Here is a 72,089-nt window from a genome sequence, read left to right as displayed (position 1 = left end):
GATATTTTTGGATGGAAAATAATCTCTTCTTATTAAAATAAATTCCCCCAAAATAGAAGTTCAAAAAGATTTTCAGAAGGTGCATTAGAAATCAATTATAATCTGTTCAAAAGGCCTTATCCTAGTGGTCCAGATTTTTAAAAAATTTTAAATTAAGGTTTTGAGGGGCCAATCAGATTCATCCAAATGTGTGGAGAAGATAAATAGAAGAAATAAAGAAAATCCCCCCCAAAAATGAGTAAATACTCACATAAGATGAAGAGTGGACTAAGGACCAAAGGAAATACTTAAAAAATGGATTTTTGACACCTCACAATGGGAATTCCCCCCTCATGAAGGAGGCACCTATTTCACATGTGTGGTGGAGTTTTAAATTATCAAAAATTGAGATGTTTCATCTCTCCTCTCTCCTAATTCAACTCTAGTTCCAAAAAGTAAGCTAAACTGACCTAAAAATGGTCAAAAATTGACCAAACTGATTTGGAAAATTCTAGAATTAGTTTGCTTGGTTAGAAGCTCACTTTTTCCTATAAATAGAAGCCTCCCCTTTGTTGAAGCTTAATAGTGTTTTATGCACTGTTACTCTACTCCACCCCAGAGCCAAAAACTGTGAATTTTTTAATAATTCATTAGTTTTTGACCTTTCCCTCTTCTAAAGAACTTGTGGCCACTCTTGTTTTGCAAACAAGAGTAGAACCCTCAAACCATCAAGCCAAAGGAAAGCTCCCAGAATTTCATGTAAGTTAGAAATCCTACTTTTTCTTGTCTTTTAATGGTTTTCTCATTTTTTTGTTATCTTTAAAATGATAATCTGATGTTATGCCTTGTTGGAAAGGCTTTCCCCCTCTCTCATTCTTAAATTCAGCCCTTCTTTATCCTAGTTAAGTAATCAAATTGTTTGAATTAAACTTTTCATATTGTTTCTCTTTTAAAAGTAGAATTTGATTAGTTTAGAATGCTTTAAACAAATTGGGGATAATTTTTAAGTAAATTAAGAATAGGAAAAATTAAAAAATGGTCGGCCATACAAAGGAGGTTATGGTAAAATTTTCTTAAATTTTGTGAAATAGGTATTACCTTTTATTATTCAAAAAGAGTAATCCCCATCGTTTGTGTATTCTAAAAGTGTTATTTTCATTCTAAGCATTAAAAAATGAATAGTAGAAATATTTTTATTATAAAAGTGTTATTTCCATCAAAATTAAATTCTATGCATAGAAAGATGCATAAAATAATTTTTTTATTATAAAAGTGTTACTTTCATCAATATTGATTTTTATGCATAAATATATGCATAAAAGAATTTTTTATTATTATAAAAGTGTTACTTTTATCAATATTTATTTTTATGCATAAAATGATGCATAAAAGAATTTTTTTTATTATAAAAGTGTTACTTTCATCAAAATTGATTTTTATGCATAAATAGATGCATAAAAGAATTTTTTTATTATAAAAGTGTTACTTTCATCAGTATTGATTTTATGCATAAAATGATGCATAAAAGAATATTTTTTTATCATAAAAGTGTTACTTTCATCAATATTGATTTTTATGCATAAAATGATGCTAGGTGATCTTACAATAAGGGTCCTCACATTGGTTCTTCTTCAAAGATCTTTTGTAGCAAAAAATAGTCAATTTTTTACTAAAATTGGTTAATCTATATAAAAAGAAATTTGACATTAAGCTCTTCTAATAAAAAATAACACCATTAGTCGTGCACTTAAACATATGGTTTGATGAAAAATAAAAAATTCAAACACCAAATTTCTTGCATCACAAATATAATGTATATGAGAGATATAAATAGATTTGGTTTCCTCCCCTGGTTTTGCAATATCAATTTCCTTGACTTCAGTTGGGCCATCGTATGATGTGGATAACCCATCTTCTTTAACCCTTTTTTGCTGTCAATCGGATCACTTTTTTGCTGTCAATCGGATCACTTTTCGTTCGTCAATTGTGTATGTTTTGAAATGGTCTGGTAGTACTGAAAACAGGTCTTGTTTATCCTCATCCTCACTATTTGTTTTAGCCATCACCTTCTTAGCCTCTCGCTCGGCTTCTACCAAAGCTTTGTTTTGTTTTCAGTGCCCATTAGAATTGATCAATGACTGCAGTTCACACTTCATTAATGAGGTGATTGATCACTTACTTGCTGGATTCTTTGTAGTCCACTGGAAGTCATCCCCTTATTATCCATAAGCTAATGGTCAAGCGGAGAGTACAAACAAGATTTTGTGTACTATCTTGACAAAAACATTAGAAGCAAGTCAAACAAATTGGGAACATAAGCTAACGACAGCTTTATGGGCATATCGAACATCGTATATAAGGTAGCAATGAGATATACTCCCTTCCGTCTATCTTATGGTTTTGAAGCGATAATGCTTATGGAGTACCTAGTTCTGAGCCTGAGAATTGCAGTGCAAGAACAATCTGAGAATGTATTAGTTGAAAGCCTAATTGACCTAGAGAAACTTGATGAAACCCGACTAATTGCATCACATGGTCTTATGGTCAAAAAATTACGAAGAAAACGTTGGTTTAATAATAACTTGAAACAAAAGGTACTAGAAACGAGGGACCTTGTCCTCATGTATGGTGTAGGAAGCACCAGAAAAAAGAAACTTAAGTATAGAGGATTAGGACCTTTTCGAGTGCCCGAAATCACACCTCAAGGGTCGGTTAGAATTGAAACAATTGAGGGCGTACAAATGGAGGGTTATGTCGATGGAAGCAAGCTTAAAAAAAATTTTTAGACCACTAACCCAAGAGATACTTATGCAAGAGCATCTTTTAAAACAACGGAAGGAGCTCGCAAAAAAAAAAAAGCAAGCTCATGAAGAAGCTAAGGAAAGAGAGGCTGAGGCTAAGCTAAACAGATACTCCGGAATAGGGTATTGCATGTGAACATGGCTTCGCTAACCCTCCTTAATGAGGATGAACTGGACATTGAGCCAGTACGGCTTAGGGTGGAACTCTCTACGACTAAAAGTCATACGACGAGCATTACATTAATAGATACGAGATCAAGTCATAATCTAATCTCATATGAGACATGGGTAGCGCTAGACAAACCACACCTTGAGGCCACCAATGCACAAGTACAAAGTGTGCACTTGTCAACTACAAAAGCTAAGGGATTCGTAAGTGTTGATGTTTTCATAAAAAATAATCCCTTGGTTAGGAAGGTGTTTGTTATGCCTGTAGGATCTATGGAGGAAGACCTGATCCTGGGACGATCTTGGATTTTCACAATAATTGTAATATTAAATGGAAAAAGAGAACAACACAACTAAACGAGGGCAACAATGTCATTTACGTGCCCTTATGGAGTCCAATAAACAAAGGAGAACAAGTTATGATTGAGGATATGGAAACACCAAGGATGGTAACAGCAGCTCACGTACCAGAGAAGGCAACAACCCCACAATCCATATGCAAAAAAAAAAGCCAAAGCCACCAGGTACTTAGCAGTGGGTGCCTAAGGGTCAACTTGGAAACCAGCTATACAATGATGCGAAGGGAGTTAATAAGGAATCATAGAAAAAAGTTCAAAGTACAAACAAAGGACAGTGATGGCCTTCAAATGTTTACTCTCGACAGTATTCCAAATGAAACCGCACTCCACAAGGTACTCGTTAAGCAATGGATTTGAAAGGAATTGCTAGTGGCACAAGGCTGTTACCAGGTCAATACAATATGGGTGCCAAATCCCACCCAAAGCCCATCATTTTGCAAATACCTTCAAAAACAAAGAAAAGGACAGTAAGAGCAACCAATGCCAAATCCCAGCTAAAACAAATGCTAGGAATGCACAAACATTGGTGTGGAGAAAGAAGCCAATTCAACAGGATGAACTAAAGATAACAAACCTGCTACTTATACCCACCACAATAGAGGAGCTGGGCAATGTTATTGAGAAGAAGAAGGAAAAGGTGCAACAAATGGACACAGATACAAATCCCAATCAACATGATTCAGTAGAAGTACTCTTCAATTGGATGGAGGGAAAGATCAAGCACTCTCACATAGGGTCAAAACGATTGCAAAAATAACAAATGCCTAGAAGTGCCAGAGTACCACCTTGGTTCACAAGGCAATAAACAAATGGAAGTACAAAGGTATCCATTACTCAAAAATGGATACAAGGTAAAAACGGGTTAAAATAAAAAATGATCATTTACTTCATCCAACCAACTTTTGAATGCATGATTGAGGGTTTGAGCATGAAAGGAATGCAGGGTATCAACCTTGCCCTTGCACACACTCTATACAAAATAGTTCACGTCGTGAATTGGTTCCAAATGGTTCACGTCATGGAACAGTCCAAACAATTCACGCCGTGAACCGGTTTTCAATGGTTCACGCTGTGAAACAGTCACTTTTTCTTCGACCAATCATGGGAGGCCACGTGGCATACTTCATTAAGGCAGCCGCTCGGTCTGACGGTCGCGCCATAAAATCAAATTTCTTTCTCTTTTCGTGCATTCTGTGTTCGTCATTCTCCATCGTGTGTGTGATCCCCGAGCTTGCATCTCCACACTTTCGATTCTCGTCTGATCATCTACGTGTGAAATTGACATAACTGAGTTAAGGTGGGAGCTTGTACCTTGCCTTCACGTTTTTTTTCCTTTTTTTCGGTTCTTTTCTTCTTGAGCATAATCGTAATTGCATGATAGGAAATTCATACAAATACAAGAGTTTATTTAATTGTATAAGTGTGTTTGATTGCTTTTCGTATCTACAAAAACCTACATTCTCATCGTTTCACAAAACCCCACAAAATCACAAAAGTAACACCTTGCACTCTCACAGTACTACATTTTCACAAAATTTAATTGCTGCATACGAGTCTTTTGTTTCCTTGACCTACACACTTCATAAACTACACTCACCAATTAACTCTCAAACAGGGTCTCTCAAACAGGGTATATGCAAAAACAGCTTCACGGGATTGCACCCTGCAATTACATGGAAATACTGTTTCACAGGATTGCACCCTACATTTTCACGGGAATACAATTTCACGGTTTTAAACCTTGCACTTTCACGAAAAACTGTTTCACAGTTTTAGACCTTGCACTTTCACGAAAAACTATTTCACGGTTTTAGATCCTACACTTTCACAGAAAACAGCTTCACAAGTTTACACCCTGCACTTTCATGAAAAACAGTTTCATGAGTTTACATCCTGCACTTTCACGGAAATACCATTTCATGAGTTTAGATTGTCTCATGGTTTTAGGCACTTTCACAGTTTTAGCCCATCTCACGGAAAACTGTTTCATGATTTTAGACCCTGCACTTTCACGGAAAAACATCTCATGGCTTTACACCCTACACTTTCATGATTTTTACCCACCTCACGGGTTTTGTACCCTATCATCTCACGATACATAAACCTGCACTTTCACGATGTGTACCTTCTCACTTAGAAATTCATACCTCCTTATTTGCTCACACCACTAACACACTTCTCATAAAATACAACCTTACACACACTTTAAAAGATGAAGAAGAAGAAGAATAATAATAATAAGAAGAAGAAGAAGAAGAAACAACAAGGCATGTCACATGCTCTCTCCAGTCATCAAACTAACCTTCTTCTCATTCTTACAGATGTCAACCTTAGCTACCTCTAGCCCGGAAGCCGAAGAAACTCTAGCAATGACATAAGCTAGTGCAATTGGATCACCAGTTTGCAGAAAGAAAAGACCCACAAGGGGCCCTGAAATTGAGCTATTTGGGTTAGTATGCACAGGCATTCCATGGCTTCATTATAAGCAAGGAAGTCCATACTGCTTATGGAAAGATAGCTTTGCAGTACCATAGCCCTGAGTGACTGTAGATCTTGGAGGATGTAGAAGTCAAGGACAAACTAGAGAAATTTGGCCTAGGGCGGATGGCAGAATGTTTCCCTCAGAAAACACTAAAAGATGATAAAATAAGGAAAGAATAAAGCAAGAAGGTGGCCAATTTAATAAAACTAAGGACAAGGGGTCTTGAGCTAAAAGCTATAAGCTTTCAAAGCTTATGTATAAATATAAATACCTTTTGAAAGTTGTAAACTTTTATAAGCTTATAAAGTTTGGATTTAAGGTTTTATACAAAGCTTTATAAGAATGAAAAGCTTTTTTAAAAAGCTTTTAATGATATAAAGCTCCAAAGCTTAAAGGTTTAAGCTTCACAAAATAAATAGATGCTTTTAAGAGCTTCTAACGAGGTCATTAAAAAAAAAACTCTTCTGAAATCTGTCTTGCGGCCTGAGCATATAGGAGGGAAAGGCCGCCTCTTAAAGCTTATAAGCTCTTTATTAGCCTTTTCTAATATAAGCTTTAAAGCTTATACATTAAGGTTTTTTTAAAAATAAAAATAAAAAAATGGCTCTAACACACAAAGCTTTATTACAAAGCTTAAGCCTCTCAGTATCCGCGTAGCGCGCATAGGAGAAGGTTAAATAATAATAATAATAATAATAATTTGTCCCATCACCTTCTTGAGGTGTGGAGAGGAAGGAGGATAAGACATATCACGATCGCTGCTCACGGGTAGAGAAGAAGGAAAAGAAAATAAAAATTGAATTAAGAAAAGTAAAATAGAAAAGGAAAATCTGGAGAAAGGGAGTTGGAGAAATTTGAGCCAACAATCTCCTCAATTTGTTGATTCCATCCATATTGATGGATTTAGGAGAAGATTAAGATTAGGAAAGGTGGTTTTGGGAAGAAAAAAATGGTTTTTGTTTCATAGGGGTGGTTTCGTTTGAAAAGGTGACATTCAATCCTACCCCTTGATTCTAAATCCATCCATATTGATGGATTTAGGAGAAGATTAAGATTAGGAAAGGTGGTTTTGGGAAGAAAAAAATGGTTTTTGTTTCATAGGGGTGGTTTCGTTTGAAAAGGTGACATTCAATCCTACCCCTTGATTCTAATTACCATCCAAGGGCTAAGAAAATTCCCATGCTTTTGTCCATGGGTTCTTTACTCTTTCACTACTCTACCCAAAGGATTTTAGAGAGTTTCTTATATTCTTCCAATCAAAGTATTCCAAGCTCTGCGACCAGCTCTCACTACTTTAATACCCTACATTGGTAATATCCTTCCTTGGATCATACACATGACAAGCCATGGTCACCCAATTTGATGTTCGTCAGGTGTGGTTGAACTGTATCCACGCATGTCACTAGAGTCGGTCTATCGCGTTCGATTCACCAAATCCAACCCTGAAGTGGGTTGGACATCTTGAAAACAAATCACTTCTCACTTGAGGACCCTTTTTCGAGGCACCTGCTTTTGTGGAAGAAGTCATAAGTGCACCTGCTTTTTGTGGAAGAAGTCGTAAGTGCACTTGCTTCAGCTGCTTTTTCGAGGCACCTGCTTTTGTGGAAGAAGTCGTAAGTGCACCTACTTTTTGTGGAAGAAGTCGTAAGTGCACATGCTTCAGCTGCTTTTTTGAGGCACCTGCTTTTGTGGAAGAAGTCGTAAGTGCACTCTCGCTTCACCTTCAAAAGTGCAGCCAAGCCAAAGCTCTCCTTTGAAGGCCCATGCCGAGCTACAATGTGATTGACCTCCAAAATGGAAAAATCAAATTGTTCAAATTTCACGCTTTACTTATCTAGATTTTAATAAATCTTTACTGAAACATAATTACCGAACCAGATTAGCCTACCAGATAGCTGTCTTCCACCAGTGGTCCTAGATTAGCCTACCATCTCCTCTGCAATGTTGATGAACTCTTGTTCCCTAATGAAATGTAAGGAACCACCTTCTTGCACTAGCACTCGCATTACGATTTCTTTGGCCACACGCATTTGAACCTTCCTTGCCCCATCATTGCGATTTACTCCTAGCACCCTGGACACCATTTTTTGTGTCCTATCAGTTAGTGCCTTTGATGTGCGTGCCCATACATTATGTTGATGGAAACTGATGTGTATCATTAATCGACTCGTCATCTCGTCGGATGGAATCACATATAATAGATGCAGCAATTGCATGTAGCAATGCACACCAACACTGAAGTAATGGCAAAGGAGCTATCTAGATGCATTGCTACACTCCTCTCCAGTTGGTGGTTGGTGCCTTTAGCATGCTTCCAGTAAAATGTCATGTATTTGACACCCTGTGGTTCTTTAAATGCGGAAAAAGTTCATTCACACACTTCAAAATACCTAGGCAACGACTTCTCCGACATACTCCAGGGAAGGTAATGTTAGAGGTTTGCGGCTTTGACCACTAGTGGGGATCATACTTATGCTCCATGGAGTCCATTCCTAAACGTGTTCTCATGGTTAGTGGGAATTCAAATGCAATATCACGATTATATTGCCTAGGAATCTCTGCAGCCTTTATAACCTCTTTAACATTCAACAAAATCTTTGTTAATGTGTTTCCCTTATTCATGCTCCAAAGGTATTCCAAAATGCGCTTACCATCTCCTCTTGTAACAGTGGATGAGTCTGGTACTATTCCGGAGTAATTGGCTGAAAGAGAGTCCTCAAGTATATAGAACTCCTCCCCTCATCATCACGAGACGATTAGAGGTTGCCTTTAGAGGGACATGCAACTCTTGCAATCCATAAAACGAATAGGGAGCTACTTGTTCTTGTAAGAACTTTGCACTCACGAGAACTCGTCCATTGCTGAAACATAGATTCTTTGTAGAAGATGGGAATGTGATTGTACAGCTCAAAGTAAAGAGGAACAAAAAAGAAGAGAACTTTGCACTCACGAGAACTCGTCCATTGTTGCTTTCATATCAGTCCGACAATGGTAGCATTCATTTTCTCTGAGGGATTCCCTAGCCAAGAGCCCTTTCCATTTGATTGTCAAAGTGCAGTTGGTCACGACATGTTGTTATTAGTAGCTTAGTTTGACACGATACTAAAATAGATAGAAGAATGGCAACGCATGGTTAGGAAGATTTTTGTTGTTTGGGATGGCAACCATCGACTCAAAGCATGGCAAAAATGGACAAAAACCAATCAAGTTGAAAGAGAGAAGGTTCCCAAGGTGATTTGTAGAGTGGTCCAATTCCTTGAGGAGGAGGAGGCAGAGTTCTTATTAGTGTTATGCATAATAAACAAGTTAGTGGATTGTACATTGTTTTGTGTATCAAATGAACAAACATCTTATATGTCATCATTTACCTTATTTTATATGCATGCAAACTTGCTAGGGTCACTACCATTCATGTGCCAAACATTTTTCACATGATATATTTATGATATAGTGTGTGGGCCTTGCCGATCGACAATCCTTGTTGTCAAAGTTCAATGACACTGAGATTGTGCATGGGCCGAGAAAGCTATTACTCATTGGGGACCTAATAGATCGAAGTGGCTCAAGCTTCCCATGGCACTCCTCTCACAATTGGTTTTCAAGGAATGTGCACACCTCATTCTCAAACCACAGTAAAGCCATGTTTTGATTTTGAAATATGTTTCTTAAACATAAATGCATTGTAGTCGGAGTTCGATGTCGTACCAAGCCAAGATTAGTGGCTTGCTTGAGCGATGCAACTCTCTTAGGATCTAGTAAGTGAACTTAACATGTTTAAACATTCATAAGTTCATTTATTAACCAACAGTAATAACATGTATTTGATCTTGTCTAAATGAAGACTACCGTACATGTGGTGGACCCCATGCACTTAGTTTTGAGCTCCAACATCGATCACCTCCGTCCGCACTTTTAGGAAAGAGAAAACACAGGTATGATCTCTATTCCGTGCTAGTGACTCTCTCCATTCGTTGTCATTATAGTGTTTAACAGTCCAATTATATGCTTTAATGTTCCAAGAATCTTGCAGTATTGCAACGATTCATGGGATCTCTGATGAGGCGGGAAAGCATGGATGCCTTCTATAGCCTTGGAGGCCTACGCTTAGTGTGGGCCAATTTTCCAACAAATATATATATCTCTCTCTCTCTACAAGGATGAGGTTGTAGTTCCTCGATGGAATGTTTTTAGGGAGATGCTTGTGGAGTTGGCTTTTGTGCTTGCTGCAGAGGTCCTACATGTTGATGGCACTATGGTGTGCACTCTATGTGTGGAGCACCTAGGAATTGCTATACGAGAGGCAGGAACTTGGAACTTCACATTTCAAAGGACTTTGTTCTTGCACTTCCCATGATACTTTTATGTCATGTTAGAAGATAGCCAAGAAGAGGTGAGTGAAGGAGTGAGTGGTTATGTTTTCCTTAGCGTTCTTACTAGTGTGTGCACGTAGGTCACTGTTTTGGTCATCGCTATCTTTATGCACCCCAGTGAGAGTACATCCATGTTGGAATTAGGGTTGCAGGAAAGCACACAAAGCTTGGAGAAGAAGAAGCAAGAATGCACACAACACACAATGTATTAGATTGTGTCAATGTACAAAAGATAAGTTAGCCCTAGAGTGATGGGCGTATATACAAGCCGGAGGAAAAAACCTCCTAAAGTGGGAAAAAGTGCCCCGACGGTCCTAAGTGTGTTCACACACATCACTGCCTATATATATGGCAACAAATCCCCCTGGGAGTGATGGTGTGAACGAGAGCTGGCACTCACGTATAGGGGAGTGCCATGCCCGAAGTAGATCAATCCACAAAGGGGAGCAAGCCCAAAGCTTTGTGAAAAGCTTCGAACTTCTCAGGAGGAAGCACCTTTGTGAAAAGATTGGCGAGGTTGTCCTGTGTTGGCACATAGGCCAAGCTGATCTCTCCTACTAAGAGTCTCTCCCTGACATAGTGATAATGCACCTCAATGTGCTTTGTGCAAGCATGAAAAACTGGGTTCCTCGCGCAGCTGCCAATGCGCTCTGACTATTAGTGAAGATAGAGGTGGCAGACTCCTGTCCAACACCCAAGTCAGCCATAAGCCGTCTGAGCCACACACACTTAACCGTAGCTGTGAAAGCTGCCCTGCACACTCAGCTTCACAACTAGAAGTGGCCACAGTAGGTTGCTTCTTGCTCAACCAAGATATGCATGAGCTACTGAGCATGAAACAAAAAACCACTTGTGGACACTCTTGTGTCATAGCAACCAACCCAATCTGAGTCCGAAAAAGCATGCAAATCTGGCGACAACGATTCCCCCTTGGGATAAAAACAACCCAAGATGTATGGTGCCACTCAAGTAGCGAAAGATGCGTTTAACTGCCTTCCAATGCTGAGACCCTGGGCTATGCATAAACCTGCTCACCTGTGAGACTGCAAATTGAATGTCCGGCCTCGTAATGCATACATAAATGAGGCAACCAACAACTGTCTGATAGAGTGTGACATCAAAGTGATCTCCAGCATCATGAAGACTCAACTTCAAACCTGTCTCCAATGGAGTAGCAATAGGCTTGCAGTCTTCAAGGCCAAATCTCTGCAACAATGTCTCAATATACTTTGTCTGACACAAAGCAATACCTCCATCACACTGCTTAAATTGTATCCCCAAATAATGATGCAAATGCCCCAAATTTGACATCTCAAAAGAGGCATTCAAATCAGCCTTAAAATCAGCAATATGACTCTCATTTGGTCCTGTGAGCAGCATGTCATCCACATAGAGAGCAATGATTAGATGTACATCATCCACACGTTTAGCATACAAACTGCTTTCTGTTGGACTATTCTGAAAACCATGTGCAGTCAAATATGCATGTATCTTTTCATACCAAGCTCGTGGAGCTTGCTTTAAACCATATAAAGCCTTTTTCAACCTGCACACTTTGTTTTCCTGCCCTCTTTGAACAAAACTACGAGGCTGCGATACATACACCTCCTCATGCAAATCTCCATTCAAGAACGTAGTCTTTATGTCCAACTGATGTACATTCCAACCATTATGAGCTGCCAATGCACAAATGCTACGAATGGTAGTCATACGACAAGTGCGAGCAAAGGTCTCATCAAAATCAATGCCTTTTTCTTGAGCATAACCCTTTGTAACAAGTCTAGCTTTATAGCGATCAACACTGCCATCTGGCTTTCGTTTCAACTTAAAAACCCACTTACATCCAATGGCCTTTTTACCAACAGGCAAATCATACAAAGACCATGTACCATTCTTCATTATAGCATCATATTCACTTTGCATTGCAGCCAACCAATTTTTTGATTTTTGTGCCTCATCAAATGAAAGAGGTTCTTCCTCTTCACACATACCACACACAGCCAAAGCATAACAATCTGATGCATAAGAGGCATGCTAAAAACTTGAACGAGTACGACTAGATATAGGTGCATCAATTTTACTATCACGCAAGGTTTGCACCAGCCATTTAGGCATACCTCTAGCCTGCTCATTTTCAGCCCTATCCTCATGAATTACATCCTGTAAATCTGCATCAGAAATAGGCATTTGAAATCTGCATAGGCTGAGTATTTGCCTCATTAGGACTTACATTTGAATTCCCACCTGTAAATAGAGGCAACGTATCAAAACATCCCGTGAGCTCACACCTGTCTCTTTGGTACATGATAACAAAGGCTGCACAGCATCTTCCACAAAAACATCTCGACTAATCAAGATACGCTTTGACTACGGATGATACAATCTGTAACCCTTGCTCTCAGCACTGTAACCAACAAAAATGCATTTGACAGCCTTATCATCCAATTTTCTGCGTTGTTGCATAGACACTAAAGCATAGGCTAAGCAACCAAAGACACGCAAGTGACCAATAGAAGGCTTCCTGCCATGCCAAGCTTCGTATGGAGTAATAGACTGCAAGGCCTTAGTGGGACACCTGTTGAGTACATATGCAGCACACACGACAGCCTCAAGTCAAAACGCATGTGGCAAAGCTTGGCTCTTGACCATACATCGTGCCATCTCCATAAGTGACCTGTTTTTCCTCTCAGCAACACCATTTTGCTGAGGGGTATACGGCACTGTACATTGGTGTTTTATCCCACGACTAGCCAGAAATGTATCAAACTCTTTTAGACATGTACTCCCCCCTCGATCAAACTCTTTTAGACATGTACTCCCCCCCTCGATCAGAACGGAGGGTGCCCACAGTACAATTGGATACATTTTCAACCATAAGCATAAACTGTTTGAAGCACAAAAACACTTCGGACTTTGCCTTCAATGGGGATATACCCATGCATGCCTTGAGTAATCATCAATGAAAGTCACGATGTATAAGTGTTTACCAAATGACGGAGTTTTCATAGGCCCACATACATCACTATGTACAAGTTGCAATTTGCGAGTGGCCCGCATAGAACCATCCTTTGGAAACGCAGAACGCTGCATTTTGCCCAAAATACAGCCTTCACAAACATGTTTCAATGGTGCCTCAAGAGGGGGCAATGAAGCAACCATATCAAATTTCTGCAAACGCAACAAACTAGCAAAGTTCAGATGACCAAAACGAGCATGCCATAATTTTGCATCTGAAACTGTCTTTTCATCAGAAACTGCATTTCCTGAATCTTCCACACACTTGTCATAAGAATTGAGCCTATACAACCCACGAAACAAGGTGCCAGATATAATAATCGTATCACCAGAAGTCAAATCATGAACAGTACATCTATCCACAAATTTGACTACAAGTCTAAGTCTAGCAAGCGCAAAGACAGACAATAGATTCTTCTTTATCCCTAGCACATACAAAGCATCTGAAAGTGTGAAAGTGCTGCCATTTGCAGAGCAGTAAGCATAATTTTACCAATGCCCTTCACTGGGTAAGAAGCATTATTGGCACATGTGACAGTATTTCCATTAGAGACAGCCTCAAGACAAGTGAACATATCACGATGTGAGGTAATGTGCTTTGTAGCACCACTGTCAAAATACCATACATTAGAGTCAACAGAAACTGCCAAACATGCATCATGTACAGATGGGTCATACTGGCAATACACGCTAAACGCCCATTCTATATCCTGCACAACATTTGTAGAATCTGCATTTGTAGAAGCAGCCGCTATTGTGGCTGCATTTGACTCTTTCTTCTTTGCCTCTTTAGCCTTTAGCTTAGGGTAATTCTTAATGACATGATTAGTTGCCTTATAATAGTTGTACCTTATCTTTTTCTTGCCTTTATCAAGAGCCTTCTCAGACTTATTATTGCTACCTGTGGAAGGAGAAGAAGTTGCAGACCTATTAATAGGAGAAGAAACAGTGGAAGGGGCTGCCTTACCACTTCTTCTCTGCTGGGCAGCAATAAATGCCTGATCAACTGCACGCTGCCTAGCCCTGTTTTGCCTGGACTGCGCTTCTTGCAAGATCTTGTTGACTAAAGGATCATACTTGACAACATCAGGTCTGTCCTCAGTAACAAGTCTCCGCGTGGAAGCAAAAGTCTGATATGACTCAGGTAAAGCATCAAGAACAGTCTACACAAGAGAATGATCAGGAATAATCTCACCTACAGAAATCAACTGTTCCTTGAGATCTTTAATCTCAGCAAGAAAAACATTCATGTCATCATCTTCCTGCATAATCTTCGATTCTAGCTCTTTACGCAGGTAAGAGATTTTTGCCTCGTTCGACCTGCATACAAACCAGCCAGAATATCCCAAGCCTATTTTGCTATTTTAGCTGAACAAATATGTGGGGTGATGTTACGTTTGACATAAAGTGCAATCAAGGCATGAGCCTGCGCATCTTTACCATCCCAAATGAGCTTATTCAGCAGTGGGTAAAACAGTAGCAACAGTAGAGCTACTAGAACCTGCAACATCCTCAACAGATCCTACATCCACAGAACTTGGACATACATCCATACCCTGCACAATGTTCCACACTCCTTTTGCAACCAAAACATGCTGCATCATGTATGCCCAAAGTGGGTAGTTGCTGTCTCCATCCAGTTGTCATCAGCTAGCAGACAACATGCGAAATACATCATTGTTGCTGTTATCAGCCATGGGGCCACTGACTGAAACTGATGCAAAAACTACCTGTAATGATGTAAAGACTGAACAGAAAACAACTCGTGCTATGTAGCATGGTCCACAATAGAATACATATGCCTGTTTTGTAAAAAACTGCACTGTCGAAATTTCTGCACAAAATGACGAAAAGACCTGTGCAGAACTTGAAATGCAAAAACGGAGCCCGAAACGACCTCAGATGTAATTTTTGAGAACGCTAAGCCCTATGGGCTTGTTTGCAGAGCATAGGGACCTGCAAGCGCTCGTGAAAGCTCACCTCAATCAGAGAACGTGAGTCGGAGGGTGCTGGGTGGCGGTGTAGCCCTAGGAGCCGATGCCTGCTTTGATACCAATTGTTGGAATTAGGGTTGCAAGAAAGCACACAAAGCTTGGAGAAGAAGAAGCAAGAATGCACACAACACACAATGTATTAGATTGTGTCAATGTACAAAAGATAAGTTAGCCCTAGAGTGATGGGCGTATATACAAGCCGGGCAAAAAAACCTCCTAAAGAAGGAAAAAGTGCCCCGGCGGTCCTAAGTGTGTTCACACACATCATTGCCTATATATATGGCAACAATCCAATCGTCCAAAGCATGACAGGCAGGGAGGCGAGGTAGCTATAGATTGTATAGGTTTCGAGGTGGACAATGATATCTTCTTGGAGCCAAAACCATAAGAGGGAACCTCGCCATACCAATTGGATGTAGACAAGAATCCCATCCGTGCTGTTGAGTGTAGCAAGCCTTTCGCAAGTAATTATAGCACTCACTTCATTATGGCTCGATTCGAGTAGTGTAATCATTATATAGTCATTGTCTTTTATATTGTCGTCCATTTATATATATGCAAATTGGGAACTTGTACTATGGTAGGTGGTTACTTGGGATGTTCATCGATCTCATAGGGATGCGGTCCTAGATTACTTTGCCAATACTGGCACAATGGCTAGGGCATGCAGGATAATGCAATGACATTGCATTAGCATGGAGAGTGACGAGGTGTGCCTTAGTTCATGTCTATGACCGCTTGTGTACGTTCATGATGATTTGGATCAACAATTTTTTAGGGGTGAGGTCAATGAGTATGCTCAACGGGAGCAAGAGAGGGACGTGGGGGCATCTTCTCCACATGTTCCTCACCCATATCCTCCACTCGCCCCCCCAATACCCATGAGTCCAACATAGTCAAGTGCCTCGTCATGGCCACATGGTGTTTTAAGGGACCCTTAATATCGACATGTCATGCCATAGATATCCCCTATGGGTTCTTTTACAATGCCTTCATCAGGGGAACCATGGCCCGAACTTGTGAGGCTGCTATTTCCACCTGCACCTACACCATTTGGTAGATCTCCCTACCCCATACCACCTTCCTTCTTCCACTAGCACCACAGTGATGTCCATACTGATGTATTTCACTCGCTTGTAATGAAAGAAATATATTGTTTTAGACATTATTTTTGTACACTCAAATTATGTCAATGGCATTATTTTTAGCTTCTTCCATGACCATTTAGGTAATTAAATTGACAATTGAGAGAGATGGATAGAGATCTCAAGGACACGAGAGAGAGAGTGTGTGAGTGAAAGAGAGTTTAAGCGAGACCTTAAAATAATACATTTGTGCTTAAAATAATAATTTTTATTTTTGAGAAGTTATAAATACAATAGAGATTGCCATATTCCAATACTCTTCTTCTAGGCACACATCCCACCCCACCCTCCCCTTATATCTTCATATTGCAATAGGCTCTTTGTAAACTCTTTTATCACGGCTTCATTCTACTACTATGTTTGCAATCATCTTAAGTAAAGATCTTCAATCTTTCATGCACCTCAAAGAAAAGAACCTAGATTATGGAAGCATGCACAACAACTTCTAAGTGCAAGAGCTCTATAAAGAAGCTCACAACAGAGAAAGCGATAGACCTTGCCAACAAGAACATGCTAGAGGCAAAAGTAGCAATAGCCATTGGGATATGGAGAGCTTTTGGCATCATTGAAGAGGCAAAGGAGACTCCTCTTTGAACTGAAGTTGCACCTTCATTGCAAATTCAGGGTAGACGAAGAAGGCCAAGATGATAGTTGAGGCCCAAAATGCTTTCATATATCGTTGCATGTGTTTAACATAGTTGTAGGTGTTTGTCATAATTTGCTACAATATTGCTATTTTTCATTGAAGTATAACAAAAGTTGCATCTGTCTATGGTGTCTGTGAAGAAGTAGCGATGATAGTGGCCCATGTGGAAGTAAAGAACAATGTGTACACCCTTGCTTTCATGTATTATTGCGCGTGTTCAACATCGCCATGTAATGCTGTGATTTGTAAATTTGCTCTGGAATACAATGTAAGTAGATAACTCACTTGGGCATTTGATCTATGAACTTGTGAAGTGGTAGAGTCTTACATAGCTCTCAATTTAAAGCATTCGATAGCACTTCTCATGCTCCTATAGTAGGGAGTGGAAGTAAACTTGTTAAGCCCAATAAAATTGAGGTGAGGACTCAACTACTACTAGAAGAGTCAAGTAGTGAGTTGGACCACCTCTCGATTGGTGTGAGTGAAGACTCTTGGTTTCAAGAAATTCCACTTGAATTAGAGACTATAGTTCCTAGGAAGTGGAAGTAAACTTGTTAAGCCCAATAAAATTGAGCTGAGGACTCAACTACAACTAGAAGAGTCAAGTAGTGAGTTGGACCACCTCTCGATTGGTGTGAGTGAAAACTCTTGGTTTCAAGAAATTCCACTTGAATTAGAGACTATAGTTCCTAGGAAGGGAAAAGCCATGTCGATGGTTATTCTAAACCCTTCCTTAAAAACCTATTTTTAGTGGAGAGCCGAGGAGACAAACATTAAGTGAACCATCTTTTGGAGATTGGACAAGGGTGTCTAATGGAGGCTCAACTTTGAGAAGATTCTTTATATCTTCTCTGTCCAAGTATGTGTACATGGATTATGAAAATAGAGTTTTCAATATCACGCCTAACGAGGGAACTAGTTTGAGTCTCTGCCCATAAAGACCTAAATGTATTCAAAATCGATAGACTTGACTAGGGGTTCTTTTTTTACAAAGATGTTTAGGATAAATATATTCCATGTGACAAGTGAGGCTTAGCAAAGAGAGAGCTTGGTCAAGGGAGCTCTCTCTCTCTCTCTCTCTCTCTCTCTCTCTCTCTCTCTCTCTTAAAAACTCACATTATCTCACTAGCTTGGCCCAACTCAGCTCCTCCACTACCACCACGTTGCTAAGCATAGCTCCATCACCACCACCACTACCGCCCAACCTAGATTAGCTCCTCCACCACCAACTTTGCTCTCTCTCTCCCTATTTGTCACCCTCTCATCATCTCTCTTATTCTCGCTCTCTCCCTATTTGTCACCCTCTCATCATCTCTCTTGTTCTCGCTCACTCTCCCTCTCGTCTCTGTCTTTCTCCCTATCTCTCACTCTTTTTCCGTCACTCTTAACCCTCTCCCTATCGATTGCCCTCTCACCCTCTCCTTCCTTGCATTTAAGTTCTCCCTCTCCATCTCCCAAGTCTCCCTCCCTCTCTTCCATGTCTCTCTCTTTCTCCCTCTCTCTCTCTCCCCCTCCTTCCCTCCTTGTCTCCTGTCACCCTTAACCCTCTCCCCTCCTCTATTTCATTAGTAGTCTATCACTGTCTCTCCCTTTCTCACTCATTTTCAGTATTCCTTCTTGTCAGTCTGGCTCTCTTGGGAGATTGTTCCTATGATGTTAAAAGGCAGATACCATCCTCTCTCTCTTCATGTTCTCTCCTTATTTATTGGGATTGTTTCTATGATGTTAAAAGGGAGATAGCATCCTCTCTCTCTTCATTCTCTCCCTGTCTCTCCCTCTTTTTCTATCACCCTTAATCATCTCTCTATCTACCACTCTCTCACTATGTCCTCCCTTACATTGAAGTTCTCCCTTGCCATCTCCCCAATCTCCCTCTGTCTCTCTCTCCCATGTCTCTCTCTTTCTCCCTCTCACAATCTCCACATCCTACATAAAGCTCTACAATCACTTGCCCTTCTTTTGCATGGTGCTTTAAGAGGCTGTCCCAAAACTCTTTTCCATGTTGACATCCATCTACAATGAAAACATTTCTCTAAATTCCACATAATGTGCAACATCCATAATTTAGAGTACTTATATGTTTATGCCTTACCTCACCATGCAATCCTATGTGGGCATCTTCCCTAGTGCAACCTTAGTATGATACAATAACATCTTGTGCATGTATTGATATGTTTAATATTGAAGGTCTGATTTTCCTCTTTCACACTGTAACATTTCTTGAAGACATGCTAGCTCCTCTAGACTCTCTTGGTTTTGAATTGTGCATCCTATCTTGATATAGGATCCCTTACGAATGCTCTCTCCTTCATAAAAGTATCTAATGCTAGCTTCTCTATACTCTCTTGGTTTTGAATTGCATGATAGGATCCCTTACAAATACTCTCTCCTTCGCAAAAGTATCTAATGCTACACCATGTTAAGAAGAGTTTTTTAAGAAGGATATAAAAGACACACATTACATGTGATGAAAAATTGATTAGTATACCTATGAACATAGAGGTTCAGGTACAACAATATAGGAACTTGCACTTTGATATTGCAATATGCTTGGAACATCAAGGACTAATGTGTAACACATATTTTATTAGTAAATTTTTTACCATCTTATGGGTTATAAAGTAATGCGATAAAGGCACAAATCCATACTTACCAATAGTTATAGATGATATAAAGAACATAGAAAAAATAATAATTACTTACTCTTTGGGATTTACGAGTCCTTAAGTCTCTAGAAATCCTTATTCTTTGGGATTTACAAGTCCTTGGCCTATGGGAATCTCCATCAATCAAGACATCTAAAGTCATAGCTTTTTGGTCATTTGGTAGCATGCTAGATGCCAAGCTATATAACCAATCCTCCATCAAACAATCTGGTCTATCGTCCCAATTTACTTGCATTAGTCGACTGTAGCACATAATATCAAAATCATTTTACATAGATTCCTATCTAAACGACTAAAAGGGAAGGATATAGGTTTTGTTACTCAAGGAAACCATCTCCTTTGGCGGGGTTTGCCAATCACAGCCAACCGTCTAGTAGCATGTCTCCACTTTTGCTTATCTTTATCAAAAGTAGTTCTCCATTTATCTGTAAACACTCAAATTTTTGTTGGTCAATTGGAGGTGGAACCATTTATTAAAAAAAGTGAAGGGTCAATTTTTTATTTCCAAACCTTCATACTTTTTCAATGATCAATACACACAATGGGATAAGGATATGAAGATATATGCAGTGAAACAATCTTGTAATGATGTTGATAACCTTATCTCAGCTATCTATGCCACACCATATGGTGAAGAACCATGCTTTATATTAGATAAGAAAGTGTCTCTGGAATATCTCATCATGGAACACTCTTAGTCACATGCATGAAAAACTCCAAAAACCCCAAAAACAACAAATCATTAATCTAACTATAGATGAAACCTCTCCAATTTTTTAAAACTACCACCCAAGCAAAAGCCAAAAAATGTATAGTGGCATATCTCTTGTCTTTTGAGTCCCATAATGTTCTTCTATGCAACTTTAACAAGGCTAGCTCTTCATCAGTCCCCTAGCTCCTAACAAGGATAAAAGATAACACAAAGCCTTTTATGAGTGAAGGCAATACAAACATATAGAGGAAGACAATGCTAGCACTTCACATTGCTCTCTCACAATGCCACTTACTATTTTTTAGCTAGTCATGGAAACCTAGTGAGGTAAGGACACCAAAAAGAGGAAATTTTCAGCTTTGTTTGATTGGGACTAAACCTAACAAGATTCTAGGCCCATTGATTTTAAAGTGCTGCCTAAAAGTTCAATCTGAGAGAAGGTAAATGGTCTTCTCACCCATGGCTCGAATAAGAATACTGCACATAGAGTACCTCCTCGTCCTGCCAATGCTACTACTAGTACTAGAAAGCATCACGATCCCGATAGCACAGAATCGTTAACTGACAGCAGCGAGCAAGGTCCTCCACCATGGGAAGGACGAAATATTCCACCTCCACGAGGGCAATGTGCTGGGAAGACCCTCCCTACCAATATGGGTCCCCTTCCAACACGAGAGGAAGTCCAACAAGAAAGCAAAGGACAAGGAGGCTCTACAAGTGAGGGGAGCGCGCCTTATGTTTTATATTTACAAGCACATTCACAGTAGCAGGTAGTAGAGCCTCCACCACAACCTCACCGTGGCCACCCCAAGGGACTTGACTAGAAGAAGGCTCCTCGTCCTCAAGGCCTCAAAACCCAAATGTGCCTCTACGTACACCAAGGAGGAGGAGGAAATATGGAGTCAAGGCACTCCAAGAGATATGCAGATTTCAAAAATATGTGGATCTCCTTATTCCCAAGGCACCTTTCACATGTAAGAGAAATCCTATATAGTTACTCTCAAGACTATCATGTGCAAAGCCTTGCCTTGGAAGCTTTACAAGAAGCTGCAAAAGCTTTTTTGGTGACCTTTTTTGAGGATGCAAACCTCTGTGCTATCCATGCCAAGAGGGTTACTTTAATGATGAAGGATCTTAAATTAGCTAAACTTTTGCATTGTCGAGACTTGTAATCAGCAATGGTGCTATGTAAGTATTTATCTTTATCAATAGAAAGCTCAAGTTTTTTTTATCTTCTCATTTTAAGCTTATATAGTCATGGATTTTTGTTATGGGACACATTTTGAAATATGTAAGTTTGAAATATATTTTATTAATGTACCAGGTACAAAATTGAACTATGTTGCACCAATTTTCTCACAGTAAGTATAAAACACGTAAGTGCAATTTTTTGTAAATTCTTCTAAAGAGTTTATAGATTTACAAAAAAAATTTGTTCAATCAAATTACAAAATTAAATTTTAAATTTGTAACAAAACTTTTCAGCGAATTACTTCTTCTTCATCGACAGAAACAGAGTAGATGAACATCCAAGGTGATATACCTGAATCCTGAAATAGAGAGCGAACCCATTTTGGAGGACCAGAAGTCCGTGTAGAATCCAATGAAGTAGTAGGTGTCGCAATCGAAATGGATGGAGGGGATAAAGTAGGAACTGATGGTGTAGATGAGGATGAGACTGTAGGGAATGAGAGAGGCTCAAGCTCAAGAGATGGAAATGGATCTGAGAGAGATGTAGAAGGTGGTAACTCATCAAGACCAAAAGCATGCTCATCAAAGATGGCATCACTTGAAAGAACAATATCCTCACGAGAAGGATCCCAAAAACGGAACCCTTTGGAGCAAGAAGCATATCCTGTGAATATCATAGGTTTGGACTTAGCATCAAGAGTCCTCCTCTTAGAAGAAGGCACATGCACATGAGCAACACAACCAAAGACATGAAAATGAGTAACAGTAGGCTTGTGGCTTGTGAAAGCCTCCCCTGGAGTCATGCCGTCCACTGCTTTCGTAAGAGAGCCATTGAGAAGATAAACTGAAGTAGCTATAGCCTCACCCCAAAAGGAGGAAGGTAGCTTTGCATGATGTAAGAGGGAGCGTGCCATTTCCTTCACCGTTCTATTCTTTCGTTCAACCACACCATTTTGCTGAGGAGTGTAGGGTATGGTGGTTTGTTGTTGTATGCCTTTTGAAGCTAGAAAATCCTCAAATGCTGTCCCTGAGAAAAGATACCTTTTGACTTGCTTGATTCTCCATTTAGGCAAGCCAAACCTTGAAATGAGAAAGAGCATCAGACTTCTTAGAGGTAAGAAATAAACCCATGATTTGCGAGAGGTCATCCAAAAGAAGCATATAATACTTGGATCCACCAAGCGATTGTACTTCCATAGGTCTTGCAAGATCAGCATGAATAAGCTCAAGTATGCATGTGGCCCTATGAGTAGCCTCCTCTGGAAAAGAAGCCCGATGTTGCTTTCCTTGAGCACAAGAAGAACAAATGTGATGGCGAGGTTTCTGAAGCTTTGGTAGACCTGTATAACCATGTCATGTGAGACAAGATGTTGCAAAGTAGCAAGAGGAACATGGCCAAAGTGGAAATGCCATAGATCACTATCTTCATTAGAAACAAGTGCTTTAGGAGAAGCAAATAATTGATGAAGATGAGACTCATGTGGTGGCAACTGTGCTGTAAAAGACCTTATATGATAAAGCCCAGCATTTTGATAACCATGTGCCACACAAGAAAGTGACTGTCTATCAATGGTTTCAATCACTTCATCATCAAAGTAAACCCCAAGACCTTTAGAAGTAGCCTTAGAGATAGAAAATAAGTTGGCAGACATCTTAGGCACATGCAAAACATCATGTAAGATAGCATCTCCAAAAGAAACATCACCAATACCAATCACAGGGAGAGACGAAGCATCACCAATGTGTACTGATGAAGAGATAGACTTATGGTTTTCCAATAAGGAAGAACTATTCGTCATGTGAGAGGTAGCACCACTGTCGGCAATCCACTCATCCGCAGTATGCGTATCAAGATCTTTGATTACCACAAGTGATGTGTCACATGAAGAAGTAGAAGACATAGCAACATATGCAACCTTGGCGTTACCGTCTTCCTTCTTGTCTTTGTCTTTGTCACAAGAAGATGTTGATGTAGAAGAACCCTTAGATTTGGATTCAAGTTCAGCTTTTACCTTCTTGGATGCCACCTTCTTAGCAAAACAATGATCCTCTGTATGGCCACTACGACCACAGAAAGTGCACTCCTTTTGGAAGAATCCTTTGATTTGTCCTTGTTACCTTTGATTGAAGAATCTTTAGCATTGGAATTAGAGTCTTTGCGTTGATCATTCCCCTTGCCTTTGCCTTTGCCCTTGCCTTGGCTTACAAAAGCCGTCCTTTTTGTTTTACTTGCGAGTAAGGCACTTATCATAAAAAAGACCCATAGTCTCTTCAAAGGAAGGGAAAGGAACTCGAAGAAAGATGTTATCTTTGAACGATTCAAAAGAAGAAAGCAATTTACCAAGTAGCTTGTGGACCGGATTGCTTACCAATGTAGCAAACTCTTCAAGTTGCCACTTGATTCGATTGAATTCTCCAAGCTTCTCCACTATGTTGTCGCTTGATTCGATTGAATTCTCCAAGCTTCTCCACTATGTTGTCGGATTCGGAGATAGAAAGCTTATCCAAATCTTCTTCCAACTTAGCGATCTTAACCGTTGAAAGTCTTCCATATTGCATTTGTATAGCGTGCCATAATTGTTGAGCCGTACTCCTTGTAGAAAGAAATTGAGACACAACCGATGTAGACATGCCATGCACAAGTAAAGCTTTGGCCCGTGCATCCATATAGGTTTGATATTGAGAAGGCACCATATGAGGAGAAGTGATTATAGACCCATAGTAGATGAAGTTGCCATAAAAGGCATAGATGATGTAGGGGGATATGCCATAGAGGGCATAGAAGTATGTGGATAGGAAGGCATAAAGGACAAAGAAGAAAGAGAGAAAGGATCCGTAGTAGAAGGTAATGGATATGACCGAGAAGAGAAAGTAGAAGCACCTACCGAAGAAGGAATTGCACCAACTTCCGTTGTAGTAGTTGCCGGTACAACCGTTGTAGGAGATGTAGGATCCACAGTATCTTCAAGTTTGCCTTTGTCTTTTGGAGTAGAGGAATTCCGAGATCCCATAGGGAGAGGAGGGTGGGAAAACACAAGGGAAGAAGTGTCGTACCTCCAAAAACGCAGCCAATAGATGGGCTGTCCACCAAGGAAGTATCTCCAAAATATGCACAAAGATAGTGCAAAAACACAGCCACAAAACACAACCAATATATGAACCAATAGATTCCGTAGAAACCACCAAAAGAGGGCTGAGAATGTAGCCTTAGGTAGAAGGAGTATGGACGAGTTGATTGTCCACAAAAATGCAAACACAAAGTGTGTAGCAAAGTGGAATTTTCAATCGGTAGAAAGGTGTAGAAAAGAGGATGAATATGTACCTCAAAACACCATGAAGAGGGCTGAAGTCGTTGATGAAAATGCAGCCAAGAAATGGCTACAAATCTCTCCACAAGAAGCCTAAAAAAAACGCTACCGCATGTAGGGTAAACTAGTTGGCAATGTTTTCACCGCCGCCGCAAGTAGAGTTGTAGGACTCGGATTGAAGTGCTTTAAAAACACACTTGTGGAGGATGGTAAGGGGCTAGTTTGAAGCCTTTTGCATCATTAAATGAGTGCAAGGATGATGAGTAAGGGCTTCTGCAAAAAACACAAGTAGAAATTCTGCACGCAGGCAGTCTGCGAAGAATAACTCAAAAATGGTGAGGAATTTGCGAAAACTTTCTTCTGCTAAGTTGTAGACCACAATGATTCCAGTAGGTCGCCTGGGCACAATCCTTAAAAAACGCATTCGTTTAGTAGAAAATAAAAAAATGAAAAAACGCCATTGAAAGCGGGGTTGTTGAAGAGGACTAGAAAGGCCCCAAGCTAACACGGGGCAACCTGACAGGCTGGGCCTAGCCTTCTGGGCCCATCCAGGCCCCCTGAGGCCAAGGAGAGGGCTTGGAAGGCCTACATAGGCTTGAAATTTATTTTTTGGATTGTTTAAATTTTTTAAAAAATTGATTTAAAAAATCATTACAAAAAATTTAGTAAATTAATATAAACTCAACTACAAAATTGAACTCACTCCATTCAACTGCAAATTCATAATCAATTGCACAGTTAAAAAAATCACTTCATGTGAAATTCAACTACAAAAATTAAAATTGGCCCGGACGTAGATGACTTTAAAACAAGTGTATTTTTATTACTAAGAAAGGGATTACATGAGGCATTACAATTTACATCCTAGTTTTTTTCAGTCTTTTGATTGCTTCTTTTGAGGCCTTGTGCCTTCTCTTGTTGAGGGGAAGAGTGCCCAACATGATGGAATCTAAAATACACTCGGCATCTCTCTCTCCTACACTTTCATCGGCGATGGCTATATTTACAGGGACCTTAGGAACGTAGCCTCCTTGAAAGGTAGCAAAAACGGCCGACTTGCTGATGAGGATAATTTTCTTCGCATTCTTGGAGACGCTAGACAAGCACAACACTTTAGATAAGGCCTTGAGAGTAAAAAATTATAATCCTCCCATAGAGCTAAAAGTATTGTGGACAACCATAATGTCTTTAGTTGGAATACGGCCCATGTAATGGGCCAATGCTAAATTAGTTACAAAGGGATCCCTTGTGCCACCCTTACGATGTGCCCAGGCATCCAACTTCATGACATGCTACATCCAATATGCTACATCCAAACCACATTTTAATAATCAATCATGTCATGAATAGGAGTAAAAAACTAGGGATTATTAACTTACCGAGTGTAGTTCATCAAATGCTATCACATCTAGTTGCTTAATGTTAATTGAGGACTTGTGCTCCTCCAATTGTTGAGGAGGCGAATGCACTAAGCTGACTTGGGGCAAGCTAGCTTGTAGTTCTTTAAATTCCTCCTCGAGAACTTGACCCTGCTCAGCCTCTTGTATTTACCCTTGAAAGATTTGGACACTCTCTAATATCGCACCATCAATTGGTACAAGTTGCTCCGTCATGTATTGAGAGGATCTATTATCAAGTGGATAATCTAGCCCAATGGCAAGGAGAGACAAGCACTCATCTTGCTTTCCTTTAAACATTTTTTTCTAAGTCTTGCAGGAAGAGAAACTCCTCTCCATCTACCACTACGGAGCTAAGCGTACTTAGTGCTAACTCGAGCATATCTAGTGCCGCCCCTATATCACATCGGCCTCATTCGTTGGTGCATCCCCACCATAGCTGCCATTGTTTGCCTCCGCAGATGACCCTTCTCCACTGGCTCGTGAGGTTGTACCTTCAGCTTTTTCTACCTCTTCGTGTTCTTGAAGAAGAACAAAGGCCAGAGCTTGCTCTGCCACTTGATCAAGGAGCTTAGGCTTTGGATCTACCTCGTTGCCCTTAACTAAATCGGCTAGGGTAACGTCACCGACCTCAACCTCATCTCATCAGACTTTTGTTCATTTAACATGAGAATAAATGTTGAGATCTATGACAAAAAGTTAGTGCCGTTGTTTCCCTTACCAAGGGTAGCCATTTCCTGAGTGGAAAGCACCTTGAAGTGCCTATCTTCTTGCATAGCTTGTTGGTACCCATGCAATCTCTTATAATAGTTTGGATCGGTTTTGTTGGTATAGCATAGAAGCTTGCAAGGGACCCACCAGAGAGAGTTACTGTCAGGGATGATCACAACAAAGGGCTTTATATATGTTTCCATGTACTCCAAGGTCTCCTTGTAGTCCTGTTTGACAAGGAGGATAGTTGCTTCAAAGTCAATGGTGCGAGAGAAAATGTGAAATAGCTCTTGCTAGCCAACCCACTCAATCCTCTCTAGGAATGCAAGAAAGTTCTCATATGCCATGGAATGATCCATTAGGATTGCGACACGATGAGTGTGCAAGCCAAGTTGTAGGGAATGTATGCTAGCAAAGTGCGCGTGAGTGCTAGTGATATAAATGACAAAAATGAGGGAGGTTCCCTATTTATAGAAAAAAAGGGCCAATCACCCAAAATACTTTATTAAACGTAGTCATTTTAATTAAAATACTTAATCTAAGTAATATATTTAATCAAATGTATCCAAATAATAATTTTGTACAAAATTATCCAAATTGAACTTATTTCAATCATTCAAGCTTGATCCAAATAGTCCGTGCCGTTCATTACATATCGACCAAAAAGGGAAAGTTAGATTACAATGGAAAAACAATTACAATGACATTAACCAATGACACTCCTAATTACAATTCCACACCCCCGTCCCTCCAAGAATCACGAACCATAAAAGAGTTCTCCATATGTCTCCCAAGCTACACAAACACATATGAACAAATATCATCACAGCATGGATGGTTAAGAAAAATCAACTCAAAAATTAATGAGGAAAAAGTGAATACCTTTCAATGTTCTATCTTGAAGCTTGCATCTTGTACTTCCTCAAATCCCATGATTAGTAGGTGTTCTTGAACATCTGCTAAGATCCAATCTTTGCTAGTGTTGACAAGGTCAATGGTGACATCAAGTAGTATGATCAGTAGCTCTATGGGTGAATCAACACCCTTACATGACTGCAATGGTAACCACTCCCCCTTTTTTCTTCATCCATCGCTCGTAAAAGAATCGAATGTATAAATTTGAGCATGCTTTCAAGTATCGAAGTGTGATACTTGAAAATCACAACTCTACAAGAATATACATCTCCCTAATGCACCCCTTCCACTATATCCCATGCATTTCCAAACGAACCACTCATATGCTCAAATTGCAATTTCTTGCAAATAAACATTGCTGTAGTGGCTTTTGGCAAGAGCTTACAAAACACATGCACAAAAAGATGAATGGGAGCATACCAACTAAGACCTATTGATTAAGAGGGCTTTGTAAATTTAAAAGAGGATTGGATATCACTAATCATCTTTTGCTTGAAGGCATCTACACTCGATTTGTCTGGGATTAGCCACTCAAATATTGCCCACTGAGGGAAATGGAAGCATTTCAAGTCTTCCATAGTCTTTAGGCCTAGAGAGAACTATGCAAGAGTGTGTGAAAAAGAATATTCTACTGCCAAGAAGTGTCCCAGGGTTCTTGTTGGGAAATAAAACCTCACCTATGGTGGAATGGAAAGCATTGAAAGTCCCTATTATGCTCTTCAATGGTTGTTCCTCTATGTAACTTGATGGGAATATGTTTGCATACACAAAACCACCAAATAAAAGAAGTGAACAACAAGGGTATAATAAAACGATTTGAATAGAACCACATTAGTAACAAAATACTTACAATTATAAAGAAACTTGGTTTTTGCCATTTAAGGGAGGAAGATGAACGTTTGAAGCCATGTAGACATGTTGAACCACTGCCACCATGCCTTCATTTCGAGTTTTCTTGAAAGCTAGAAATCTTCCCTTCCAATGATATTCCAAAACACCACAAGCTTTGAATTTGTGTGGCCCTCTTGAGCTTGGCTAAGTAAACCCAATCATTAACCCTGAATCTCTCTCCAACCCACATACCTTACTCATTCCTATAGTTATTAAGAACATACTCAGAGATGGAATCATTAGGTCTCCTATTTGATGTTTCCATGGCTGAGAACTTACTTACAAGAGGATAAAGTGACTTAAGTGGGATTAGAGGAGGAATAGGGAGGTTAGAAAGCTGCTAGAGGATTAGACAAGAGCTTAGAGAGTCATTAAACCTTGCAACAAGATTTACAAGTGGTTAAAGAGGGATTAAAGAGGTTATAGCAAGATTAGTAGAGATATGGAAGCTTGCAAGAGGGTTAGAAACATGCTGCAAGATTAAGGAGAGATTAAAGACATACAAGAGGATTGGAGAGAGATCAAAGACATACAAGTGTGTTAGAAACATGCTGCAAGATTAAGGAGAGATTAAAGACATACAAGAGGATTGGAGAGAGATTACAAACTTACAGCAAAGATTAGAAAGAGATTAGGAGGCTATAGGCAAGATTAGAGAGGGATTAGAGAGGGATTAGAGAGGTTATAGCAAGATTAGTAAAGATATGAAAGATTGCTGCTGCTGTAAGAGGGTTAGAAACTTGCTACAAGATTAAGGAGAGATTAAAGACACACAAGAGGATTGGGGAGAGATTACAAGCTTACAGCAAAGATTAGAAAGAGATTAGAAGGTTACACGTAAGATTAGAGAGGGATTAGAGAGCTCTAGGACTAATTGTTTACAAGTGTAATTAGTTTAAGAGCATAGAAAAGGACTAGGAAGCTTCGAGAATCCTTTTTTCAATATAGAATAATATGGAAGTACTTTTTTGGGAATAAATTCACATTTTTGGAGGAAAACAAAAATTTTCAATTTTTAGTCTTGCTTTTTGGCCGAGCAAATCTGGTGGGGCTAAATTCTTCAAAACACTCATGACTACTTCTAGCTAGATACCATGAGGTAACTCCTGACTTTTGACTATACAAATTTATGCCATTCCAAACTTCAGAAAGCGTAATTGTATGCAAAATCTTTGTTCAAAACATATGTTGCATACATGACTACTTCTAGCTAGAAACCATGAGGTAACTCTTAACTTTTGACCATACAACATGCCATCCCTATTTTTGCATTCAACTACACCATTTTGTTGAGGTATATAAGGCATAATACATTGGTGTTTTATCCCATGATCAGCCATGTATGCATGAAACTCCTTAGACATGTACCAATCTTATATGTAGAAACATTTTAACCATAGCAACACAGTGCCTAAAGTACATAAAAACATATGATTTCTATTTAAATGGATATACCCAAGTATGCCTGGAATAACCATCAATGAATGTGACAAAATAGAGGTAGTCCCCACCACCAATAGATGGTATCCACACATGACCACATATATTGTTATGTGTAAGCTACAATTTTTGGATAGCTCTAACTGAACCATCTTTAGAAAATGATTCCCGTTGCATTTTTTCAAGAATAAAACCCTCACAAACATATCTTATAGAGGTTTTATAGGGGCTTCAAGATTTGGTAGCTCAGACACTATGTCATGTTTATGCAAACGCACCAAACCGCCAAAGTTCAAGTGACCAAAATGTGCATGCTACAGCTTGGCAGCATCACCCATTGCCTTTGTGCCATTTCCTTTGTGGTAGAAATTGTACATACAGCATGACTTTGTCTTTCATATACATCTAGCCCATAAAGGCCACGAGATAAAGTACCAGAAGCAATAATTGTACTGCCATTGTTGCGATCATGAACAATACATCTATCATCCACAAAGATAGATAACAAGTTCTTCTTGATCCATGGTGCATATAATACATCTGAAAGTGTGATTGTTCCACCATTTTGTAGTAGTGAGAACAATTTTACCAACTCCTTTTACATGCTCTGAGAGTTTTTTTTCACATGTAACAATGTTTCTCTATGGAGTAAATTCAAGTGATGAGAACAAATTGCGATGAGAAATAATGTGCTTACTAACACCATTGTCACAAAATACCAAACATGTACATGTACAACCATGCATACATCCTTATGTGAAGGGTCAAAACTACACTACATAATGAAAGCGCAATCATCATGTGCATAGCTTGCAGATTCTTAGTTTTCTACCTTAGATGCTAATGCATCAACTATAGCCATACCTGAGTCTTTCTTTTTCTCCTTCTCCACTCGTTTTTTGCACTCATTAATGTAGTGACCAGGTTTCCTGCAATAGTTGCATGTGCCCTTTTTCTTTGCCTTGTTGCCTTTCTTGTCTGAAGGCTTGCCCAATGACTCTGGTTTTGTCTTGTAACTACCATGAGGAAAAGATTTACCTTTGCCTCTTTGTGGCTGGCAGCAAAAGCCTGATCTTTTGTACACATGACACATCTGTTTTGTCTGGATTGCTGTTCTTGCAAGAGCACATAAACCAACTCCTCAAACTTCAAGGCATTTGGATTGCCTTTCATTACGAGCGTGATGGTAGAAGCAAAACCTTGATATGACTCTGGCAATGCATTCAAGACAATAGGCACTAATGAATTGTCAAGATATACTTCATCAACACTGGCCAACTGCTCCTTAAAATCCTTGATTTTTATGAGGAAACTGTCCATCTCATCCATATGCTCTGACTCTAATTGTTTACGTAGATAAGCAACACGTGCTTCATTTCATACATGGTACAATGACGCAAGTGTATCCCAAGGATGTTAAGTAGTTATGCATGATTGATGTGAGGAATGATACTCCTCTTGAATGACAAAGTAAGCCTACGCATCTTTTCCATTCCATTTTGTTTGTTCCTGTGCAAGAGGTATGCTATCTTGTGGTAATGCACCATGCCTTCTGCATCATGTTCATCAAAGGAAAAAGGATGTTTCTCAGTACTACCAACCACAACATTCCATAGCCTTTTGGCTACCAATACATGCCACATCATATAGGACCATAACGGGTAGTTGGTCGTGTTAAGCTTATCCTTAATGTCCAAAATACATCATTGTCTGCCATTTCTAATAATACCCAAGCGAGTAATCACACAACTTGCGAGTGCTAAGTGTGCTGCTTTGATACAACCAAGGTGGTTGCTAATAAGTCCGCTGAAATAAATGTGCTGCTTTGATACAACCAAGGTGGTTGCTAATAAGTCCGCTGAAATAAATGTAAAGTGAGCAGAAATTCTGCTCGTAAGATGTAGAGATCGATGTCATTGAAGTGTAGCTCATAGACAAGATCCGGTATGGTGAGTGTCTCTTAATTCTTTCTCGTGTATCTGCACACCCGTCTGTAGTAAATCTGACAATGCTTCTCTAGGATCCAATAAAGAATAGTGCAAATCTAGTCCCCAAAGATGTTGCTGAAAACCCAAAACCATGTGAACGACTCCCGAAATGCACCTAGAACAAAAATCTGACTGAAGTATTGTACACTTCATGGTCCTCTTTCTTCTCCCAGAAGGGCTCCTTAATCTGATTCAAGAAGATAGGTGACTTGGGGTGTAGCATAGGGGCGAGGACCTAGGCTCTGATACCAAATGTTGAAAATTGGGTTGCAGGAATGTACCCACACATATACATATAATGGAGAAGCTCAAGGGAGTACACAATGAGATGATAGAAAATAATGAATGTGTTGTACAAAGATTATAAGTATACCCCAAGATGGGTGTATACTAGCACGGGGAGAAAAACCTTCTAAAGATGGAAAAAGTGCCAAGGTTGGTCCTAGTGTGTTCACACACATTAATACCAAATATGATATGCTACTAGAATCTTGGGTGCAATAGATAGAAAGGAAAATAATTGGTCAGTGGATGTGCTTGAGTGTGGCTATGTAAATAGCATATGTGAACACTACATTGAATCATGGTGGCTTTACACGATTGGAGCAGACTCGGTAGTCAACCATTCTAAGTCCAAATAGCACAAGCTTTCCTACTATGAAATATCCTACTTCTTATGAGCAATGCATGCATGCATGTTCCATTTCTCTCACAAAAAAGTACCACCTGAGAACACCCTTCAATAGTGTTGCTTCCATTGTACTAAGAAGGCCATTATCATTTTTGTTAACAAAACCTCCCATCACCATTCATTTTTGTTCCCTAGAGTTTGTACCTAGAATCCACCCAATGCCACAATGGATATGGCAATCCTCTTTTTTGAACTAAAAAGCTAAACAATATAAGACGAATAGATGTAATTTTAGACAAGAGCTTAACCTTTTGTCAATGATAAACTAAGCCAAGCAAAGGTAGGCAATACTTAGAAGCCAAAAGAAGCTAGCTTGTTATGACTTGAATAATCATTCATAAGCAAAAAAAACTTAATTGTTTGTACTTAGAAGCTAGCTTGTTATTATGACTTGAATAATCATTCATAAGCAAAAAAAACTTAATTGTTTGTATTATTGTGATTGGCCAAGAGTGGTTTTCATAGCTCAACCATCACATAACCTCCCACACATGCCACAAAGGGCACCACGGGTGAGAGAAGACATCTCAATCGGAAGTTTTCTAGCTCCAACATTTTATTATTAACAAGAGCTTGAAAGGAACATGACTTGTCCTCTAAAAAAGTGTAGTCAGCTTGTTTGCAGAGTAGAAGAGAAGTTTCATGCCGGCTTCTTCCCCTGAGTGAGCTCTGCTACTCCGCACCACGATGGATCCCCCTCTCTTTCTTGAAGAAGGATAGAAGCCATAGAAGGCTCAAGAGGAGAAGAGAGGTAGAAATTTGTAATAAAACACACACACACACACACACACACACACACACACACACACACACACACACACACACACACACGCTCTGTGTCACACACCCCTAATGCCCATTAGGATAATGGTTTGATTTGATGCCAACTCATGAAAAGTATAGGCTACGTGTTGTGAAAATTGAAGTATATAGGTATAAAATTTGAAAGCATGAATGCTATGAAATATCCAAATCATGAAATATAATATCTTTGAAGAGCCCCCCTTAATCCATGTGTTGACATTGCCAACAAAGTGCATGCCCCCCACAACCCAATAGAACACATAAATCGAGAGTGTATCATTCCATAGATTAGAAGGGCCACTTACATATGTGAGCACCAACTCGATGGTCAATCGAATTGTGCTTTTTTTAGGAACCCCTTATCTTCTACCACAAATGTGCACTTTTTGATTGGTTAAAACAACTCAAAAAGTCGTATTAATTCCTACATGAGGCATCTATAATGTGGTTCTTTGTGCTCTGACAATGCAGATATCCCTAACAACATTCACATGGTAAAGCACAATTCTTCTTAGATTCACAAGATCATATTAAATGGGTTACATCTTTACAAACCATTGTTGCTTTTGTTGCACAAAAAATCATTCGTATGCTAAGCATAATTCTTCTTAAATTCATGAGATCATATATTCAAAGTGTTAAGTCTTTACACACTATTGTTGCTTTTGTTGCACAAAAAATCATTTGGTGTGCTTAAGGCTAGTTACAAAACATTCTTAGCTCCATGGGTGGTTAGTAGGACAAGCAAGATTGCATATTAGTCCATGATAGGTAGCTTGGGGATGTGTCCCTTGTACTAGGTAGGTGCTATGTGTTACCATCTTGATTCTTGGATATGCCCCATTACACAACAAAACACTTGTGTTACAAAGTTATTTTGTGAGCAATATGAGAGAGCAATGCCAAAACTTAAGCTTATGCCTTTCCTCGAACTTCCACGAGAGTCCCTTCATTTCATGTCCTGGGGTATAGAAGGTCCTTTTTTTTGTTGAGCAACCGAGCTAACTCCTTCACATGGTGTACCCTACCATGGTCATTGGCTGGAGCTTCCATTAGGAAGAGTAAAAGCCCCTTTCCATTCCCAAGCTAACTTGGTCACAAATTTGTTAGAAAACTTGGCCAAGCCTATGGCAAAAAACATTGGGCCAAGAGTTTGTCATAAAACTCCACAAAGCCAAAATGTAACCATGCCAAAAACGTTCAAGTTAAGTTTTGCTTCACAAACGTGGCCACATATTTCACATTTATGGAAGAAAGATAGTGTGAAGTGGATGCGTGCGTTGGGATGTGTTGGTGTAGCTTGATGGCTTCTCAAAGTGAGAGCTTGAGTTTGAAACCCATCCCCGAATCTAGCCTAAATGACAAAAATTATAGTAACCCATAATTTCTCCTCAATCGCAATACAAGATAGTGAGAAGTGTGCTAAGCACTCAGAGTTAAAATGCTATTGCAAGTTGAGCCATGGGAAGAGGCTGTAAGAGCGTTCTAGGTTCTAAGCAGTGTTTATTTTTGCCAGTGTGGGGCCCATTGTTTTGTACGAAGGTCTATTGGGAATTTGACATTCTTGAAAAAGGGTAAAGTTTTTAATTTGCCCTTCACTATCTTCCGAGACGATATTTAATAGTTTTTTTCCAACAAACATAAATACAAAAAAAAAAGATTTGAATAAGAACTTACCATAGTTTCAAAATAGAACCAATAATTTTTAAGCATATGTACTAGGGCTTGACAAAAACGACATTTCAATGTATTTTTATTTTAGAAAAATTGGCTAGAAATACATCAAGCCCTTACAAAAAACGATTCAAATTTACTAGTTTTTAGTTAAAATACGAGCAAAATATACAAATTTAGCCTAGAAACTGGTTAGTCTATAAGCATGTCCTTTTTTTGACCGGTTAAAAAAAATGCTTTTATCGAGCCCTGATATGTACCTTAAAAAAATGACTAATATCATTGTATGTATATATATATTTACAATGTGTATATAAAAAATATTTTTTTATTAATCACACAAGTGCCCTTTCTATGAAGATCTGCATGAAGGGAAATATTTTTTACATAGGCAAGGTTAATGGAAATCGCTCTGGAAGGGCTTAGCAAGGTTAATGGGAAATATTTTTTACATAGGCAAGGTTAATGGAAATCGCAAGGGCTTAGCAACCTTGAAATATAAACACTTGTTCTAGGATAGGAAAATTATCCAAAAGAGAGATATTTTCCCGGATTTTTCGAGTTTAGGAAATTGCAAGATAATTCACGCTCCACGTGCCCATCGAGCAAACTTATCAGCTGAGCCATGGCTTCCTCTTTGAGGAACACTGCTGCTATGCTCAGCTTACAAGATCGAGTCTGCCCATCTTGCTCGACCACAGTTTCTTCCCTTTCGAACCCTCTACCGCGTCATGCCCAATTCTCCTGTCAGAAGGAGATTTTGGGCACATCCCTTCTTCCCCGGAATGCCCCTTTCTCTGAGGTCCCCTGCAGACAGCAACAGTACCGCAGGCTCACCATAGAGGCCGCCAAGCGAGTCGATAAGAACAGAAGCTTGATCCTTAGCTCCACACTGAAAGTCCAAGAAGGAGACATAGAGAAAGTCGTCAAGCTCTGCGAGGACATCCGTCAATGGGCCTTAGAAAAGCAGGTTTTTTGTCTGATACATTTTGTCCCCTCATTTCAATTACACAGTGAGTAAGAATTTTTAAACCCTGGTTAAAGTGATCTCCTCTAGCTCAACTAGTTTTTAACCACAGTTTACATGTCGGGTTACTTTATCATATCTAGTTCACCTAGTTCTTCTAGATGCATTGTGGAGTAAAGAATGGCTTACCCCCAGCGGTCATTCCCAGCTGTCATGGTCGCAGGCGAATGGTCATGATAGTGACATGGGGAGGGCAGGATTGTTCACAGATCAGTTTGCTGCAGAATGATTTGTCTTGTGATTTAGTGGAGCTGCACTGTGTCAGCATCTCAGAAATTTCATGGTGGTCAATGTGTTTGAGTAGCACCAGCTTTCTTGTGTTTCAGGGTGGTCAATGTGTTTGAGTTGCACCAGTTTTCTTGTCAAGAAGAGCTCAGGATGGTGTAGAGAATGGCCCTTATCCAAGGAAGGGTGACTAGCAGCAGCCGGGAGCCCTTTTCTGGAAAGTGGGGGCCATCAATACCTTCATGGTCAGCCACTTGGACTGCAAGCTCGGGTGCCTTTTTGGGTCGGAGACTGGCTACCATCCTGAGCCTGGAAGAAACTTGTGATGGTCAACTGTGAGGTGTCCCAACATTGGGCTCTGCGCTCTCTGAGGAGTGAGTCTCTCTGCCTGCCGAGCTCCATCAGGTTTCAGACCCGGACATCTCTAGTTGGGGAAGGCAATGATCTCAAACAGTGGACCAAATCCCCTCAGAATAATCAATGGAATCTCCTCAGAATCTCATAGTGGGCACCTGCATATGTGGTGCTCCTCCATCTCCACCTCTGTAGCGCAGAGTTTACAGGTCCTCTCCTTTTGAGCAATGCCCTCTGCTCTCCCTGTCTCCTCTGTAAGGCAGTTGGAGGAGCTGTCCAATCGCGATTGGCATGTCATGTGACATGTGTCCATGGAGGTATCCCGGCCTCTATTTGAATCCATCTGCTATGACCCTTAAGAAAGGCATTTTGTGGAAGCACGAGAGCCAGTGTTTATGAAGGGTGGGCTGCCCATGTGAGTAGGTGGGTTGTGGACAGCAGGTCGGCAGCCAGATAGTAGGTTAGGTTGAACAGCAGTGTTGGATGGTCAGATAGCAAAGTTGGGAGTGGCATGTGTTGGGCGTTCAAAACCATGTGAAAGACATTAAAAAACATTGATGTTTGCTGGTCGGGACTGGCAGACCAGCAGACCAGCTATTGATTAATGAACTTTTCTTATTAAAGAGATCTTTGTTCATGGCCTCACCATTGATAGGTGGTGCAGCAAACACTCACATGCATCTAGAGGAGGGACGCATGAGTACACGACTTCATGCTATGGGCAGTAGGTTTAAAACAAATAGGTCCTATTGTGAGGCTAATAAAAATGATAGCCACAGAGTGAAGAATGAGACTATGTTGTTCTACATGACTATGACAACCATTGGTTGCATGCATTAGGTTTTTGTCCTGACAATGTCTCTGTACTTCTCAGATGTTTGGGATCTGTTAGTAATTGTGAAAAGGCAGGATGGAAACATACTGACAATGGTGGTGGTTTTTTCTTGCAGAAGGATAAAGCTGTAGGTCTCAAACAGTTTGAATGCTATGTCGATCTTTATGACAAGAATGTATTTCATTTTATGGAGGAATATGCTGGTTTGCTTCATATGAACGATTTCCGGGCCTCCCCAGAGCATGTCAAATTCTGTGATGATGTAAGGCTGCCTCTTTAAAATGGTGCTAGTAGCTTGTGGTTCAATCGGTCTCTTTGTTGGTAGGCCCTTGCCCTAGTGGCTATCACACAATGGAAGCGTGTGGCCAAAAACCTTAACACACACAGATATTTCTACAAACATAATACATGTGTGTGCGTGTGTGTGTGTATGTATATGTATGCACACACGTGTGTATGTGTAGGCGTGTGTTGGGGTTTGAACCCGTTCCCCCATCTGGTCAGCGGTGTGCTTTACAAACATACATATGTACATACATACACACACACACCCATTTTTATACACATTTTTATAAACATACATATATACTTATACATATGTGTATATGTGTACATACATTTAAGTATGTGTATATGTGTGTATTCATGTAAGTATGTGTAAATGTGTGCACGTGTGTGTGTGTATACACACCTGCGCTCACTGTGTGCACACGAAAAAAGAGTCTCCTCTGGCCTTGTGTAACTAACAAGTTTTTGTTTGGTGTCTTCAGGTGAGACCTTTTCTGCTAGAGCCCATTGCACTTGCAGCCTATGAACTCAGAGATGGGCAAATTGGACATATGTTGAACCCTATAGGTAAGTGGAAAGTCAAACTCTCGTTTTTCCCTTTTGTGTTTTTGGCATCTGTGAGCATAGGGCCTTGGGCATCACTTTAAAAACATGTATGTTCTCACTTGAGTGCACAAAAACATGTACGTTCTCACTTGAGTGCACAGGTCATGGTTTAGGTCCACTTAAGAGTCTTGTAATGTATTTCAATTACATTTGCTGCTTGCTTCTGGAAGCTACTCCTGATGCTTTATATGGCTTTTGAGCCCTTGGAGCGAGTAGAGTGTTGTGTGGATGTGTCATGTGCATGAAAAATGCCATGTACATTCTCAGGGCTAATCCAGAAGGGGCAGCCAAGAAAAACAGATTAAAGACTAGGACATGGAGCACAGTGTGAGTGTGCAGTGGGGACTTGGAGGTGTACAGGAGCTGTTGGCTGTGTACAGGAGCTGTCGGCTGAACCAAAGAAGGACACAGGAGCTGTCGGCTGAGGGGGCTGCAGGCGCATCTTCATTTTGGGATTTAGTACCCAGTCAGCTGGCCGGCCAGTTCCCTAAGGAATCCAAAGGCCTGTAAAAGGGCAAAGAGGCTCCTCATTGTAATGATTCATTCCTTTATGGAGTGGATCCTTAGGGTCCTTAGAGTAGGGCAGATTTTGGTGATGTTCACCCTTTTTACAAGGCAGCCTAGGGCTGTGGACTGAGTACCTTTTTGTACTATATGAATATACTGAATTTCCAGTCATGTCTCTCTCTCTCTCTCTCTCTCTCTCTCTCTCTCTCTCTCTCTCTCTCTACTCTCTCTTCATGTCTGCGTTTTGCATCAGCATGTTTCCAATAGTGTTTAGGGCTGAAAGAAGATCCCCAGAGCTTCTGCGTGTTACAGGATGGCTTGATCCTTGAATGCATTTGACATGTATTCTCCACCTCTATCTGAGCGGAGTGTTTGGACTTTACATCCACACATATTTTCAGCCATTGCTACAAAGTGTCAAAAGCATGTAAACACCTCTGCTTTCGCTTTCAAGGAGTAAACCCAAGTAAACCTGGGGTAGTCATCAATGAATGTGACGAAATAAAGATGCCTCCCTATGGATGGTGTCCGCATTGGACCACATACATCACTGTGTATGAGCTGTAATTTACTTTCAGCTCTAACAGCTCCATCCTTGGGGAATGGTTTTCGATGCATCTTTCCCAAAATACACCCCCCACATACATGTCTTGTATCAACCATACGATGCCTCAACAAAAGCATCAAACTCCGAAAATTTACATGTCCAACACGAGTATGCCATAGCTCTGCATCATGCATAGCAGGAGTGTGGGCAGCCACTGTATTTGCATCATAAGTACGCTTGTCATAGCTATCCAGCTTATACAAGCCTTTGTATCGTGTTCTAGAAGTGACTATTTCATAACCCTTTGATGGGTCTTTTACCATCTTCAAATTCAACCTTTAAACCTTGGTCGTTTATGGCTGAGACGGAGAGCAGATTTTTCTTTATCCCTGGAACATATAACACATTTTTCATACATATATTGGCACCATTGGCTTCAACAAGTATGACATTGCCAATTCCCTTTACTGGATATGTGGTATGATCTGCACATCATATAGTGCAGCCATTTGAAGCATAAACGAAGTGCTGAAATACATCTTTGCATGAAGTGATGTGGCTCAAAACACCACTATCAAAATACCATGATACATCCTGTCTGTTAGATGCAATGTAAGACATATCATTGTCTGAAGTACTTGGTGTGTCACTAGTGCATGTGACCAAAAAGGTGTACTCTTCCTGAATTACATTAGATGATTGCTGTGCTTTGTCATCAGAAGAGTCTGCTACTGCATTGCCTGCATCTCACCACCTCCTCTCATAGAGAGGTTGAGAGAGGTGTGAAAGCCCAAGTAGGAAGGTGGTAAAGAATGAAGAGTGTTGGTGACTAGCTGTCTGTCTGGGATAACCTCATCAATGTTGAGCAATTGTTCCTGCAGATCTTTCACTTTGGTGAGATGATCTGACATGGAGTCACCCTCATCCATAGAAAGAAGATCCAATTGCCTCTTCAAGTAGGCAACTCTTGCCTCGTGATACATTGCTTCCAATGTGTCCCATTCAAGCTTCGATGTCTTGCAAGACTGAATGTGTGTAATAATAGTCCTTTTCACTGAAAGGGCTATCAAAGACATGGCATGTGCATCCCTAGAGTCCCATCTCTTTTGCTCTTGTGTGGGAGCAGGCAGGGTTAGTTCCGTATGTCGCACGACTGAAACCGTACGTACCTGTCGTACCGTACAGCACCGTACGGATTCGTACGATACCGTACGTTTTTTGTGTGTTGTTGTTGTTGTTGTTGTTGTTGCGTGGAGCAATTTCAGTCTTCTAGAGAGCCATTCATCGCCCTTTGCAGCCTATAGGAAGCTGTTTGTCAGGACCGTGTGCACTTGCCATTGCCATATTAGGCAAGCGATCATATTGCCTGATGAGGAGGAGGAGGCAATCTTCATGGAGCTCTATAGTGAGCTTGTGGCAGCAGATACTCGCAGCACCAGGAGTCAGCATGGACGGGGCCGAGCAGTTGGAGTTCATAGGCCTCCGCCTCCGGCATCGGCAAAGGGTGGCCTTCGCACATATGTGAGGCGGGGATCCTCGAGCTCCAATCCCCGCCTTCATGATGATATTCCATTGCCCCCTCATGATGATACCCCACTGCCTAGAGAGCCCTTGTTTGATGATGATGGCAACCTACTTAGCGAGAATGATCCCCAGAGTGTCTCGTCCACCTTCGAAGAGTCCTCTTCAGAGAACTCTCTTGATGGACACTCTAGTAGTGATCATGTTGATGATCATGCAGATGTTGGTGATGATGTAGACTTTTGATATGTTATTGCTCTCTAGGCATTGGGCATCTATCTCCTTCTAGCCCATCGATGATGTATTGTAGTATGTAGTATCATGTATGTACGCATGTTGGCGGTCGCCCATGCCATGAGTTTTTGGCCTATCCTTTTGTAGCAATTTTGTACTCTAATGGCATGATGACATTATGTTCATGGTTCTACTATTTTGTAACTTCTTGTCTACAATTTTTAAGTTTAGGAAGTATTTTAAAAAAAAAAACGTACTAATATCGTACCGTACCTCAAAAAATTTTAAGGTACCAATTAGTACCGTACCGTATCGTACCTTGGCTGCCTCCGCTTAGCTGGGGGGCGACGAGAGTGCTCTGGCGAGCCTGGGGGGAGGGGGGGTGGGCGAAGTCGGTGGTGAGGATGGAGGAGGGGGATGCAGCAAGGGGGGGGCGAGGGACTGAAGAGGGGCGTTGCTGGGAGAGATCTGAGGGAGAGGGAGGCTGTTGGGAGAGGCTCGTCGGAGGCACAGTGGGGTCTGTCGACCTCACAAGGCACTGAGGGCTGGGGGGGGGATTGTGACGAGGGACCGGCTGCCAAATTGGGAGGGACCGGCCACCAAACCGGTGGGGCCGAGGGGGCTTGCTTTGTGATTGGAGGGGGCTCGTTGCTAACGGGTATGTGCTGAGATAAATGCTCTAAACGGTTCTTTGACAGAACCGAATCCTCCTAAGCTCTACCAGCGTGGAGGGCGTAGCAGCGGCAGTGCTCAGTTCTGGTGGTCAGCTGATGGCCTTGGCGCGGGCCAATCATCCGCCACTCTCCGGCAGCTGGGTCGTCAGTAGTCGAGCCCCAGGGCGTGGTGTTCTACTGCCTGGGAACTTGCCTCTCTCTCTACCCCCCGTGGAGGATCTGAACGTGAAACGGGGAGGGGGGGGGACCCACCGGAGGATGTCTCCTGGATTGTCGCCGAGGGCAAGCTCTAGGTAGATGTCCCATCTGCTTGCAAATGAAGCATTGACCTGGAAGGCCTGAATACTCCATGCGTTGTTGGATGGGGTTGCCGTGGAGGCTAGGAATAGATATACGATGAGGCACTGACTCCGGCGAGGCCACAGAGATGCGGAGGGATGGAATCCCAGCTGATCGTGCGAGGGTCGAGGTAGTAGTGGGATCACTCTCCCGATGGCACCACCAATCACGAGGAGAAGAGGAAGGTATTCCTTCCTATGGCCTGGGAAGCAAACTGTCACCACGGGGAAGCCCGACATGCTAGCCAGAGGGTCAGACGCAGGATAGAAGCCGTGTTGCCACTGCGCAAAGAAGGCTTGTGCCGTACGCAATGCGAGGGGCTTAGCTGCATGAGTCGGTTTGACGTTGCTGGCGAGTCGAACTCCACGTGGTACTATCAATGCCCCAGAGGGTGAATTTCTATGATCTTTGCAGGCTCACCAATGAGGCTCGCCTGTGAAAGATCCCTGAGTTGTCCGTGCGTGGGGCGGCTACCAACAATTTTGCAAACCAGTGTGGAAGCCTCTGGAAGCCTCTAGTGTTGCAACAGTTGTGGCGAGAACCTGAAGGTCTGTTTCGGAAAAGGAAATGCAAGCAATGGCAGCCTCGCGGGGATGACAGAGCGGCTGCCATGGAGTCCTCTTGGGGGTGAAGACCAAAAAAAGCCGAGGCTTGCCGAAATGAGAGACGCCCCGAAGAACCTGACAATCAATCTGCGAGGAAGGGGAAACAAAGAAACGGGAAGGAGAAAGGGGAGGAGGGAGGGAGGGGGGGTGGGGAGGCGGAAAAGAAGGAGACTGCAGCAAGGCAAGGGAGGGGGAGGCCAGGCGAATAGGAAAGAGGGCGAAGGAGAGAGGGCGGGTGCAGGCGAAGGAGAAAAAGGGGGGAAAGGGTGGCGCTGAGATAGGGGCGAAGGGGAGGGGAGGGGGGGCAAAGGAGAGGGAGGCAGGAGGGGGAGGGGGCGGCGCTGGACTGCGAAGGGGAGGGGGGAAGCGAAAAGGCAGGCAGGCTGGGGGGATGGAACAAAAAGAAGGGGAGGGGGGAAGGGGCCGCTTGACTGCCTTCAAGTAAGTTGTCCGCATGTTTGGGATCTTGGGTTCCATGGATGAGCTTTGCTTGGATCTTTTCCTTTTATGACATAGCACTTTATAGCAATGCAATTGAGGGAGAATGTGGCACGCCTCACTGTAGTCGTGCCACATTGCAAACAGGCAAGCCATGAGCTATAGGTACAAGACGTGTGCGCAACAGTTGGATAGGGTGCTCAGCAGTCGGGCAACAGTCTATGTAGGTGCCTGTGCCACGTGGCATTCAGCCAAGTCAGCAAGTTGTGGGCTGTTCTTTGGAGCATGCCTACAGCAGCCAGCATGCTGATCAGCACCTCACGGTGCTATATTTACGCACATTGGAAAATCATCATTTTCATCTGCAAATCTCAACTCTAGTCTCTCAACAGAGCATTTCTCTACTGAGTGTGGGCTGGCCGAGGAGATCTTCAGCAGCGTGTTGGCTGCAAGGTGTCATTTATAATCTCATCCATCTAATGTACTGGAATATCAGTTGTAACACTTTGTTCTACAAAACAATAGTTTTAGGCCTCGTGTATTCTGTGCATGTTTGATTCTTTTGTTCTCTCAAACCCTAGCACATCGGCATGAGTGTTCTTTGCATGCTGATTATTCAACAAAACTCACGTTTTTTTTTCAATTAAAAAAAGCTGTTCGAAACACATGAAGCGTTTCAAAAGTTTTGTAGAGGTTTCATATTGAATGAAATGCATTTCATTGCACTTATGGTCCCAACAAGCTGGACTGAGGCACAGAGTTAAAGGCTTTCTGGGAATCCACAAAACAACAATGTACATGCTATTTTTGTGCCTTCGCATCCTCTTTAATGGCCCGTAGAGTATCAATTGTGGAGTAGTTCTCTTGAAGCTTGCATGCTCCGACACTCTGTGCCCAAGCCTCTCTGCCAAGAAGTTGACTTTAGACCAATACTGTCCTATAAATCTTGTTAGCTGTCATCTCTTGTCTGTACATTACACCAGGGCCTCTGTTGTGGGTGTGCCCGCCCAGTTTTCGTGTTCCCCCATTTTTCCTCACTCTCCATGTATTTTTCCCCATTTTTCCTCACTCTCCATGTATTTTTCCCCATTTTTCTGGGTGTGCCCGCCCAGTTTTCGTGTTCCCCCATTTTTCCTCACTCTCCATGTATTTTTCCCATTTTTCTGGGTGTTGGAGGACTGTCGGCTGATTCAGTTGCTGGCTGACTAGTTTGTTTGCTACCCGACCTGATCAGCAGACTTGGCCGATTGCTAGGACCTGGCCGACCTGTTTGTTTGCTGGTTGTGGGCTTCTGCTGCTAGTCGTGAGCACATATGCTGCTGGTCGTGGGCTTCTGCTGCTAGTCGTGAGCACATATGCTGCTGTCAGCTTGTTCTGGACTGGCCAACCAACAGCCTGGGGCCATATAAAATGGCCCCTTGGCCCCCACTCTCTCCATTGTAGATTCCGGGATTTTCTTGTGTGTATATAGCAGAGTTACATAGCTTCTCTCTCTCTCTCTCTCTCTCTCTCTCTCTCTCTCTCTCTCTCATCTGCGTTTTGCTCTCTACAGCAGCTGTCTTCATTTCCGCTGTGCATTCTGACATGGTATCAGAGTCCCAGGTGGCTTGAAGCTTGGAGATAGTGGGACCTTGAGGTTTGCTGATTGGAGATTGCTTGGGCTGTTCGGGACTTGGAGATCGGGTAGAAGGCGGCCATCACCGTTGGACAGCCACCTTGCATATTATTTGCAGCCTCCTCTTCTTCTTTTTTCCCACCCACGCTCCCTTCACAAGACCTTGTGAAGCCTTGCGATGGCAGACTTGCTTGAGATGGCTGAGAAGCACGTGAAGATCCCTACACTCCCCACGTTCTCGGTGGACCGACAGTTGGACAGGAACAACTACGGCATATGGGAGGTAATGATGGAGTCTGTTTTGGAGTCTTATGACTTAGCTGATTTCATTGTAGTTGGTGTTCCACGATCGGAGTTGGAAGACAGGGAGTTACCCTCTATACGGAAGGAACGGGAGGCTCAGCACAGTTATGGGATCGTGTCAATGCCCGCATCCGTTCTTTCATCTTCCTAAATTGCACATGACAGATGATCAACCATATAAAGCAAGCATATGACGCTGGCCAGAAGGATTTGGCAGCATTTGGCTTCTCTGTATAACAGGGTATCACCCATGAAGCCTATCTCCTTGGAAGTTAAGATGCAGGTGATGAATCTTGCAAAGTCGTCGACGATGCGGGAGAGGAGCTTATGCCTATGGTCTTGGACCAGGAAGAGCATTTTACGAACCCTCTACGGGCGAAGGTTCTAATGCCTTGACTGCCCAATGGTTGAAAGGCCGCAACAACAACAAAGGCAAAGAAAAGTCTTCATCGGAGAAGTCTTCCGAGAAGCTCGACTTAGACCGTGATGAGAAACTGAAGGCTGAGCGGACTTGTAACGATTGTGGCGAGAAAGGTCACAATTGGAGGAAGTGGCCCAAGCGGAATACCGAGAAGAGTGCTGATTCTTCAGATTCAACTGCAAAGACTCCAGCTTTTGTGCACTTGGAGATCTTGGACACAAGTGCTTCATCTTCTTCAAGCGAGGAGGCAGTTGGCTTTACAACCAAGGATACTCGGGAGCGGATTCTTGATAGTGGTGCTTCCAGGCACATGACACCTTCCCGTGAGTTCTTACAGGATCTTAAACGGCAGTCAGGTCGCATTTTCATTGGAGACGATTCCACTATACCGATTCATAGTGAGGGCAGAATGGGATGGCAGAGGGAGGAAGCATTCCTCTCGTGTTCTTTACGTCCCCGCACTTGGTTTTTATCTATTGTCAGTGCATGAGGTTTGCAAGATTGGCTTCCGGGTGGAGTTTGCGAAGCATTCTGTTGCTCTCTGGGACAGAGAAACGGGCCAGGTTGTTTGGAAAGGCGGATTGGAGAACGGTATCTACAAACTCTTCGCACTCTACTCTCTTACAGGCACTCAGATCGGTGACTTGTGGCACTTTCGGTTTGGCCACTTGAATGTGAATGCGGTGAGCTTCTCGGGACTAGATGGTGGTTGGCTTGCCAGATATTGGTAGCAGGCAGCGATGCTGTAGTTCTTGCATTCGTGGTAAGCAGCACATGGAATCTTTTCCGAAGCAGGCTTCCAGGGGGGCTTTGAAACCTTTGGAGTTGGTACACATTGACTTGTGTGGACCTATGTAGACCCCATCCTTGGGAGGTTCTTTGTATTTTATGTTGCTTGTTGATGATTGTAGCAGATTCACATGGGTTTATTTCCTTCCCAGAAGGATCAAGCTTTTGCTCCGTTCAAGGAGTGGCATGTGATGGTGGAGAAAGAGTTTGGCTTGCAGATAAAGACTCTTTGGGCTGACAAAGGAGGAGAGCTTTGTTCCAATGCGTTTGTGCGGAACATGGCATCAAGCGAGAGGTGGCCAATACAGGTTCTCCTTCAGAGAATGGAGTGGTTGAGCGTAGGAACTGGACTGTGGTGGAGATGGCGAGGATGATGTTGGAGCATCGTCATCTTCCTCGGCCGCTGTGGGGAGAGGCTTTGGCTACGGCTGTCCATATCCTCAACTGATCTTCGACGACTTCAGTACTAAACATGGCTCCCTTTGCGGCTTATTATGGCACGAAACCAGATGTCTCCCAGAGTGATGCTTATGTTCAATTTCCAAAGAAGCAGAGGGGGAAGCTTGACTCAAACTCCCATAAGCTTATATTTGTGGGATATAACTCTCTTTCCAAAGGATATAGATTGTATGACCCGGAGCGAAACGAAGTTGTTGTCAGCAGAGATGTTTTTGATGAGCATGTTCCAACTTCCACTGTTGATGAGCCACCACTTCTTGGAGACCGAGATGTGTCTAATGATGATTCCGAGTCGATTGTTCCAACTGGACAGCCTCAATCAGTTGAGCCCGCGGCTGGGGATGAGCCCCCGTAGCAGCAGGAGGCTCCGCGTTCTGTTGGAGGTACCCAGGTGGTTGTTAGACACCCTTAGGAAGTTAGGTGTTATAGAGCTTCTCTCCGAGTGGACCACAGAGGGCGGACCTCGAAGATCGCATAGAGTTTGTGACAAAGCTTTGATGTCTTGTATCATGCGGGACAAAGAGCCCACTTCCGTAAAGGAAGCCCTTTCACAGGATACTTGGAGGAAAGCCATGCAGGTGGAATTGGAAGCCATATAGAAGAATAAAACTTGGGAGTTGGTTCCGAGGCCGTTAAAACGGTCAGTCATTGGTGTCAAGTGGGTCTTTAAGACCAAGTATACGTCAGATGGGTTGGTGGATAAACACAAAGCCAGACTTGTGGCTAAGGGTTATGCTCAATGGCCTGGCATTGATTGTGAGGATACCTTTGCACTAACAGCGAGGATGACCACGATTCGGACTGTTCTTGCCCTTACCTCTTCTTAGCGGTGGCCGGTATATCAGATGGATGTGAAATCTGTGTTCCTTAATGGTGACTTGCAGGAGGAGGTGTATGTTGAGCAGCCTCCAGGCTTTGAGGTTCCAGGATCAAAGGGCATGGTTTACATGTTGCGGAAGGCCTTGTATAGTCTTAAGCAAGCTCCCAGGGCTTGGAATCAGAAGATTGATTCTTTCTTTCTACGGACTGGATTTCAAAGATCAGTTTGCAGATCCTAACTTATATCTCTTTCGAGAACGCGGTTTGGTCATGTTGATCATCCTTATATGGATGACCTTATTCTCACTGGCGGTCATGTGGAGCACATTGCAGTGAGACGAAGGCTGCCTTGTCAAAGGAGTTTGAGATGACCCACTTAGGCTTACTCCACTTCTTCTTGGGATTGGAGATCTCGCAGACCCAGAGGGGGTTCTTTGTCTCTCAGCAGCGGTATGTCCATGAGTTGCTTGAGGCCTTTGGGATGGAGTACTGCAAGCCTATCACATCACTGATGGACCCGAACACAAAGCTTACAATGAATGATCCTTGTGAGCCGGTTGATGCCTCTTTGTATGGGAAGTTGGTTGGTTCATTGATCTTGTTGCTGAACACCAGATTGGACTTGAGCTTTCCTGTGGGATTGTTGAGCTCGTTCATGCAAACACCTTTGAAGTCTCATTGGGATGCAGGATTGAAGATCGTGCAATATCTGCAGGGTACAAAGGATCTTGGACTCTTCTATGACATTGGAGGGGAAACAAAGGACTGAGTCCAACTCCAACGCTGGAGTGACTCAGATTGGGGAGGAGATCCAGACATGAGGAGATCTACATCAGGCTACAGTTTTACCCTCGGCTCAGGAGCTGTTTCATGGAGCAGCAAGAGGCAGCCAACTAATGCCTTATCATCTACATAGGGAGAGTACCAGGCTGCTTGTGGTGGTGCTTGCGAGGTTGTGTGGTTGCGGAGGTTGCCTGGCGAGATTGGGTTTCCACACAAGGAGCCCACGATCATCCAATGCGATAACCAGAGCTGTATCGCTATTGCTTGGAACCCGTTCTTCCATGCCCGGACCAAGCACATAGAGATACAATATCACTTTGTTCCTGAGAAGATTTTGGCTGGTGACATCTTGCTTCTTTATTGTTCAATGGAGGACAATGCGGCGGACCTCTTCACGAAGTCTTTACCTTAGGCTATGCTCCGGCGGCACTCCAGCTCACTTGGGTTGGGTCCTCATCTAGGAGCTGAGAGGGGGTGTTAGCAGTCATCTCCTGTCTGTACATTACACTAGGGCCTCTGCTGTGGGTGCGCCTGCCCAGTTTTGGTGTTCCCCCATTTTTCCTCACTCATATGTATTTTTCCCATTTTTCTGGGTGTGGGAGGGCTGTCGGCTGATTCAGTTGCTGGCCGACTAGTTTGTTTGCTACCCGACCTGATCTGCAGACCTGGCTGACTGCTGGGACCTGGCCGACCTGTTTGTTTGCTGGTCGTGGGCTTCTACTGCTAGTCGTGAGCACATATGCTGCTGTCGGCCTGTTCTGGACTGGGCGACCAGCAGCCTGGGGCCATATAAAATGGCCCCTTGCCTCCCACACTCTCCATTGTAGATTCCGGGATTTTCTTGTGTGTATATAGCAGAGTTACACAGCTTCTCTCTCTCTCTCTCTCTCTCATCTGCGTTTTTCTCGCTACAGCAGTTGTCTTCATTTCTTCTTTGCATTCTGACAAATCCTTGGCCTTTATATATTGAATCATGATAGTCATGTAATTATTTGGATCCGGGTTTCTTGCTTTCTACCTGGGAAAAATGGTGTTTGTGGTCAAGGGGGTGCAAGGAGGGAGCCTTCATAGAGGGCTCTATTAAAGGGTTCTTTGAGAATGGGGGTCTAGTATGTGATGTCCATGTGCAAATACACTGCATCCAGCTGTCCATGCATTGAAGTCACCCATTAAGAGGATATCCCAGTGTCTTTCCTACGATGATGGATTCTAGCATCTACCAAAGATTGAAAGGGTTAGGTAGTCGGGCGACAATCTGATTTGAAGTACCAATGAGGTAAAAAGGGTCATGTGTGCCGGTGGGGGGGGAGTGCGCTTTTGATCGGAATGTCTAAACTTGGGGTCTCTGAGGGGGCCTCGAGTGACTTTGCAATATACCCTAATCCCCTTCGTGTGACTCCTGGCTCGTCCTGACCTGCATTTAGAGAAAAAGAGGTGAGAAATGTCCGACTCTGATCAGCTCATCTCCCAGTATGTGTCATGAGTTTGTCTGTCTTTGGTTCTCAAGTGAAGGGTGACATAGTTGATCCTCATACCTTGATGTAATACAGAGGACCAATTCCTCTCAGAACAAAAGCAATGGAATTGCGCGTGCGTGGAGAGAGAGAGAGAGAGAGAGAGAGAGAGAGAGAGAGAGCCAGCCAAATATTTCTCATTATGGATGCAGGACCTAAAGGTGAGGGAGGGCTTGATGATGCAACTGGTCAGGCAGGTAGAGGTGGGGAAGCCTACATGAAGCCCAAAGCGAAAAAAAGGAGGGGTATCGAGTTTGAGCTTAAGTCGAAAGCCACAGCGCAGGAGGCTACTGAGAAGGTTGAAGATGATAAGTGGAGTTTGGAGAAGATACTTGCCAAGGTTATTGGTTTAAACTCGGAATCAGCCGAGGAGGAGGAACAATGGAGCTTGAAGTCCCTTTTTGGAAGAAAGAAGTGATGCCCCCCCTCCCACCCACACACACATGCAGCATGGGTGGCAATAGGCAAAGCATGTTTTGTGATAGGTAAGCATTGTATGTGGCAGTTTATGCTATTGCTCTTGTACTCGTTGCCCCCTCCATTGGCTTTTACTGGTAGCTTTTCAAAATTTCCAATGTATAGCTTGAGTGGACCCTGAGCTTGTTTCTCGGGTAGGTAACTTTGTAAGCTTTCTGTTTAAGAATTTTGAGTTGATTTTGTATCAATGAAGGAACATCATTTGCTTTTATGAGCATCTTAACTGTCAAGACTTTTATTGCAAGTGTATGTATGCATGCATGTATGTGTATTAAGCTTCTCAACAAGTAAGATGATATTTTGCAGATTGTTTTTAAATAATGTAATATGTATTTATGTTGATCTCTTCTAACACTTCCCATGCTTATTGTGAAGCCATGTTGTTCAAGTCTTTCATGATTGGTCATCCTCTGGCCTGGGCACCTAGAAAGATGTAGAAAGATAGTGGTTTTTTCACATCATTCCTTACCCATATGCTGATATCTTCTACTCTTGCCCCAATTAATTGAAGCTAATTAACGTTGTGGCAGGGAGGCATCAGGAGTGCTCTAAAAGAGGGCGTTGATATTATTTAGCTGTGGTTAGGAGTGTGGAGTGTAGGAGTGAAGGGGTGTGAGTTTGCCAAGGGAGGACATGGATTTGGTGTCCTTCATTAGGATTTGGTGTCCTTCATTATAAATAAGTAAATAAATATATGTATGTATGTATGCGTACACATATATACATATACATACACATATGCATGTCCTTGTACGTTTGTCTATTTACATTTACACTTGCATGTTTATGTAAACATATGTATGTATGTATGTATGTGTACACATACATAGACAGTCACATATGCATGTCCTAGTATGTTTGTTGGGCATCTCCTCGTATATTGGTTCCTCTTGAAGGGCCAAGGTGGACAGTGTACTGCTTTCAATGACAGGCCATTACTGCATGTGTTAAGCAATGGCTGCATATATTAGAGAAGATATATTTATTATTATGAAATACTTTGGGCATTGTCAGCCAGATTCTTGTATAGCCCATGGTTGTGAATTGACCCACCCTAATGGTGCATGTCCTGAGTTTGAATACACACAATCAGCATACAAATATCAATGTACATTGGCAGAGAATGTACAATTCCAATCTCTTTTTAATAGATAGTTTAGCTGTGGTTATGAGTGCTTATGAGCTGCACATTATTGATGCTTGTACGTGGATATTGATGCTAGGAAATGGAAATGCTTCAATATTTGTGCCTAAGTGAAAGGATGAAAGATGTTTGGAATATATTGAAACTAGGAACTAGTTAGAGGATGGAAATTCTTTGTTCAAAGGGTGTATAGGTTCGTCTCACTATAGCTTTGGCACAATGTGATTGTAGAACACCACAACTCTTGAAATGAATGAGTAGAAGGATGGAGCTATCCTCTATCACACACAAACAGTACAAAGGCCGTGTGCTCCGACTCCGCATTCTCTACTTGGACAAAGCGCCCTTGAAGCAAGGAAAAGGAGTGCTCTGTGTGAAGGAAAAGGGACGGGAGAGGAGGCACACATCGGTTACAGACACGATGGGCAACGGCATGATGACGCGCACGTGTAGGACGGTTGAGCACTGGCAAGGGGTTATAATGCCATTAAATTCATATATAGAATCAAAACCCTTTGAATTGGCATGGGACTAAGCATTTAGACTTGGACAAAAAATGCCTACGGACTTGGGAGCATATAAAGAGGGAACTAAAAAAGTTTCAGGGTGGCGGTAATGTAAAGGATTATAAATATGAATACAACAGTTAGAAGCGGTGGTTGACATTGGTTTTTGGGATGCAAATTTGTGCATGTCGTCCAAGGCAAAGAGAGATTAATTAGCAAGTGCATTGACACGAGATCTTGAAATACTTTTTGAAGAATAATTCAAAACTCACAAATACAACAAAGCCTAAACAATAGAATTGGAATTAAATTGACAAGATGAGCATAAATTGAAACAAAAGCAAGAAAATTGAGTAGACATCACCTTGTACACAGTATTGGGTCCAATCTCCCTTCCCAAGAAGTGTCGGTGTTATTCCACTTCTTGGGTGTTTATGCTTTTTTTCATAAAAATAGTCTACAAAAATGGGATTAACATCTCCCCCTACCTGATGTAGGTTCTGTGCTTAGAACTTGTTACTAAGGTCGAAAGACCTGGTCACCGAACTCATGATGGTAAAAGTTTCGGCGTGATTGAAGCTTTTTGAGGGTTCTTTTGAATGCTGAGTGTGATCTCCAGAATCCTGCGTCCACCATGTCCTCGAATGTGACATGCATGTAGGCAGGAAGACATCGTACAGAACACTCTTGGGGGGAATGTTAATCCCATTTTGGATTAACAAGTATGCTCTTCCAATTGAGGACATTAGTGTCATGTAAAGGCACTATAAAAGTTGTACATTATGAGATATTGGTCACCCAAAGCCTTAGTTAAGTAAGTTTTGAGCCCCCAAGTGTGAATGAGGACCAAATGTATATAAGGCATTTTCTCATAATGAAAAGACACAATCCCCCTTTGTGCTATTGATGAGAGCTCTTCTTTGTGTCTTGAGAGAAATTGAGAGAGAGCATTCTAGCATTTGTGCCTCTTCTATATGCTTGTATGTTTCATGCTTGTGTGGGAGAGTGAGAGAGAGTGATTGCCTTATGCGACGGTGCGAGCGACTCTACGGTAATAGTGTGGAGGTGGAGCTTAACAAATGAGCTTGGAGGTCTCAAGGGACTCAAGTTCGAAGCATTGGTAAGTGCCCTATGACAATTGTATTCTATTCTTCTTCCTTTAGGTGAATGCATTGAGTTCCCTCTTGGAGGTGTGGTAACCCATAACATTTTTGGCGCTGCTGCCAGGAAAACACCTTTGTTTCTTTCTTCCTCGTGGAATTTCCGCTCCCATTGCATAAGATTCATGATTGCCTTTGCATTATGGTAGTGCATTGTGTAGGAAATGAATGGATAATTTTTGTGTGGAAGGGAAAAAATCGTGAGAAATTGGTTGTGTTTGTCATATATTTGTGTGGTGGAGTGGACTTGGAAGAGAGCTTCAATGTTTTTTCTAGTTAATTTTGATGTTTGCATCACTGGAATCATTAACGTGAACGAGGAGATTGGTGTTCTCTTTTTTCTTCTTTTCAAAAATTCATAAAAATCAAAAAAATAAGGAGACTATGCCTTGAACTTGTATTACACTTCTTAGGCGTGGCACAATCATTTTGGAAACAGTTGGATAAGTATTTTGCATCCAGAATTACATTAGTTGACGCGGGAAGTTCGCACGTGAAACTGAGGAAAATCGTTCACGACGTGAACCGTTTTTTGCAACTTCACATCCTGGTCAACACCACGATTAATGCCGCAATTCACGGGATTACCTCGCAAAAATAGGTAGCCTTATCCTGACACCTCTGACACCACGAGGTCTGACAAAATTAAGAATCGTGAACATACAGAAAATCGTGCACGACATGAACTATTTCAGAACACTTCACGACATGAACCATTTTTAGGTCATGACGTGAACCATTTTTAGGTCATGACGTGAACCATTTTAGAACCCTTCACGACGTGAACCAATTACTTTTCACGATGCAAAACCTTATCTCTTCACGACGTGAACTTTTTCTTCAATTTCACTCCTTAATCAAATCAAACTCACGAACTTGGTATAGTCAGATTAAGGCTAAGGAAGTCTTGAAAAATTTGAAACCCATAACAAGGTAACATGGAATTCTAATTCCAAAAGCAAAAATTTTGAACATGTGAAAGTGCAGAAAATTGTTCAAATGATTTACTTATATAACAATTTAATAGTGGTATGAGCATTAGCTTTCCTAACACCTTGGCATCTACCCAGATGTGAACTGTTTTCTGACACTTCACGTCGTGAACTGTTCTCTGTAATCTCACGGCCTCAGAACAAGTCGACAGAATCTGACCAAAATTTAATTGGGACAACAAAATAACTGATCAAATCATACATACATGCACTTGAGATCTGGAAAGCTCATCGGAGACGGTCTTACTCCCGACGATAGTGCATCAAATCACCCAGGATCTTCCTATAAAAAAAGTGCGGTTTCAGGCCATTCAGTAAGCACTCAATTGAGTGTCTTAAGGAATATGACCAGTGTTGAAACTAGTAGTGAAGAATCTGTGGAAGAAGGGCTGCGATACTCTAGGTTTGGGGAAGAGAAGACACCACCCTCCCCAACCAGATCCAACGGTATCATTGATATCGCACGGGGATTTTTTGGTCTCCGACCAGTAATGACGAAGAAGCGCAATGTGCGGACATGGGTCCGTCAACCAGCGCTGGACTTGGTCCAAGGCAAGAAGTACCCATCCAAATGTCAAATTCGAGGCTGTCGAACATTGGCACCCCCTGAATAAGAAGAGACATGGAAAGTGCGGCCAGGATAGGTCAAGTATTCTTCCCGATCTCAGAGGAAGTAGAGTTGGATTTGAAAAAGATGGAGGTGGAACAATAGCTACAAGAGTTGAGCTTAAGGAAACAAGAGATCGATACTCGAAGGGTGAGAGCCGAACAAAAGGAGATGGGAAGTGTAAACTTACTCCAATCACGAGGTAAAGAGCCGGAAATAGTCATGGAAAGAAGTGAGGGAGAAATTCCAAACCTAGAATCTATAAATGAAGAGCCCAGAGTGGAGGAAGGGTTTGTAACCCTAGAAGAAGAGGATAACCTAGCAAGAGCAGTGAGCGAAGTGGAAGACCACATGTACACCAAAAATGACATCGAGCAGATGATTAATCATCCTATGTTCCTACAGGACATGGAACTCTTAATTCTGCAAAGGCGTACATAGGCGGCTAATGATGAGCCATTCCAACGTGAAGTGGTAGGACCATCCCATAGATCGGAGATGCTTAGAAGAGCCAACATAGGAAGAGGACGAGGTCTAGGTAGGGCGGGAGCAATTCCTCAAAGACCAATGGATCCAACCCTCGATCTTAATGCAGCCACAAGGACGGATCTGTTGAATATGGCCGTAGAAATGGGCCGAGGAATGGTCAAGGAACTAGGCACTGCTCTAGAATCCCGACCCTCTCAAATGAAGCCACACATCATTTCTAAGCTCGCTCAAAAATTCTTTAGGGATAGGGATCCTATTCAACATGTAGATATTTTTGAATCTACTTTGCAAAACTTGCGGGCTAGTCAGTGATGTAACAATGATTCATGCTTTCTCACTGACCCTAGAAGGGAAGGCGCATCAGTGGTTCCGAACCCTCAAACCCGAGAATAACATTAACTTCACACGACTCAAGAATGTGTTTGTGTCCAGATTTGCCAGAAGTGGCGACAGATGGAGTCTTGTGGCACAACTGCACAATATCAAACAAAAGGAAATGGAGTCGATGAGAGACTATGTGTCTCGATTAAAGCACTTAAATTCAAGGCGTAAACTACGGGAGAGGCTAACTAACGATTAGTTATTGCCTTGCTTCCAGAGAGGAGTTAGAGACCACAAGATGCATGATCATCTCGTACTAGCCCGACCAGCCACTCTAGATGCATGTTGCAAACTGGCAATCGAATATGAAGATAATATGCTGGAATTGCCACAACCGGAAGATGTCAAAATATCTTTGGCAACAACAACCTCACGCGTTTTGAGTCACCAAGAGATTGGAACTTGGAGCAAGCAAGTCGAAAACATGATTGTGGACAAGCTCGGTAACGCAATATTGGAGAAATTGAAGGTAAGGGAGGGAAGAGAAACATCTGGGTATGGGCATACCCATCTTTATTCCCATAGGGAATTGGTGTGGTGCTCTATGTGCATATTGAATCATACCACCACAAAATGTCCACCACAGTTAAGAGCGAGACCACTACTCTATTGTGCACACTGTGTCAAACTAGGGAATCATGACACTTCCATGTGCAGATATCCAAGGTTCCAAACAATTGCACAGCTGCTGCCGGGGCACCGAGGGCTCCATTGGCCTTACCAGCACCACCTGTGCAAATCACTGCAGCTGTAGGATAGCCCAACTCTTTCTATTTACCTAGGGGGATGTTTTGGGTACATGACACTTCACCTCTACCACCACCTGTTCTACCACCACAACCACCACAAGCTAAAATCAACCAAGTATTGATTGAAGAGCCATCAGAAGATATTGATATGGTATGTGAAGTAGAACTTAGTGGAGAGTACTATGAGGAAGCTACGAAGATCGCATCTAAATTCTATGTCCTACAAAATAACACACCAGTACCTGTGTTTAAAACCACGATACAGTGGAAGGGTAAGGACATGAGCTCAAACATGAGGAGAGGACCGCTACAATGTTTTGGTTATGGTGGGCCGCATCGAATCGCTGAGTGTCCAAACAAGTATGTGTTTCATACGCACCAACCCCAACAATTGACTGCTTCGCCCAATGACATGCCAGTATTTACTTGTACTAAATGTGGCATTGATCATCTGATCAAGTATTTACTTGTACTAAATGTGGCATTGATCATCTGATCAAGGATTTTCCATACCGACGACGAAGTGGTTCGACTTCCACTTCTAATCAGGCCACCATCCGGATCATTAGTGTGCAGCCTGGAAATATCATACCCCTCAATGTCCTGACACAATCCCAGCCTAATTGGGGAACAAGGGGAAGAACTGTGCAGATGCTACCCTTTCCAGAACTGGCCAGAGAAGAAGAGTGAAAAAAGTTGGTAAGGGGGACACCAGGGTCACAATTAAAGATGGATCCAAAGAAGATACAATCGACACCGGATCCACCCAATCGAGAGAAGAAGGGGATCAAGCAACCAACCAAAAAGAGCTTGACCTAGAGGAACAAAGGGAAAGACTATCAACCCCTAAAGGATTTGGTGAGTACCCAAATGCCGGAGGAGATAAGGAAGCTCGAACACGCCAGGGCCTTAGTAGAAGAATGTCGACGGCTTCATGAAGCCAAGCTAAGGGCTAACCGGGTTAGGGATACAATGCATCCAAGAAACGAGCCAACAAGGGAAAGAGAATTTGACGTACCTACTCCAATTCCAGAAGAAACGCAAGAGGGATCTCAAACGGAACATCTTCAAGACCCATTGGACTTTTGGAGAATGTGAAACTCAAACTCTTTACGTTTTGCTACCATCATACATTTGTGGTAATGGACTTCCTGCGCCAACCTGCGCCAACCAGACTCATATGACATAATATTGGGGAGACCCTCAATGAGGGAATCCGAATTGGTGCACGATTGGGCATTAGATCATGTGTATGTGCGTAGGGATTCACAAATTTAAAGATAGATCTAAGAACGTGGAGAGCACACCCCATGGAAGGGCAACTGTTCGATAATGATTCAGTCACAACTGAGCGGACCACATTCGTACAAATATGCCAGCTCACAGTGGAAAATTCCAAAGAGGAAGAAGAAACGGAAATGTATGCATCACTCCCTCCTCCGTATTTCAGTGAAAACTGGATGCATGTTTTAGCTACTATAGATGTGATGCAACCCAAAGAAACGAAAATGTATGCATCACTCCCTCCTCCGTATTTCAATGAAAACTGGATGCATGTTTTAGCTACTATAGATGTGATGCAACCCAAAGGGACCCAATATGTGGAATCTAGAATTGTTCCCACTACCTCTGTATGTATGGTCAATTGGCAAACCATTGATGAAGAATTAGTAGAGAAAACCTCTAGCATAGAAGGGATTGGATCACAAGGCCATACCAGCGCTCAACGCCTTAGAAGACCGTGAAAACAAAAACGATATATTGCTCGACGAAATGCCTTGTTATGAAAAAAACCCACGGATGCCCAGTGGGAGGCTGAGATACCTCGAAGCCACTAAGGTACACGATGAGTTTTCTAAGGATTGGGGTGAGGAATTGAGTAAGATATCACTGGAGGGGGAACATAAGGAGAAAGTCATCCTTCAAGAGCAAGAAACACCTAAGCTTATGAAAGTTGGGCGTTGAAAACGGAACAAAGCTTTGGCAGAAGCCGAGCAAGAGGCCATGAAAGTTATGGCTAGAACAAAAAGTGAGAATGAGGATAAACCAGACTTGCTTTTAGTACCAAACCACTTCAAAGCCTACATTGTTGTGATAAACGAGAAGTGGTCCGACTAATGACAAAAAGGGTTAAGGAAGATGGGCTGTCCAGATCATATGATGGTCCGCGGGCTGAAGTTAATATTGCGAGTCCAGGAGGGGAGGAATCCAAACCTGTTTATATTGCTAAGGACTTGACTTCGGCTGAAGAAAATGAGCTCATTACCCTCCTTAAGGAATTTAAGGATTGTTTTGCCTAGAATTACAAGATGAAGGGTGTACCCCACCTGAGGTGGTGCAGCATACGATCCCAATCATGGAAGGATCAAGGCCAACCATGCAGAAACCATACCAGATGAATCCTAAGTATGCAGCAATTGTAAAGGAGGAAATAGATAAACTCATTGCTGCGGATTTCATCTATGAGACCAATCATAATAGTGCCAAAAAAGAATTGGAAACTTAGGGTATGTGTCAATCTTAAAAGGTCAACACAACTATTGGGAAAATCCATTGCCCTATACGGAACATGTTTTGGAGAGAGTGGATGGTGAAGAAGCTTACAGCTTCTTGGACGGATTTTTAGGCTACAATCAGGTGTCTATAGCACCAGAGGACCAGCATAAGATAGCTTTCAATACAATGTCGGGGACATTTGCATACAGTCATGCCTTTTGGTCTCACCAAGGCCCCAGCAACATTCCAATTATTGATCTGCACAGCCTTCAAAGACTACTTGCAGAAGTGGTTGGAGGTATTCATTGATGATCTGTGTGCACACTCTCGATGGGTTGACCAGCTGGCTTGCTTAAGGAAGGTGTTTGAGCGATGTCGATTATATCGTATATCCCTAAACCCTTTAAAGTGTCAATTTTGGGTTAAACATGGTGTGATATTGGGACACATTGTCTCAAAGAATGGTATATCCACGGATGACAGTAAGGTCAAGTTGATCTTGAAGCTGTCACCACCCACTAATTACAAAGGTGTGCAAAGATTTATGGGCCACGTTGGGTGTTACCGCCGCTTCATAATCTTTTATGCTGAAATCGCTAGGCCATTGTACAAGCTACTTATTGTTTTTGAATGGATTGAGGAATGCCAGGAAGCATATGATCGATTGAAGCAGGCATTGGCTAGCGCGCCAATTTTAAGATCCCTCAATTGGGAGCTTATATTTCATGTGCATATTGATGCATCAAACTTTGCTATTGGATGTGTACTAGCACAAATCGGTGAGTTCAAATTAGACTATCCAGTTTGCTTCACTAGTCATCAATTGAATGATGCAGAGGTGAATTACACCACCATTGAACGAGAAGAGTTGGCCATGGTTTATGCAGTCAAGAAGTATCGACATTACCTATTGGCCAACAAATTCGTGTTCTTCATAGACCATCAGGCCTTATTATACTTGGTGAAAAAACCTTGCACCCACGGGAAGAATCACATGGTTGCTATTACTATTAGAATTCGACTTTACAGTTTACGGTAAGGAAAGGGACATAGCATGTGTTGGCCGATCATATGTCAATAATTCCAAATGGGGAACCAACAACTAGTGTTAATGATGACCTCCCTGATGCTTGCTTGTTCAAACTGGACATGGTGTCCGAATGCAGCGAGGGGATATCAAATTATCTAGCTTATGGTTTTCCACAAGAAACACCCTTGAACAAAGATAAAATGCGGCGGGTTATCAAGCTTGCTACACCTTATCACTTGATTTTACGGGAGAACTATATAAGCTATGTAAGGACAATGTCCTAAGAAGATGTGTAAGAGAAGATGAGTTCGTTTACGATATTGGATGAAGCTCATTCAGAGATAGCCAGAGGGCATTTTGCTAGAGAGATTACGACTTGCAAGGTACTTCAAGAAGGATTATGGTCGCCTAAGTTATTCGAGGATGCATAGAGTTTGTCAAAAGGTGCGAAGAATGTTAGCGATTTGCTATCTCACAACAAAGGGACAAGATGCCGCTCACTCCTGTTATTGTAAGACAACCCTTCGAGAAATGGGGGATAGATTTTGTTGGACCTATTAGTCCAGCGACATATCCATTGCAAGCCCGATATGTAATCGTGGCCCATGGCCTATTTCACCAAATGGGTAGAAGCCAGAGCCTTGAAGCGAGCTGATGCACGAACAATAGCAAAATTCTTATATGAGCAAATTATCTTGAGATTGGGCTGCCTATTAGAATTAGTTCATGATCGTGGTTCACATTTCATTAATGAGGTGATTGATCATTTACTTGCTAGATTCTTAGTAGTCCATTGAAAATCATCACCTTATTATCCACAAGCTAATGGTCAAGCAGAGAGTACAAATAAAATTTTATGTACTATCTTAACGAAAACTTTGGAAGCAAGTCGAACAAACTAGGAGCATAATTTGACAGTAGCCTTATAGGCATACCGAACATCATATAAGGTAGCGATGGGATACACTCCCTTCTGTCTAGCTTATGGTGTTGAGGCAGTAATGCCTATAGAATACCCAGTTCCGAGCTTAAGGATTGCAGTGCAAGAACGTTTGACGGAGAATGCATTAGCTAAAAGGCTAATCGATTTAGAGAAGCTTGATGAGAGCAGACTAATTGCATCGCATGGACTCATGGTCGAGAGACTACACAGAAAGCATTGGTTCGACAAAAACTTGAAACAAAAAGAACTACAAACGGGGGACCTTGTCCTCATGTATGGTGTAGGAAGCACCAAGAAAAAGAAACTCAAGTACAAAAGCCTAGGACCCTTTCGAGTGTCTTAGATCACACCTCAAGGGTCGGTTAGAATTGGACAATTGAACAGCGTACAGATGGAGGGTTACATCAATGGGAGAAAACTCAAAAAATATTTTGGACCACTAACCCAAGAGATGCTTTTGCAAGAACATCTCTTAAAACAACAAAAGTAGTTCGCAAGGGGAAAAATCTAGCAAGCTCAAGAAGAAGCTAAGGCAAGGGAGGCCAAAGTCAAACAATTACTCCAGAAGAGAATGTTGCACGTGAACATGGCTTTCTTAACTCTCCTGTGGGTGGACGAAGAGGAACTGAACATTGAGCTAGCACGACTCAGGGTGGGACTCTCTACGGCTAAATGCCATGCAATGAGCATTGCATTAATAGATACGGGATCAAGTCATAACCTGATCTCATATGAGACATGGGTAGCCTTAGATAAACCACACCTTGAATCCACCAATGCACAAGTATGCAGTGTACACTTGATAACTACGAAAGCTGAGGGATTTTTAAGTGTTAACATTTCCATCAGAAATAATTCCTTGGTTGGAAAGGTGTTTGTCATGGGCCTGCAGGTTCCATGGAAGAGGAAATGATCCTAGGACGATCCTGGATTTGCACTAGCAAAAGTAATATCCAATGGGAGAAGAGGAAAACACTGCTGAACGAGGGCGACAATGTCATATCCGTACCCTTATGGATCCTAACAAACAAAGGGAAGCAGGCCATGATTGAGGAGATAGCAACACCAAGCACGGTGACATCAACTCATGAAGCAAAAAGGCACCAATTCTGTAATCCCTACGTAAAAAGCATCCTAAGTCACAGGGTACATAACAATGGGTGCCCAAGGTTCAACTTAGAAACTAGCCCCACAAAGAGGAGAAGGAGGCTAATAAGGAAACAATACAAAGGGTTCAGAAGGGAGTCAAAAATCAGAAATGGCCTTCACAAGCAGGTTGGCGGTGCTCGAGACAAATCAACACTCCATAAGGCATTCGTTAAGCAATGGGTCCGAAAGGATTTGCTTATAGCACAAGGTTACTACCAAGGCAATATGACAGTATGGGTGCCCAAACCCCACCCAGTGGGGCCATTGTTGCAAACAACTCCGAATACAAGGGAAAGGGTAGTAAAAGCATGTGGAACCAACTCCCAACGAAAACCAATGCTCAAACTGCAAAACACTAGTGTGGAGGAAGAAGACAACTCAACAAGATGGGTAAATATAGCCAAAACAATACCAGTAACCACCTCGATCAAGGAGCTGGACAAGGACCTTGAAGGGAGAGAAAAAGAAGTTCAACAAATGGACACTGACACAAGCCCCAATCCATAGGACTTAGTAGAAAAACTGTTCAGTTAGGTGGAGGGAAGAATCAAACACTCCCACACGGAGCTAAAACGCCTGCAACAACACCTACCCAGAAGTGCCAAGGTGTCACCTTGGTTCCCATGACAATAAAAGATGAAGGTATCCATTAGTCACAAAATGGATACAAGATAAAATTCGATATCATTCACTCCTTTATATGCATGTTGAGTGACTGAGCATGAGGAAAAATAGAAGGCATCAATCTTGCACACTCATGATCCAAAAAATTTCACGCCGTGAACTAATCCAAAATAGTTTACACCGTGAAAACTGGTGCAAAATAGTTCACGCCATGAACTGGTCCAAAATGCTTTATGTCGTGAAATGGTCACTTTTCACGGGTCAATCGCAAGATGACACTGGCATTCTTCATTAAGGCAGTCGTCTAGTCCGATGGCTGTGCCATAAATTCAAAAATCTTTCCTTTTTTTTTTGTCATTTTTCAATAGTCTTCCATCGTGTGCTCAACGCAATTGATCTTCTTGCATCGCATCCCTCATCGCTTCGAACTCTAATTGACATTCGTGCATTGAGGTGGGAGCTTGGGCCCTTCTTTGTTTTTCTTTTCTTTTCATCTTTTCAAACTTTGATCATAAATGAATTGAATGTCTCGGGCACACAAAGTCGTTACATGCCAAACACCCGTCTTCCATTATTCATCAAACAATTTCTTGTTATTTGCTCTGTGTTTGCACTAAACTCTGCTAGGTGGTCTCATCCCAACATACACTAATCAAATCTATGAAAAAACCAAAACATAAATACTTCATGCCCAAAAATTTACAGTTTCACGGCATGCCCAAAAACCTACAGTTTCACGGTATTAACTCTCACGGATTTCCGTCTCATGGAAATCCACTTCACGCTTTTAACTTTCACGCTATTAACTCTCATGGATTTCTGTCTCACAGAAATCTTTCTCACGGATTTCCGTCTCACGGAAATCCACTCACGGAAATCCACTTCACGCTTTTAACTTTCACGCTATTAACTCTCACGGATTTCCGTCTCACGAAAATCCACTTCATGCTTTTAACTCACGCTATTAAGTCTCATGGAAATTCTTCTCAACATATTTCCGTCTCACGAAAATCCACTTCACGTTTTTAACTTTTACACTATAAACTCTCTCAGATTTCCGTCTCACGGAAATCCACTTCACGGATTTGGCTTTCATGCTTTTAACTTTCACACTATTAACTCACGGATTTTCAACTCACTGAAATCTTTCTCACGGATTTTCATGATTAACCTTCTTGCCATTTATATAAAAAAAAAGCAAGGAGTGGTACATGTCCCATTAGTCTACAGAATACTGATCTTAGATGTCAACCTCAGACCCCGAAGCTCAGAGACCCCCGCGGTAACACAAACCAGTGCTACGGGCTCCCCGGTGAGCCAGAAGAAGAGGCCAACACGGGGACCAAAGATGAATTACCTGGGCCCATATGCCCAAGCCTTCCATGATGCCATCATCAGCAAGGAGATCCATATGGCACATGGAAAGGTGGGGTTGCAATACCACAGCCCAGATTTGGAAGAGGCCAAAGTAAAGGACAAGTTGGAGAAGGTGAGCCTCGATAGAATGGCACAGGTTCTTCCCAGGAATATCGACACGGAGCTTTGTGCCGAATACATAAAAACATATGACAAAGCCACCAAGTGGGGTACAATAATGAAGGCCAATGGCACCACACAGAGCACGTCCTAATCACTAAAGATCTAATCCGTGAAGCTCTGCAGCTCCCACCATCAATCAAGATACATGCCCATGCCTTTGACAAGATGCCCCTAGAGGCTATGCTGAAGAAGAGCTCCTATAATTCTAATGGAGATGAATATGAGAACATCAGAGATGAAGCAACAGAGAAGGCATGCAGGGTGATGTCTTTAATCATGCAGGTGAAGCCAGTGGACTAATACAACAGGGTACCGCTGAACAGAATTGCAAAAGTCCATGAAGAGAAGGAGGAGAATTGGGCAGACTACATACACCGAGAAATGGAGAACTACCTCAAAGCCCATCAATCCAAGATATGCAACCCATACCTCATGACAGAAGTCCTAAACCATGTGGCTCAGAGGACCATTCCAGAACCAGAACCAGCAGAGCAGATGTATTTGGCACTCCTTCCAGAGAGCAGCCACCACTGACTGCTGTAGAGATTCAAGAAGGGCAAGCTGTCCTCATGGAAACAAAATCCATAATGGAGATAAAGAAAGGAAGAAAAAAGAAGACGGAAAGAAATATGAGGGGTGTTATTCCAGATGTGGCTAAGGAAACACAACGGATTGAGGCTGAGCTCGCCGAAGAGATCAAATCGTACCAAGAAGTACTTGAACATCAAGAAGCCACTGTCAGTGACACCACACAAGAAACACAATAGATTACTCCCCCTCAATACCCAGCTCAGCTAATATTCACAAACCTATCTCTGCTCAAGGAATTTACTATGATGGACACACTCGGGAATGGAGCCACAGACTAGAGCAGAAGCAATGCCAGCTGAAGAACCCGAAGAGCTTGAAGCTACAACATCGTTCTGAGTGCAAGATTCAACAATGCCACTGGATACAGGTAAAAGACCAAGAGATGAAGATACACCCAATTTGAGCAAAAGAAGGCATCTAGAGGACGAAGAAAGAATACCACAAATGTTATTCCTACAGAATATGGATTATGAACAATTCTTGCAGGAAACTATGGAAGGTTTGGATGGGCTATTGAACCTACCGCATGCTAGACTAGAAGGGGCAACGGGCACAAGTGCAACACTTTGGGAGCAGGAGCAACTCTTGCAACAAAGAAGGACGGTATCTGCTGCTGCAGGTTGTTTCTAGCTCTAAGTGAGTTGAGAACCAAGGTCCTCTGTATATGCCATACCTCTACGCTAGAGGTAGTTTGACGCTACAACAAACAAGCGGCAAAACATGTGGAAACGACCTCAAGTGTGAGTTCTGTACTCGGCCAAATCTACAGTCGACGTCGCTCAAGGGCAACTTCAGCTCAAGGTTGAGCTCCTAGCGACATCAACAAACATGGTCATCATCAAGGCACCTCACATCTAGCCGTTCGGTGCGTAGTCTGAGTAGCTAGCGTAAGGTGGCGCTGAATTTGAGGTAGGTTCAACACTCTCTCCTTCAAAATGAGGGATAACTCCTTTTTTATTATTAAAACCAACACCTTTGTTGTGAAAACATTACCTTTGTAATGGCCTAATGCTATAATGATCTAGAAATTAAATTTGAGTGTGTGATGCCCTAAGTGATAAAGGGCTCCTTCACATTGTGTGTGTGGTTTCCCCCACTGTGTGTATAAATCCATGTGTTTATCATAACAATGCCCAGGTCATTCAAACCTTGGCTATCTTTGTGATCTTGAGAGCTCCTCATCTTTTCCATGTGTGAGAAGGAAGTAGTTTTGTCATCACCATATGAATTTTTTGACCAACACTTTGTAATGTCCTCATGTTATAAAGGACTTGGATCAACCTTTGTGATAATGCTTGTGGTACTCTCCCTATGTGAGTTGGAGGTCACTTGCTTACTTTGTCAGTTCTACTTCGTGGTTATGTTACCTTTGTGGTATATTCACTATGTGAGCACATGTATTGTGCATATCTTTTTTGTTGAGATTCTTGGTGATACTTCCTTAAGGTCTCTATGTGAGATCATAATCCTTTGTGGGGGTGAACTTCATCGACTTCTTGATGGAGATCAAATCTTGGTGGTGGTTCCATTCCTATGTGCCAGATGCAACTTCATTCATGTGATGACTACCTTGGTGGTGTCTACATTGACTTGGTGACTTCTTTGTGGCTTCTTTGTGATGGTTTTCTCTTGTAGATAGCATGGATGACCACATGCTCCTATTCAAGACCTTTGTGGACTTCTTCAAATAAGCATGAGTGGCAGCATGCTACATTTGTTGGTGACATTACAGTTGTATGACATTTTTAGTTGTATGACATTTTATAACCCATGGGGCATTTATCTCTTAGTTATGTCTTAGTGACGTGTGTTTTCCTTAGTGGTAGATCTGATCCAAGCACACCCTGCATGGTATAGATGCTTGATCAAGAGAGGGTGTTGAGATTTGTGTGATCTAGCATCCATTCGCTTTAGTCCTTAGTGGATAGATATTGTGTTCTCATATTATCATGGTCATTTGGTCTCATATTACCCTGGTTTACTGGTGTAGGCATGGTAGGTAACCGGTTCCCTTGATGTAGGAGTCACTTTTTGGGGTGAGACTAGTGAGATAATTAGGGGATGGTGGAGCTAATCTAGGATGCTCACACGTTTTTCCCTTTGTTCTCTATATACACAAGGTCCTACACTCCTTGGATGTGTAGAGACAAGCTCGTGTAAGGTACCATATGTTGGTAATATAACTTGGTGGATCCTTTGTGGGCATGAGCTTATCTCCTCATTACATTAAGGTAATCTTTGCATGGTATTCATGTTTATCATTTAATTCATGGTCTTTTCATTTGTTAACCCATCACATGCTAAGTGCATCTAGCATTGCTTATGTCCATTGATGAGTTTGGTTATGCATCATTATCTTTGTGATTAACCATTCTTGCATTCCACTCTCATCCCTATTTCTTAACATAATTATGGTCGTGTGACTAGGCTAGGCTAGCTTTCATTCTCAACTTATGATTTGGGGGTGAAAATATGAGTGTTTCGTATTTTGATGTTCTAGAATGGTCCCTTGATTATTGAGTTTAATGAATGATGTAATGAAATCCAATGAATCCTATTTTTTCTTTTGGAAAATGTAGATTATGTAGCAAGCATAATCAAGGCGTGATATCATAGGTCATGCAATAAAAAAATGAATACAAATGATCTTTTTGTGGTTTTCCTTGCTTGTTTAATACCTACAAATCACAAAATTCAGTAAAAACTATTAAAAAAACGCTAATTTTTTTTTTCTGTTTCTCCACTTCTCCACCACACACCCACTTCTCTACCACACACATTACTTCAAGAAGCCATGTTTTGGGAAAAGGACTTGACTAAAAAAGATTGCTTAAATGATAAGCTGGCTTCCTCTCCTCCGAAATCCTCTCCTTGGTGTTACTTAAGGAGCTCTGCGTACACCCACAAGGGCTCTCACTCATCTCATTTCTCTCGCTCTTGTTTACTCTTGCACAATAAACAAGAGGCACATGCATAAAGAATCATACATACTACTCTCAGCTCTCTGTCTCTCACACATGCATAAAGAATCATACATACTACTCTCAGCTCTCTGTAACTCACACAAGACTAGTGCTTGGCATAAAGACTCAATTGGCACAAAGGTGGATTGTCCCCTTTCTTATGAGAAAAAGTTACTTATATACATCTAGCCCTTATTCACACTTAGGGCCCAAAAACTCAACATTCAAAAAGCATAACAAATTAGATTTATGCATAGAAAGGGCTATTTGCATGCAAAATCTCTATGTATGCATAAGAACTTATGTATGCATAGAGATCTATGCATGCATGGATAGTGCTCTATGTATGGACAGATCTTAATACATAGAAAAAGATCTACGCATACATGGTAGTGCTCTACATAGATAGAGCTCTACGCATACATGGTAGTGCTCTATACATGTATGGAGCTCTTTATGCATATATTATAGGCATAGATTGCAAGTATGCATAAAGGTTGAAAAAAGGTCTATATTTTAAAATATATAGTAACAATTATCTAGAGAGATCTTAGGGTTTTAACACCTTCTTTTGAAGAGAGCTTGGTGTAGCCACTCCATGTGGTGAAGGGGTTCAACTCCCCTACTCTCTATCTTTATGTGGTAAAGGGACAAGTCCTCACCATCGATAACAATGTTGGAGATTGTGATCTTGGACACGGCCACTAACATCATCTCTCCTATCATAGGTAGGCTTGAATTTTCTCTACTTTTCTATTCAATTTTTTTTCCTTATGCATGAAAATTTAAGATAATACTTGGACTTTGTTTTAATCAATTATTGCCCAATGGTCCCCAAAAACATGTAAATCAATTACTTTTTAACAATGCCTCACCTCTTTTGCTACTTCTCGTGCAATTATTCCTTCCGTTGTTGAAGCCTTAATATTTGCCAAAAATTAATTCCTTGACCTCCTTTGCTTCAAATAATTGCGTAAAATTTTACCTTTGAAATTTTCTTCAAAAAAATCTTCTCCTTTTATGGTCCTCAAAGCTATGACACCATTGTCAAGATCCGGACACAGGCATAGACCTAGGCTGGATAGATGAAACTACGCAGGTAGAGAATGAGGTCTAGGCAGGGGGTAGCTCCTCGGAGGCTTTATGACACTTGGAGAAGAACTTTATTTCTCAAAACAAAAATTAGAGCAAAACAAAGACTTGGAAGAAATTAAAATCATAAACCTTACATAAACAAAATTAAATAAATAAGAGAACTTGAAAATAGAAAGAGATCACCATCGACACAAGATTGGGTTGAATCTCCCTTGGATGAGTGTGGCTCCTTGTACCACTCAACCTACTTATATGTATTAAAGCTAAAGATAACTCCAAAAACAAAGCACAAGTACTTTTTAAGCTTTTGAGTGTAAAAGCTCTTACAAAAACATAGCAAGCACAAGTCTTGGGCCTACCAAAAGTATAAATACTAATTAGTATGTATAAATGTTTGAGGCCTTAGCCTCACAAATATATCAATGCCAAAATATGAAACCATAATAGGTGTTCACATGCCTTTCCAATTAGTATGTATAAATGTTTGAGGCCTTACCCTCACAAATATATCAATGCCAAAATATGAAACCATAATAGGTGTTCACATGCCTTTCCAAAATATCTCATTGTGGTCTAACAAATTTTCCATATGCTATTAACAAATAATCAACCTCACAATAACCCGAGGTCACTCAAGGGTGCAGCTTAATACCCACACGATAAAAGATCGATCCAGAATTGTTAAGAATTACTTTCTCCAGTCCGGTTGTATTCCAAAATCCTCTAACTTGGGATGTGCATCATCTGTGATGATAGTTGCATAGCCCCCTCGTTGTATTCCAAAATCCTCTAACTTGGGATGTGCATCATCTATGATGATAGTTGCATAGCCCCCTCATTGTGTGGACTGGGTGAGCTTTCCTCCACCTACGAAAGCAATAACTAATGTAACTATTCGGATTTCTAACATGTCAACCAATTGTAGATTGGCTAATTTTGTTTGTCGTGCCACATTAGACCACAATGTACCCTCTCCAGCCAAACGGAGTAGTTCTTCTAAATCTAGGCGAGGTGCTAGTAGACGGTATGGTACATAATGTTGTTTTGTTGGCGGCGTGACCTCGGAGTAGGCCTTGGGTAGAATTCTTCAAGTCGGCTCAAATGGTGTTATTTGCAGTAACACCTTGAACATCAGCTTCGGCTTTAGCAATGGATTGCTACTTCGAATGAAGCCTTCATATTCTACACCAGATAATGACTCCAAAATTGTATCATCAGTAGAAGCTTCAATATTGTCTTGGGGGACATTATGGTGTACCGCCTGAGATTGCCGGTAGGGAGACGGGTGAGGTGCTAGTATCTCCTCGGGGGCGAGAGGGTTAGTGGGAAGATCTACATGTGGAGGAATGAGAGTAGAAAAGATGCAATCGGCCTAAGACTTGTTAGTAGGTGGGGCATTAGGATATGGATTAAGTAGTTTACTAGAGACATTAGAATATACTGGTGGTGGGTAAGTGGAGATGGAAGATGAAGATGGTGTCTCTTCTTGACCATGACTTGAGCTGGGGGGTGGGTGGCTAGGTTTGTGAGATTTCATAAAATCTTGAAGGTCAGGGATATCCTCAGGATTTATGTTAGGATATTCAATATGGGTGGCATCAAAAGTGTAAAGTACACTGGTTAACATGGATTCTAAATGTTTGTAGATATTATAGTATAGTTTTAGAATTTTGAAAGGGTGATATAAAGAAGACTCACATAAGTTTAAGTGCTGGGGTGAGTATTGTAGACTTCTAGCCACCCGTGGGTTCTAATCCATTTATAACTTTGTGCTACCACCTCGTAGTTGGCTGGTGTCTCGGGAATATCATGTGGAATAAATAGGTCTAATTTTTTGATAGTGTTGTCCAAACTTTCAAAGTTTTGTAGTACCCAACACCAACTATGAAGGTTTAACACAATAGGGTGTAATGGATAAAAGTAGATATCATGTGCATTAGTTAATACTATATCTCCTTGCCAAATTCCCATTATGATAGTGGGGTCAACATCACGCTCAGTATTTTGCTTAATGAGGGTTAGTTTACCTAGGCCTAGGTCCTCAGACAGATTTATATCATATTGAAGTAAGGAGAGGGTTAGTGTAGAAAAAAATAGAGTAAGAGTTTGAGGAGGGGTCCGAGGGGTTACTGGCAAACTGACCTATCTTTGAGGCTCACTCAAGGAGTAGGCGCATTTCATCCGTAGGCTCTTGTCTTTGACTACTACGGTCCTGTATGGCCAATTGGCATTCCAATTCTTGTAGACGAGAGTCATTGGTGCTGAGGAGGTTTGATATGACTGTTTCACAAACCATTCGTGTAGCATCCAACTCCTCGAAGCGCCTCGTTGCGTCCTCCTGGGCACGTCTGGCGGTAGCCTCTCTTTCTTGAGCCTCTATGATTCTCTGAAGTCTTTCTCAGAAGCCACTCTTTGGCTGTCTTGTAATTGTTGGGTGACTTGTGCCATTGCCTCTCAGTGTGCTATCTCCATTCTTTGCATTTCAACTTGATTGGCACTAATGGCATCATTAAGGGCTCTCACCTTCTCTGCATGTGCCTTGTTTGTTTGTTCCCTTTCTTGTTGCAAGTGAGTAGCCCTGCTTTCTGCTTCCTTCAGACTTGAGGATAACTACTGAAGCTGGCTTTGCAGCTCTTCTTCTTTGGCCATGGAAATATGCGCTGGAGCTCTTGTACCTGTTGGGCATGAATGCTAGCTCGCGGTTATGGGTAACCTCCTTCTGGAGTTGCTCCTTAGCCTGTTCCAGCTTTGTCTTAAGATCCATATTCTCTTTAATTCTCTAAACAATAGTTTGGATTAGAACCAAATTGTTGCTTTCCAGTGATTTGTACCTGGCCTCTTGCTCCTCAGTGGCCTTCAAACTCTTCATGATTACATATCTTGATGCGTGGCCTTTGCTGCTGT

At 41.8% G+C, this 72,089-nt stretch overlaps 1 protein-coding gene across 1 annotated transcript; it reads left to right on the top strand.

The window, feature by feature from the left end:
• Window positions 1-35,902: 35,902 nt before the first annotated feature.
• LOC147617016 (uncharacterized) lies at window positions 35,903-50,971 on the top strand. The gene is made up of 4 exons (XM_086776644.1): window positions 35,903-36,317; window positions 37,904-38,050; window positions 38,559-38,643; window positions 50,403-50,971. Exons 1-4 carry the CDS (start codon window positions 35,973-35,975, stop codon window positions 50,666-50,668), a joined length of 843 nt encoding a protein of 280 aa, XP_086632770.1. The 5' UTR covers window positions 35,903-35,972; the 3' UTR covers window positions 50,669-50,971.
• Window positions 50,972-72,089: the final 21,118 nt, after the last annotated feature.

Source organism: Cibotium barometz, chromosome 37, assembly GCF_041138505.1.
Source record: "Cibotium barometz isolate CiBa-2024 chromosome 37, ASM4113850v1, whole genome shotgun sequence".
NCBI lineage: Eukaryota > Viridiplantae > Streptophyta > Polypodiopsida > Cyatheales > Cibotiaceae > Cibotium > Cibotium barometz.
The sequence above is the reverse complement of the archived record's forward strand: the minus strand, read 5'-3'. Positions and strand labels throughout refer to the sequence as shown.

Coding starts and splice junctions, on each gene's coding strand:
- LOC147617016 (XM_086776644.1), top strand. CDS start 35,973: ATGGCTTCCTCTTTGAGGAACACTGCTGCTATGCTCAGCTTACAAGAT. Junction 36,318..37,903: donor AATGGGCCTTAGAAAAGCAG/GTTTTTTGTCTG, acceptor TTTTTCTTGCAG/AAGGATAAAGCTGTAGGTCT. Junction 38,051..38,558: donor ATGTCAAATTCTGTGATGAT/GTAAGGCTGCCT, acceptor TGGTGTCTTCAG/GTGAGACCTTTTCTGCTAGA.